The 72,089-nt window shown below is 38.4% G+C and overlaps 3 protein-coding genes across 4 annotated transcripts; 1 reads left to right on the forward strand and 2 right to left on the reverse strand.

The window, feature by feature from the left end:
• Positions 1-27,668: 27,668 nt before the first annotated feature.
• Positions 27,669-32,510, forward strand: LOC112778061 (uncharacterized). 2 transcript variants are annotated; one of them, XM_025822429.3, is made up of 8 exons: positions 27,669-27,975; positions 28,474-28,793; positions 28,910-29,107; positions 29,331-29,603; positions 29,985-30,087; positions 30,224-30,342; positions 30,907-31,083; positions 31,377-32,510. In XM_025822429.3, the coding sequence occupies exons 1-8, from the start codon at positions 27,912-27,914 to the stop codon at positions 32,169-32,171; spliced, it is 2,049 nt and encodes a 682-aa protein (XP_025678214.1). In that variant the 5' UTR covers positions 27,669-27,911; the 3' UTR covers positions 32,172-32,510. The 2 variants fall into 2 exon arrangements, with proteins under 2 accessions (XP_025678214.1, XP_029151329.1); XM_029295496.2 differs by having other exon boundaries at positions 27,764-27,975; positions 28,481-28,793.
• A 3,263-nt stretch (positions 32,511-35,773) lies between these two features.
• On the reverse strand, positions 35,774-38,939 carry LOC112779594 (subtilisin-like protease SBT1.4). The gene is made up of 2 exons (XM_025823910.3): positions 37,992-38,939; positions 35,774-37,879 (listed from the first exon to the last, which is right to left on the reverse strand). Exons 1-2 carry the CDS (start codon positions 38,642-38,644, stop codon positions 36,181-36,183), a joined length of 2,352 nt encoding a protein of 783 aa, XP_025679695.1. The 5' UTR covers positions 38,645-38,939; the 3' UTR covers positions 35,774-36,180.
• Positions 38,940-67,114: 28,175 nt separating this feature from the next.
• Positions 67,115-70,492, reverse strand: LOC112778062 (protein MAIN-LIKE 1-like). Its single transcript, XM_025822430.1, has 6 exons — positions 70,413-70,492; positions 68,428-68,431; positions 68,207-68,344; positions 67,602-68,014; positions 67,398-67,485; positions 67,115-67,300 (listed from the first exon to the last, which is right to left on the reverse strand). Exons 1-6 carry the CDS (start codon positions 70,490-70,492, stop codon positions 67,115-67,117), a joined length of 909 nt encoding a protein of 302 aa, XP_025678215.1.
• Between the last annotated feature and the right edge of the window lie 1,597 nt (positions 70,493-72,089).

A 72,089-nucleotide genomic window follows, 5' to 3' on the forward strand; every position in this document is an offset into this window, starting at 1 on the left:
CAACTCAGCCCTCTCAAGAGAGTGATTCACAGCTTAAAATCCTAGCAGAAGCGGTGGTAGATTCTGGAGTGATAGTAGCATTGAAATTTGCTGAAGGAACATCTTTAGATCCAACCTTACCAGCGGCGCAAGTTTACAAAACGCCGCAGAAAAAGACAAAAATCACGAATGAGCTTATTGAAAAGTGTTATCATTGGATGGCACATGTTAAACATACAAAAGAAGGTAGCAATGAATATGAACCAGTATTTGTCTTGAAACATGAGGGACTCTACGAGGGATTAAGAGAATATTTCATGTCTCTAATGCCCAAAGAACATGTGCATGCTGTGGTAAATTCTTTTCCAGTTGCATTAACATTAATGATTTTTTTAAACACTCTTATATAGTATATCTCATAAATTTTCATCCTGTAGGTGGTTAGTATACACAACATAATTCTCAACGAAATAAAAACTAAGCAGTATCAGGAACAAATATACATTGTGCCGCTAGATATTGTGGTAAGCTAAATTTCCTATTCACTTCTGATTAGTTTTCGGTTCGGTCAGAATGTTAATATTAGTTCACCTGATTCTTATGTCTTCTGTTGAGTTCTTTTGTATTAAGAAAACTTTTCTCTTGATGATTGAATGTTTTTCATGTTATATTCAGCATATGATTTGTGTTCAGTTCGGTGGAAATGTGATTTAATTGATGTTCATTTTGCATAATTTTATGTTGGGAACACATGACATGAAGTACACTGATAAGACGATAAACAAAGCCTACAGGTTTGATATTGAGCAGTATGCCCACCACCGCCAGTTTCTTGACAAAAGGAAACTTGCATTGTATCCATTTGTAAGTTGTAATATCTAAAAATTCTTTGATAATTCTCTTGTTTGCTATTATTTCGACTGAAATATTCTATAATTTTCCGAAACTTCAGCTATTTGTCCCAATTTGCAATGGAGGGCATTGGTGGTTGTGGATTGCTGATGTAAACAAAAAGAAATTCTATATCCTTGGCCCTATCAACAAGAAGCCAGAAGATATACCTGATTCGAGAAAGGAACTGAACAAATTTGTTGTAAGTTATTTTCTTGTAAATTATTCAAATTATTCTGTACATGAGAGGAGTTTGGTTGACTGTTGTTGGTTCTGTTTATTTACTTTTTTGTCTCTTTCAGAGTTTAATAATTTTCCAGATGAGGGTGTACGCTGGGGCGGAACCCTTAATGGAGGATGGACTGGGAGAGGAAGCAGAGTATATCCAATTGAATGGTCAACGTACAGAGTAAGAATCTTTCTCTTCTATAGTGCTATTTTTAATGTGTTTTATTTTTTATACTATTGATCGTATTATACTCAATTATTGCTTAGCTATCATTGTGGAATATTCGTGATGAAATGGCTCGAAACAATAGATTCACAAAAAATAAAAAGCGGGAAGAGATATAAATATAAAGCTTGGACACAAGTAAGTACTTTCTAAATTAATAAACTTCTTTCTTTTCTTATTTCTTTCAGTTAAGTTAATACTGTAACTAGAGCTTTGAAGTTGGTTGTTACTCTGTTCAATAGTTCTTTTCCATGTAGAAATACTATTCTTGTTGATTGAAATTTGATCACCATTTATTCACCACATAAACAATTTTCATTCGGTGGGTATTATAATTTTGATTCACCAAGTGAATGTTTTTCGGTTCGGTGGCATCCTTTTAATTTGTTCAGGGTTTATGGTTACTATGATTGCATTTTTACAGTATAACTAGGGCTTTGAATGAAATTTGTTGTTATTTAATATGATTTTGATTTACTTGATATTTAATGTGTTTAGCGTTTAGGGTTATTGTGATTGCATTTTTACAGTATAATTAGGACTTTGAATGATATTGTTCTTATTTAATTTGGGTTCATTTCTTATGTAACTAATTCATTTCAATTAAAATGCAGAAAGACATTGATGACTTCAGATACCAATATGGTCCAAATCTTCTATTGCATGAAATGAATAAAATCAGAGACCAAGTGATTTCGGCATTTGAAGCAACAAGACTCACCAAGCCATCTGCTTTCCTCTCCAGCGCTTATTGTAAATACACGTCTGGGGATTTAGATAGCAAATAGCATATACTAGTTGTAATTAACAATATTTTGTTTAACTTGTTTAAAAAGTAAAAAATGCATACTTCAAATGTATATATGTCAATGTATCAAACAATGCATATAGTAGTTGTATATATTTTGTTTAAGTTGTTAACAAAGCAAACAATGCTTCTTTCAAATGTATATATGTCAATGTTAATGTATATATCTATTATTAATATCAATGTATGTATCAAATGTTAATATTTATATATCTGTTGGAACTGTCTGGCTGCTGTTTTATTCCAGGTTCTCAGTGATTGCAATCACTGTATTTACCAATACATTATGAACTCCAAAAGAACACAGTGAACCGAAATTAATACACTGGGCGAACCGAAAGGTAGAAACACACTGAACCCCTAAACCCTGAACCCTAAACCCTAAATCCTAAACACTAAAACCAGAACCCTGAACACTGAACCCTGAACCCATAAATCCTAAAACCCTAAACCCTAAACCCTAAACCCAAAACCCTAACCTCTAAACCCTGAACCTTAAACCCGAACCCTGAACTCTGAACCTGAACCCTGAACATTGAACTCTGAACCTTGAATGCTAAACCCTAAACCCTGAACCCTGAATCCTAGCGTAAACCCTAAACCCCTAAAACCCTGAACCCTGAATCCTAAACCCATGAACCCTAAATCCTAAACCCTAAACCCTCAACCATGAACACGGTGAACCGAAATTAATAAACGGGGTGAACCAAAAATTTGAAACACAATGAACCCTGAACCCATAAACCCTAAATCCCAAGTTGACCCAAGCCCAAATAAATTTACCCGCCTCAGACATCACTAAAATAAACGTGACTTCCACGCACTTCATTATAAAAAAACATTCCTTCTTCTTCAAAACGCACGAAACCGATCCTTCTCTTCGAATCTTTCTCAAAATCACTCAAATTTCAGTCACGTTCTCTGCGAAAATCACTACTGCAGAAGAATAGCGAGAAGATTTGGCAACGAACAACCACAAAAGAACAAAAACAGCAACAGAGACTACCAAAGGTATGAGAAAACTAATGTTCACTTGAAATCTTGCAATGTCGCATTTCTCCTAGTTGTATTTTAGGTTTGCTGGATTAATTTGCTTCGTTTAGAAGATCGAACTATTGTCAATGCATTTTTACAATATAACTAGGGCTTGGAATTAAATTTTGTTGTTATTTTCAATCAGTTCAGTGGATAGTGTAACTAGGGCTTTGAAATTGGTTGTTACACTGTTTAGTACTTATTTTGCATGGAAAAATACTATTCTTTAGCAACAGTGTTCAAGAATATGAGTCAGGAAAAGAAAGATATAGTTGAAGAAATGGGATTCAGTGTCCTAGCACATGTCCCAGAAATGATACGTCTCTCACGCCCTCTTAAGAGAATTGATTGATTGCTATGATGAGTATCACGGATGCCTGAAAACTCTCCATGGAAAAATATACATAACACCTGCCAAGATAGCAGCTGCGCTGGGGATAAGCCACGGGGGTAATACACTTTCCACTTCTTGCTTATTTTCGGTTCATTGCTCCCTATAATTTCGGTTCATTGCTCCCTTTAATTTCAGTTTACTGTTACCTTTAATTTTGGTTCATTGGTATATAAAAAATCAAACTGAACCTTTTTGGCTCATTTGTTGCTATTAAAATATTGTAGGGAATCGTTTTCCTAAAAAGGTTGACTATCGTAAACTGAATAAGGAAGACAAGGCAATATTTGATAGCCTCAAATGTGTTATGTTGGCAACTTTGACAAAGTCTGTCCTAAATATGAGTGTTGAAGGGGAGGAGAACCGGCAAAAATTCTACAGGACTTTTGTTGTCTTCGTACAGAAGTGCTTCTTGCTGCGGACGATGATAAGCATGGCCTCCGCAATCCATAAGCCGCCTATCTTTTGTGTGGACAACATCCGACATTGGGATTGGGCAAGTCATGTGCTCAGCTTCTTGAGGAATGAATCGAAAATAAGAGAAAGGGGAAAGAGAAAAGAAAAAGGGAGAAAAAAGAAAAGAAAATTGTTGTTGTGGATTCTTCTTTGGAAGAAGAATCTTTTTCGGAATCCAAATCAGAATCCGAACTAGACAATATAATGCTGGCAAAAAGAACAAGACAAAAGAGGCTCATGAAAAAAGAAAAAATTGTTTAACTGGTTCAGAAACATCAAGTGAATCTCAAAACCAGTGCAGTTTGACTGGTTCTAATTAACAATATTTTGTTTAAACTTGTTTAAAAAAGCAGACACTACTTCTTTAGAATGTATATATGTCAACATTAATGTAAATGTTTATATTAATGTATAGATCTAATGTTAATGTATATACTGATTCAAGATGGATTACTCCTTATCTTGTTATATACATGTTGGAACTGCCTGGCTGCTGTTTTATTGCAGGTTCACAGTGAAAGAAGTCAGGGTGTTTACCAAAAAATTATGAACCCCAAAAACACAATGAACCGAAATTAATACATCAGCCGAACCAAAAGGTAGAAACACACTGAACCCCTAAACACTGAACCATAAACCCTAAATCCTAAACACTAAACTAGAACCCTGAACACTGAACCATGAACCCATAAACCTTAAATCCCTAAAACCCTAGAACCTAAACCCTAAACCCTGAACCTAAATCCTGAACTTTGAACCTGAACCCTAAACACTGAATTCTAAACCCTGAATGCTAAACCATAAACCCTGAACCCTATCGTAAACCCTAAACCCCTAAAACACTGAACCCTGAACCCTAAACCCTATACCCGTAAACCCTAAATCTTCAACCATGAACACGGTGAATCGAAATTAATACATGGGGCAAACCAAAAGTTTGTAACACACTGAACCCCTGTACACTGAACCCTGAACCCAGAAACCCTAAACCCTAAAACCCTAAACCCTAAATCTTAAACCCTAAACCCTAATCCCTAAACCCTGAACTCTGAACTCTGAACCATGAACCAAAAAACAAATTCTAATTATTCAACTTAGAAATTAATACACTAGACGAATCGAAAAACTGCATATATCAAGACAGAATTTCAAAAAAAAAAGTGACTATTCATTAAAGACTATCAACATTCAAAAATTAAACCTGCCATAACCATGGTGAACCGAAATTTGCTCATGGGTGAACAAAAATTTACATTAATAAAAACTAAAACTTGTAAAATCCTCTCTTGGATAATTCATATCTGGTGTATTGTAAAGAGTGGAGGTTGACTGAATTGATGATCTGGAGTCTAAAAGGTTCAACTACAAAAGACATAATTGTGTATTAGCAAAATGAACATTTGAATTTTTAACTAATCAAAAGCAAGTCAATTTTACCTCGCTTGGAGCTGTCCTTTTCTTTTTCTTCATGGCATTTGAGATCTTTTTTTTAAGGTTTGATCCAAGTCTGTTCTTAGGCCGACCTCTTGTTTTAACACGTGGTGGGCTTTGAAGGTCATTCACATTGCTTAATGTCGCTTCTTCGTGGGTTAACAAACTTTTTCCTTTGCTTCTCCCTTGATATTCTTCCATTTTCGCAATGACCTTGTCAAATGCTCGGTGCAAAATTCCGGTCAACTCTTCAGACTCAGATGCAAATTCACATATATTGTGTAACCAAAATACCAATTCATCAAATCTCTTACTTCTTGGCTCCATTAAAGGTTCATCTTGGCTGCTCTTGATGTGTGTATGCCTCCTCTTTATGTTCTTACTCTAACGTTCCAATATGTATTTCGGTGCCACGTTATCCACTCGCTCAAAGCTTAGGACACTTAGGGAATGGCGGCACAATATGCCCCTAGACTCAACCAGCAAGCAATGGCACTTTACATCTCGTGATACTGCGTCGTAGGTGACGACAAACTTATTGAATGTGGAGTTGGAAACCTGCTCTATTACTTCATATGTTGTAAATCCTAGGGTGGAATACATTGATCTTGTGATACAGTTCACTTTACCTCTGAATTGAGCTTGAACTTCTTTGAACTTCTCATGGGTATATACATGCTGAAACTGTGCCTCTATTGCTGATTTTGTTGCACACGGTATCATGGTGTGAAAAATCTGCAGCATCGAATTCTCTCTCTGCTTGCTCTCTGCTTGCTAGGCAATTGTCATATTGCTTCACGAATTGTCTCAAGGAGATATTCCATGTGATGAACTTGTTGAAAAATGAATGCATACTCTTGATCCTTTGCGTGCTTCTCATTTCGGCCTAAAAGTAGTGATCCAAGTAAACCAGAATCCATATATGGCGATCCTCGTACAGCTCTGCATACCAAACCGAAACTATAAGGTCTGGTGAACCAAAAATAGTGCATGCTTTGGGAAAAAAATATGAGCATAAAAATAATTCCAATTGAAACCTCAATTACCTAAAAGCCACTTGTTGCCTCCGAGGCCATACTTTGTAAGAAAATTATTTCAATTTCTGTCAAATGCGTCTTTTGTGTAAGAGTTCCAAACAACATGGCTCATCTCTTGTTCAATATCGATGTGCCCCTTGTAGCCATTTAATTTGCTTGCAATCTTCTTCATAATGTGCCAGATGCACCAGCGGTGAATTGTTGTTGGCATGCACAACTCAATTGCCCTTTGAATCGATGCGCATTGATCGGTAAGCATACCTTTTGGTGTCTTCCCTCCCATGCAACGTAACCAATACTCAAATATCCATTTGAATGATTAGATGTCCTCATTTTTCATCAGCGCGCATCCAAGAAGTGTCGACTGGCCGTGGTGATTCACGCCAACAAAAGAACCTAAAACCAAATTATACCTGCATAAATAACAACCACAAGATGGTGAACCGAAATATATAATATCACTGAACATAAAAAATATGTTTGAATGAACCGAATACCTGTTTGTGTTATAGGTGGTGTCAAATGAAACCACGTCTTCGAAATAATCAAATGCAGCCCTACTTCTTGCATCAGCCCAGAATGCATGTTTAATGCAGTGATCATCTTCAAGGTTGAGCTCAAAGAAGAAATTTCGGTTCTTCTCTTTCATTCTAACTAGGTACTTCCCAAATTCTTTGGCATTGTCTTCTTCGAAAATATTCTGTACTTCCCTTGTGATGTAATTTCTTATGTCTTTTTCAATAAAACCTAGTTCACGGTGGCTGCCAGCTGTTGCCACAAATGATTGGTAAAGTTTTGCTCGGTCTGATTCCGACTTCCTCGTGGGTTTTGATGGTAAGACGCACGAACATGCTAAGCTCCATGTGTTGTTTGAGCATCTCAGCCTGGTCTGCACAACAAGGATGTGAGTGATTCAAAACGACTTTGAAAATTGTCCAAAGACCAACATCCTTCATTATGTGTACGTAAATTCTGGCTGGACAATTTAACCCAACTGAAGGGTTTGTCTTCAAAGTTGGAGATATCTTTGATTTCCATCTCCCCTCTCTAGAGCATACAATTAGTTGATTTTTAATCTTGTCTCCGTCCTGAGTCGTGTTCCTTATTTTGGTAGAAAAATCGGCAAATTTAGAATAATGTTTGTAGAACTTTCCAGCTTCTTCTAGTGTCTTGAAAATCATTCCCACCTTTGGGATAAATTTTTCATCCACGACACGGCTGGTCTGCATGGTGAACCGAAATCTTAATTACGGTGAAACAATTATATAGTGCTTAGGGAACAAAACAGAATATATTCGTCTAATTTTTTTTTAAACTCCTTTATGCTTACTGAACCAAAAACATGAACATGGTGAATCAACTCTTTAGTACTTACCGAACCGAAAAGTTACTCACAATTACTCATAGTTAGTCACAGTTACTCACACTCACAGTTACATATTATCAATTCAATTCAATTCAATTCAATTCAGATAAAGATCACCTCAGTCCATTCAATTCACTTCAAATAAAATTAGCAATTTCATTCCATTGAATTAGATTTAAAATTCAATAATCCAAACCTCATCAAATTGATACGTTTCAGAAGAATTGTCCAAATCGCACTCATTCAACTAATTTGAAGTTAATTCATTCATTATTTCAATTCAGAAATGTATATTGAAGAAAAAACGAAGAAGAAGATGAACGACGAAGCTAATTACGTTAAAGTCAATCTAAATCCATAATGTAGAGAAGAAAAACGTGAATAAAGGAGAGCAACGAATTTAATGAGGTTGAAGAAGAAGAAGAAGAAGAAGAAGAAGAAGAAGAAGAAGAAGAAGGAGGAGGAGGAGGAGGAGGAGGAGGAGGAGGAGGAGGAGGAGGAGGAGGAGGAGGAGAGGAGGAGGAGGAGGAGGAGGAGAAGAAGGAGAAGAAGAAGGATAAGAGGAAGAAGGAGAAGAAGAAGGATAAGAAGAAGAAGGAGAAGAAGGAGAAGAAGGAGAAGAAGAAGGATAAGAAGAAGAAGAAGAAGAAGAAGAAGAAGAAGAAGAAGAAGGAGAAGAAGAAGAAGAAGAAGAAGAAGAAGAAGAAGGAGAAGGAGAAGAAGGAGAAGAAGGAGAAGAAGAAGAAGAAGAAGAAGAAGGAGGAGGAGGAGGAGGAGGAGGAGGAGGAGGAGGAGGAGAAGAAGAAGGAGAAGGAGGAGGAGGAGGAGGAGGAGGAGGAGAAGAAGAAGGAGAAGAAGGAGAAGGAGGAGGAGACGAAGAAGAAGGAGGAGGAGGAGGAGAAGGAGAAGGAGAAGAAGAAGAAGGAGAAGGAGAAGGAGAAGAAGGAGAAGAAAGAGAAGAAGGAGGAGGAGGAGAAGAAGAAGAAGAAGGAGGAGGAGGAGGAGAAGAAGAAGAAGAAGGAGGAGGAGGAGGAGATAGAGAACGCGAAAAAGGTTGATAACGCAAAATAAGGATTAGGTTATATACGTTAGGATTAGGCACTTGTATACAAACAATTGAGTGGAGCGTAGAATTGAAAGGACTTGTATAACATCCATGTAATTTTTACATGGATGTAAAGCTTTTTCGATAAATATATTATTGTAGTTGAGGTTTTAATAAGTGAAACATAATCAATTAAATAAGAGTTGGATTTATTTAGTTATTAGTAATTATTAATAGTTAGTTTGTAATTATGATTATTTGTGATGATATAGGAATTATTATTATTATCCGTTAAACTATGAATGTATAAGTAAATAATTATGTACAAAACAAGAATGAAAATTTAGGAAACCGTTGAATCATTATTATTTTGGAATTAAATTATTAGTATTATTAATAATTCTTATTAATCTGGATGTAAACAGTTGAAGTATAGTCTAATAAATTAGTTACTATAATTAGGGAAGTATTAACTTTTAGTAGTGCATTAATATGTTTTGTGTAGTTAAAGTTGTAATAATTTTTTTAATAATGATAGTTAAATTATTGGTAGGTTAGTTGTATTTATATGCATGTATGTTAGTTACTAAATTAGCATTAGTCTAATAAAACAGTTACTATTATTAGGAAATTATTAACTTTTAGTAGTGAATTAGTAATTATTATTAATTTACTAATAGTTTGTTATGTTTTTGTAGAGTTTACGGAATTTGATATGTAACCACCTACTGTTTCCAGATCGGTACAATCATGCTGTGGAGAAACATTTACGGTTCACTAGTTTTTATCATGTTTCTCAAATTGGAATAGTTCAATTCTAGAAATCACTGGTAAATGCTCTAGTCGAGAGGTGGTACCCAGACACACACACATTTCACCTTCCGGTTGGTGAGTGTGCTATGACACTAGAAGATGTGGCTTTGATTCTTGGTCTTCCGACAAACGGTCTTCCAGTGACAGGAGTGACTATGAGTAGTCATGAAGCCTTAGAGGCTGAGTGTTTGCACCATTTTAGGGTTGCACCGAGAAAGTCAGACTGTAGAGGAAGCTGCATAAAATTGACGTGGCTTCGGAATTTAAAAGAACGTTTACAATGTGTTGACGAAGACAGTATTCAAAGGTACGTGAAGTGCCATATTATGTTGTTATTTGGTATGATCTTGTTTGCAGACAAGTCTGGGGCAGCTGTGCATTGGAAGTTTCTGCCTTTACTTCGTGATTTTAGCAGTATCGGACAGTATAGTTGGGGATCGGCATGCCTAGCACACCTGTACAGGTCGTTATGCAGGACTTCTCGTTTTGACTGCAAGGAAATCGACGGTCCACTAACACTTCTGCTAGCTTGGGCTTGGCTCCGTCTACCACATCTTGTGCCGGTTCCTAAGGAACTCCACAGTTTTCTGCTTGCAAACAGGTAACATTATCGATTTACATTGTACATTCATATTTAGCATCCTATTGTGTTAATGAAATAAATTACCTTAGGTAGCGTAACTGGAATCGTGGAGGTGGACGCTATAGATATCTTAGTGGTGCACGAATTGTGAATCACACTTTTCACAACGCGTACCACTAACCAGCAAGTGCACTGGGTCGTCCAAGTAATACCTCACGTGAGTAAGGGTCGAATCCCACGGAGATTGTTGGTTTGAAGCAATCTATGGTTATCTTGTAAATCTTAGTCAGGAAGTCAATTATGTTTATCAGTTGAATTGTGAATAACTAAGAGAGCAAAAATTAAAGGTTACTTGTTGTGCAGTAATGGAGAATATGTTGGAGTTTTGGAGATGCTTTGTCTTCTGAATCTCTGCTTTCCTCTGTCTTCTGATTCACGCACGCATGTCCTCCTATGGCAAGCTGTGTGTTGGTGGATCACCGTTGTCAATGGCTACCTTCCATCCTTCCAGTGAAAACTACGCTCACGCGCTCTGTCACAGCACGGCTAATCACCGGTTGGTTCTCGATCCGGTTGGAATAGGATTTACTATCCTTTTGCATCTGTCACTAACGCCCAGCCTTCAGGAGTTTGAAACTCGTCACAGTCATTCAATCCTTGAATCCTACTCGGAATACCACAGACAAGGTTTAGACTTTCCGGATTCTCATGAATGCCGCCATCAGTTCTAGCTTATACCACGGAGATTCTGATTAAGGAATCTAAGAGATACTCATTCAATCGGATTTAGAACGGAGGTGGTTGTCAGGCACACGTTCGTGGTTTGAGGAAGGTGATGAATGTCACAGATCATCACCTTCATCACAGTTAAGCGCGAATGAACATCTTAGATAGGAACAAGCATGTTTGAATGGAAAACAGAAATACTTGCATTAATTCATCGAGACACAGCAGAGCTCCTCACCCCCAACAATGGGGTTTAGAGACTCATGCCGTCAGAGAATACAAAGTTTAGATCTGAAATGTCATGAGATACAAAATAAGTCTCTAAAAGTTGTTTAAATACTAAACTAGTAGCCTAGGGTTACAAAATATGAGTGGACTATGATGAATGATGCAGAGGTCCACTTCTGGGGCCCACTTGGTGTGTGCTGGGGCTGAGATTTGAGTGAGTCACGTGCAGAGGCCATTTGTGGAGTTGAACGCCAGTTTTTATGCCAGTTTGGGCGTTCAACTCCAGTTTTTTATCCTTTTCTGGCGCTGGACGCCAGAATTGGGCAGAGAACTGGCGTTGAACGCCAGTTTACGTCGTCTATCCTTGTGCAAAGTATGGACTATTATATATTGCTGGAAAGCCCTGGATGTCTAATTTCCAATGCAATTGGAAGCATGCCATTTCGAGTTCTGTAGCTCCAGAAAATCCAATTTGAGTGCAGGGAGGTCAGAATCCAACAGCATTAGCAGTCCTTTTTCAGCCTGAATCAGATTTTTGCTCAGCTCCTTCAATTTCAGCCAGAAAAATACCTGAAATTACAGAAAAACACACAACTCATAGTAAAGTCTAGAATTATGAATTTTTCCTAAAAACTACTAGAAATAGACTAAAAACTAACTAAAACATACTCTAAACTATATGAAATTATCCCCAAAAAGCGTATAAAATATCCGCTCATCACAACACCAAACTTAAACTGTTGCTTGTCCTCAAGCAACTAGACAAATAAAATAGAAGACTAATAGGTTGAGAAGCAATAATATCTCAGAGTTTTTGATTGAAGCTCAGATTTTAATTAGATGAGCGGGACTAGTAGCTTTTTGCTTCTGAACAGTTTTGGCATCTCACTTTATCCATTGAAGCTCAGAGTGATTGGCGTCTATAGGAACTCAGAATTCAGATAGTGTTATTGATTCTCTTAGTTCAGTGTGATGATTCTTGAACACAGCTTCTTTATGAGTCTTGGCCGTGGCCCTAAGCACTTTGTTTTCCAGTATTACCACCGGTTACATAAATGCCACAGACACATAATTGGGTGAACCTTTTAGATTGTGACTTAGCTTTGCTAAAGTCCCCAATTAGAGGTGTCCAGAGTTCTTAAGCACACTCTTCTTTTTGCTTTGGACCTTGACTTTAACCGCTCAGTCTCAAGTTTTCACTTGACACCTTCACGCCACAAGCACATGGTTAGGGACAGCTTGGTTTAGCCGCTTAGACCAGGATTTTAGTCCTTTAGGCCCTCCTATCCACTGATGCTCAAAGCCTTGGGACCCTTTTTATTTGCCCTTGCCTTTTGGTTTTAAGGGTTATTGGCTTTTTCTGCTTGCTTTTTCTCTCTTTTCTCTCTCTCTCTCTTTTTTTTTTTCTTTTTTTTTTTTTTTGCAAGCTTTGTTCTTTGCTGCTTTTTCTTGCTTCAAGAATCATTTTTATGATTTTTCAGATTATCAATAACATGTCTCATGTTCATCATTCTTTCAAGAGCCAACATATTTAACAGTCTTAAACAACAAATTCAAAAGACATATGCACTGTTCAAGCATTCATTCAGAAGACAGAAAGCGTTGCCACCACATGTTACTAATTAGAATTTTTCTTATTAAAAACTCAAAATTTTATTGCCTCTTATTCAAAAGATCTACTATTTTATTCATGTTTAATGATGATGAGAAAAATAGATTATAACTTAATTGGAGATAAAATCAAAATAGATACTAATTACTATTATATGACTCTTAAGGTAAAACTAAAATAAGAACAATTGTCACAGAGTTAAGGCTAAGATTAGAACTCAACAACCTTGAGGTTTGGAAGTGGATGTTCCTCTAGTCTGTGAGGTGCTTGGTCTTTGCTTCTTGGAGTGGGTTGTTTTCCTTTAGGGGCCATGATCTTAGTGATCACGGATAAGCACACCAAACTTAGAGCTTTGCTTGTCCTCAAGCAAAAGAAAAGAAAGGAGATGGGTAGAAGGAGAGCTCCTCCTCACCATCCTGGCGTTTGAACGCCCAAACACTGTCTGTTTTGGGCGTTCAACGCCCAAATGCTGCTCTCCTGGGCGTTCAACGCCCAGTTGTTGCCCTTTTCTGGCGTTGAACGCCAGATAGCTATCCTTACTGGCGTTCAGCGCCCACTGGATGCCCATTTTGGGCGCTGAACGCCCAAAAATGGCCTTCACTGGCGTTTTCTTGCCAGTGAGCTCCCTATCTCTGTTTTGTGTGCAGATTCCTTCTGTAGCCCTGTAAACTTATACAAATGATTCTTTACCTTAGTGTCAGTGAACTTTATATAAACAAATAAAAATAAAAATAGAAATAGGGCAAAATGCTTTAGAGGATTGATGCCCCATGGCTGGGTTGCCTCCCAACAAGCGCTTCTTTATTGTCTTTAGCTGGACCTTGCTGAGCTTTTAATCTAGCTTCAGCCTTGAGCATTCTTGCTCAATGTTGCCTTCAAGATAGTGCTTGATTCTCTGTCCATTGACAATGAACTTCTTATCAGAATCAATATCTTGAAGCTCCACATAACCATATGGTGATACACTTGTAATCACGTATGGTCCCTTCCACCGGGATTTCAATTTCCCGGGGAATAGCCTGAGTCTAGAGTTGAACAGCAGAACCTTCTGTCCTGGTTCAAAAATTCTAGATGACAGCTTTCTGTCGTGCCATTTTTTTATTTCTCTTTATAAAGCTTGGCATTTTCGAAAGCTGTGAATCTGAATTCCTCTAGCTCATTTAGCTGGAGCAATCTTTTTTCTCCTGCTAATTTGGCATCAAAGTTTAGGAATCTGGTTGCCCAGTAGGCTTTATGTTCCAGTTCCACGGGCAGGTGACATGCCTTACCATACACAAGTTGGTATGGAGAGGTCCCTATAGGGGTCTTGAATGCTGTTCTGTAAGCCCACAGAGCATCATCCAAGCTCCGTGCCCAATCCTTTCTACGGGTACTTACTGTCCGTTCTAGGATTCTCTTTAATTCTCTGTTAGAGACTTCAGCTTGCCCATTGGTTTGTGGATGATATGGAGTGGCTACCTTGTGGCGAATTCCATACCGAACCATGGCAGAGTAAAGTTGTTTATTACAGAAGTGAGTGCCTCCATCACTGATTAACACTCTAGGGACACCAAACCTGCTAAAGATATGTTTCTGGAGGAACTTCAGCACTGTTTTAGTATCATTGGTGGGTGTGGCAATAGCCTCAACCCATTTTGATACATAGTCAACTGCCACCAGAATATAAGTGTTTGAGTATGATGGTGGGAAAGGTCCCATGAAGTCAATTCCCCATACGTCAAACAACTCTATTTCCAAGATTCCTTGTTGAGGCATGGCGTAACCATGAGGCAGATTACCAGCTCTTTGGCAACTGTCACAATTACGTACAAACTCTCGGGAATCTTTATAGAGTGTGGGCCAATAGAAGCCACATTGGAGGACCTTGGTGGCTGTTCGCTCACCTCCGAAATGGCCTCCATATTGAGATCCATGGCAATGCCATAGGATTCTCTGTGCTTCCTCTCTGGGGACACACCTACGGATAATTCCGTCTGCACATCTCTTAAAGAGATAGGGTTCATCCCACAAGTAGTACTTTGCATCAGTAATTAATTTCTTCTTTTGTATTCTATTGTACTCCTTGGGTATGAACCTTGCAGCTTTATAGTTTGCAATATCGGCAAACCATGGTGCTTCCTGAATGGCAAATAGATGCTCATCAGGGAACGTCTCAGAGATCTCAAGAAAGGGGAGGGACGTCCCTTTCACTGGCTCTATCCGGGACAGATGATCAGCCACTTGGTTCTCTGTCCCTTTTCTGTCTCTTATTTCTATATCAAACTCTTGCAGAAGCAATACCCATCTGATGAGCCTGGGTTTTGAATCCTGCTTTGTGAGTAGATATTTAAGAGCAGCATGGTCAGTATACACAATCACTTTTGATCCTACTAAGTATGATCTGAACTTGTCAATGGCGTAAACCACTGCAAGTAGTTCTTTTTCTATGGTTGTGTAATTTTTCTGGGCATCATTTAGAACGCGACTGGCATAATAAATGACATGCAGAAGCTTGTCATGCCTCTATCCCAATACTGCACCAATGGCATGATCACTGGCATCACACATTAACTCAAATGGCAATGTCCAGTCTGGTGCAGAAATGACTGGTGCTGTGACCAGCTTAGCTTTCAGCGTTTCAAACGCCTGCAGGCATGCTGTGTCAAACACAAATGGCGTGTCAGCAGCTAGCAGATTGCTTAGAGGTTTTGCGATTTTTGAAAAATCCTTTATAAACCTCCTATAGAATCCTGCATGCCCTAGAAAGCTTCTGATTGCCTTAACATTGGCAGGTGGTGGTAATTTTTCAATTACCTCTATTTTTGCTTGATCCACCTCTATTCCCTTGTTTGAGATTTTATGCCCAAGAACAATTCCTTCAGTCACCATGAAGTGACACTTTTCCCAGTTTAAAACTAGGTTGGTTTCTTGGCATCTTTTCAGAACAAGTTTCAGGTGATCAAGACAGGAGCTGAATGAGTCTCCATATACTGAGAAATCATCCATGAAGACTTCCAGAAATTTTTCCACCATATCAGAGAAAATAGAGAGCATGCATCTCTGGAAGGTTGCAGGTGCATTGCATAGCCCAAAGGGCATCCTTCTATAAGCAAACACTCCGGATGGACATGTGAATGCTGTTTTCTCTTGATCCTGGGGATCTACTGCAATCTGGTTATAGCCTGAGTAGCCATCCAAAAAGCAGCAATAATCATGACCTGCTAGTCTCTCTAGCATCTGGTCTATGAATGGTAAAGGAAAATGATCCTTTCTGGTGGCTGTATTGAGCCTTCTGTAGTCAATACACATGCGCCACCCTGTAACTGTTCTTGTAGGAACCAGTTCATTTTTTTCATTGTGAATCACTGTCATGCCTCCCTTTTTTGGGACGACTTGAACAGGGCTCACCCAGGGGCTATCAGAAATGGGATAAATAATCCCAGCCTCTAGTAATTTGGTGACCTCTTTCTGCACCACTTCCTTCATGGCTGGATTTAGCCGCCTCTGTGGTTGCACCACTGGTTTGGCATTATCCTCCAGTAGGATTTTGTGCATGCATCTAGCTGGGCTTATGCCCTTAAGGTCACCTATGGACCACCCAAGAGCTGTCTTGTGTGTCCTTAGCACTTGAATAAGTGCTTCCTCTTCTTGTGAATTTAAAGCAGAGCTTATGATCACTGGAAAGGTGTCACCTTCTCCTAGAAATGCATATTTCAAGGATGGTGGCAGTGGCTTGAGCTCTTGTTTAGGAGGTTTTTCCTCTTTCAGAAGAAAGTTCAGAGGCTCTTTCATGTCCCCTGAATCCTCCAAATCAGGCAGAACATCTTTAAAGATGTCTTCCAACTCTGATTCGAGACTCTCAGCCATGTTGATCTCTTCTACCAAAGAGTCAATAAGGTCAACTTTCATACAGTCTGTTGATGTGTCTGGATGCTGCATGGCTTTGACAGCGTTCAACTTGAACTCGTCATCGTTGACTCTCAGGGTTATTTCCCCCTGTTGGACGTCAATGAGGGACCGTCCAGTTGCTAGGAAGGGTCTTCCTAGAATGAGAGTGGCACTCTTGTGCTCCTCCATTTCCAGCACAACAAAGTCAGTGGGAAAGGCGAATGGCCCAACTTTGACAATCATGTCCTCAATCACGCCTGATAGGTATTTAGTGGAACCATCAGCAAGTTGGAGACATATCCGGGTTGGTTTAACCTCTTCAGTTAAGCCAAGCTTCCTGATAGTGGATGCAGGTATTAGGTTGATGCTTGCCCCAAGATCGCATAAGGCTGTCTTGGTGCAATCACCTTCCAATGTGCATGGTATCAGAAAACTCCCAGGGTCTTTAAGCTTTTCAGGAAAGCTTTTCAGAATGACTGCACTGCATTCTTCAGTGAGGAGAACTCTTTCTGTTTCTCTCCACTCCTTTTTATGACTCAAGATCTCTTTCATGAACTTGGCATAAGAAGGTATTTGCTCAAGTGCCTCTGCAAAAGGAATCTTTATTTCAAGAGTCCTTAGATAATCTGCAAAGCGAGCAAACTGCTTATCCTGCTCCTCTTTCCGGAGTTTTTGAGGATAAGGTATCTTGGCTTTATATTCCTCAACCTTAGTGGTTAAAGAAGCCTTTTTAGAGGGGTTGTTATCAGCACTAGTGTGTGTCTGATCCCTCACTGGCAATTGAGTACCAGAGTCAGAAGCTGGAGTGACGTTAGACGCCAACTCACTGTCTGTTCCTGGCGCCTGAGCGCCAGAAATGTGCCCCTGTTGGGCGTTCAGTGCTGGATTATGCCCCCTTTGGGCGTTCATCGCCAGATTCTTGCCCATTTCTGGCGTTGAACGCCAATCCTGCCTTGTTTCTGGCGCTGAACGCCAGTTTTGGGCATGGTCTGGGCGTTCAGCGCCAGCCTTCCACCCATTTTCTGGCGTTTTAGTGCCAGAATTATTTTTCCCTGGGCTCTTACTGTCCTCAGGGGAATCTTTGGTGGGTCGCTCATTTCTTGAATTTTTGATGCCTTGAGGTGGGGTATTTAATGTTTTCCCACTTCTTAATTGAACTGCTTGGCATTCTTCTGCTATTTGCTTTGATAGCTGCTGCTTTGTTTGCTTAAACTGTTCGTCCATATGTATATTAGCTATCCTTGTCTCCTGTAACCTGTCTTTGAATTCAGCTAGCTGCTTTGTTAGAAAATCTAATTGCTGATTGAATTCAGCAGCTTGTTTTACAGTACTGAATTCAGCAGTTACTGTTTTAACCTCTTCATTCATGGAAGAGTTGTTGCTTAGATACAGATGCTGATTCCTGGCAACTGTATCAATGAGCTCTTGAGCTTCTTCTATTGTCTTTCTCATATGGATAGATCCACCAGCTGAGTAATCTAAAGACATCTGAGCTCCTTCTGCAAGCCCATAGTAGAAGATGTCTAACTGAACCCACTCTGAAAACATTTCAGATGGGCATTTTCGTAGCATCTCTCTGTATCTCTCCCAGGCATCATAAAGAGATTCAGTATCTCCTTGTTTAAAGCCTTGGATGTCCAGCCTTAGCTGTGTCATCCTTTTTGGAGGGAAATATTGATTCAGGAATTTTTCTGTCAGCTGTTTCCATGTTCTTATGCTGGCCTTAGGTTGGTTATTTAACCACCTCTTGGCTTGATCTTTTACAGCAAATGGAAACAGTAATAGTCTGTAGACATCCTGATCTATTTCCTTATCATGTACTGTGTCAGCAATTTGTAAAAATTGTGCCAGAAACTCTGTAGGTTCTTCCTGTGGAAGACCGGAATACTGGCAACTTTGCTGCACCATGATAATGAGCTGAGGATTCAACTCAAAGCTACTGACTCCAATGGAGGGTATGCAGATGCTACTCCCATATGAAGCAGTAGAGGGGTTAGAATATGACCCCAGAGTCCTCCTGGACTGTTCATTTCCACTTATGTCCATGATGGATCTATGGATATAACTTGGACTGATTTACCTTTTTATTTATTTTATTTTATAAAAAGTAAATACTTAAATAAAATAAAATAACTAAAAAGAATTTGAATTTTGAAGTTAAAATTTTTTTTTTTCGTTTATAAAAAAAAGAAATTAATTAGTTAATAAAAAAAAGAAATTTTTGAAAAAGAGGGAAGATATTTTCGAAAATTAGAGAGATGGAGAGTTAGTTAGGTAGTTTTGAAAAAGTTAAGAAACAAACAAAAAGTTAGTTAGTTAGTTGAAACAAATTTTGAAAAGATAAGAAGTTAGGAAGTTAGAAGAGATATTTTGAAAAGATATTTTTTTTGAATTTAGTGAGGAGAGAGAAAAACAATAAGATAGTACAAGATTTAAAATTTTTAGATCTAATGCTCCTTGTTTTCGAAAAATTTGGAGGGAAAACACCAAGGAACACCAAACTTAAAAATTTAAAGATCAAGACACAAGGAAAACTCAAGAACACTTTGAAGATTCACAAGAACACAAGAACATGAAGAAAGAACACCAAACTTAAAATTTTTTAGAAAACCACCAAAATTTTCGAAAACCAAGGGGGATTCAACAAGAAAACACCAAACTTAAAGTTTGGCACACAATTTAATAGAGAAAATATTATTTATGAAAAAGAAGGTTTTGAAAAGAATATAAAAGACTCTAACCCAATTACCAAGAACGCAGATTAACGCTCTAGCCAAATGAGTTATGGGACCTTCAAAAATTTTAAGAAAGATTATTTTTGAAAACACCAAACTTAAAGTTTGGCACAGGATTTAATAGAAAAATTATTTTTGAAAAAGGTTTTAAAAATATGATAGCCAATTATCATGAACATAAACACCACGTTCTAAATAACTGAGCTATAAGTTTAAAGTATTTTAACAAGGGATAATTAATAAAAGACTCTAAACCAAAAAAAAAAAAAGAAGGATTTTTCCTAATCTAAGCAACAAAATAATCCGTCAGTTGTTCAAACACGAACAATCCCCGGCAACGGCGCCAAAAACTTGGTGCACGAATTGTGAATCACACTTTTCACAACGCGTACCACTAACCAGCAAGTGCACTGGGTCATCCAAGTAATACCTCACGTGAGTAAGGGTCGAATCCCACGGAGATTGTTGGTTTGAAGCAATCTATGGTTATCTTGTAAATCTTAGTCAGGAAGTCAATTATGTTTATCAGTTGAATTGTGAATAACTAAGAGAGCATAAATTAAAGGTTACTTGTTGTGCAGTAATGGAGAATATGTTGGAGTTTTGGAGATGCTTTGTCTTCTGAATCTCTGCTTTCCTCTGTCTTCTGATTCACGCACGCATGTCCTCCTATGGCAAGCTGTGTGTTGGTGGATCACCGTTGTCAATGGCTACCTTCCATCCTTCCAGTGAAAACTACGCTCACGCGCTCTGTCACAGCACGGCTAATCATCGGTTGGTTCTCGATCCGGTTGGAATAGGATTTACTATCCTTTTGCATCTGTCACTAACACCCAGCCTTCAGAAGTTTGAAGCTCGTCACAGTCATTCAATCCTTGAATCCTACTCGGAATACCACAGACAAGGTTTAGACTTTCCGGATTCTCATGAATGCCGCCATCAGTTCTAGCTTATACCACGGAGATTCTGATTAAGGAATCTAAGAGATACTCATTCAATCGGATTTAGAACGGAGGTGGTTGTCAGGCACACGTTCGTGGTTTGAGGAAGGTGATGAATGTCACAGATCATCACCTTCATCACAGTTAAGCGCGAATGAACATCTTAGATAGGAACAAGCGTGTTTGAATGGAAAACAGAAATACTTGCATTAATTCATCGAGACACAGCAGAGCTCCTCACCCCCAACAATAGGGTTTAGAGACTCATGCCGTCAGAGAATACAAAGTTTAGATCTGAAATGTCATGAGATACAAAATAAGTCTCTAAAAGTTGTTTAAATACTAAACTAGTAGCCTAGGGTTACAAAATATGAGTGGACTATGATGAATGATGCAGAGGTCCACTTCTGGGGCCCACTTGATGTGTGCTGGGGCTGAGATTTGAGTGAGTCACGTGCAGAGGCCATTTGTGGAGTTGAACGCCAGTTTTTATGCCAGTTTGGGCGTTCAACTCCAGTTTTTGATCCTTTTCTGGCGCTGGACGCCAGAATTGGGCAAAGAACTGGCGTTGAACGCCAGTTTACGTCGTCTATCCTTGTGCAAAGTATGGACTATTATATATTGCTGGAAATCCCTGGATGTCTACTTTCCAATGCAATTGGAAGCATGCCATTTCGAGTTCTGTAGCTCCAGAAAATCCAATTTGAGTGCAGGGAGGTCAGAATCCAACAGCATTAGCAGTCCTTTTTCAGCCTGAATCAGATTTTTGCTCAGCTCCTTGAATTTCAGCCAGAAAAATACCTGAAATTACAGAAAAACACACAACTCATAGTAAAGTCCAGAATTATGAATTTTTCCTAAAAACTACTAGAAATAGACTAAAAACTAACTAAAACATACTCTAAACTATATGAAATTATCCCCAAAAAGCGTATAAAATATCCGCTCATCACTTAGTCTTGCTCACTTTAGGAAGTCATTTGATGATCTTCAGGAAGGCCAAGTTTGTTTTCATTAAAGGAGTATTTGTTTTTATTTTAGTGTAATTATTATTTGGCTTGTAATCGTTTGTTTCTTTTATTGTGTGCAGTTTGTGTGGCAGGCCTATGCTATTGATTGCATTGAGCCAGACATAATTCCTGCAAAAATCTACATTGACTCAATTGTGTGGAGCGCTACGGTGCCATTAGTATCATTTGAATGCATTGAGTGGCATGCTTCCGATCGGATTAGGCGATAGTTCAGTTTCATTCAGGGAGTTCCTCATCAGGAACGGAGTTCGGATATGGCACACGAGGAAGTTCTGACTAGTCCAAAGAATCTTGACTGGGCCATAGCCACGACTCATTCATTTTGGGTGATGTAGTGGACAAATAGGTATAATCACATTCTTACTGAGATTTCTGTGCCTCCACAGCATCCCTTAGAGATTTACATGCATTGGTATTGTACAAAATATGGCAACCACTTGAACTTGTCGGATCTTATGGTGCAAGAGAATGATGAGGGTAATCCAGTTAGGGATGATGACAACCAAGAGCAGGAGAATGATGACTATCAGTCACCGCTACCTTAACCTCAACCACCAGAAGAACAACCACGGTCTTCAATTCCATATGTACTTCAAACATAGTTTACCGCATCATACCCATTACATCAACAGTACTGGAGTACTCCACAGTTTGACATAGGAGAATGAGCTTCATTTAGCCAGTTACTTGGGTTCATGGGTGCAAATCCAAGCCGATCACCATCTAGCCATCAGCCTGATATGATGATGGGCAGGTATTCCTTGGACGCGAGGTTTCCATGCTGCACTTCCTTGGGAAATTCTGGAGGGGTAGTATCTAGAGACTCTAATAGGAGTGATGGTGGTCAAGGAATTCTTAACAGCCATAACCCACGACGTGTTTCAATGGGTCTAATTGAGGAGAATACTAAGGCAATTGAGCAAGAGGCTGATGACTATATAGTAGATAAACCAGACAAAGAGAAGGACGAAGTAGAAGATATGGATGATGATTAAGAATCCAAAGACGACGAGTTTGATCATGGTGATGATGCAAGTCCGGGTAAATGTTTACTTTTTTGTTGTTTGATTCATCGAGTACTTGGATAAAATGTAAAATACATAACTCTGCTGAGCATTGTTGCCGGCACTTGCACCTCTGGATTGACGGCATCTACTACGGTTGTGGCCCTCGGCCCCACATTGCCTACACCGTTTAGGACCACGTAACATTCGCGTGTCCATCTCGTTCAAAAAATGCGTCATCCTTGGGCAACCTTTGGAAACCCGTCTCAGGAATGGATTTGGCACGAATCGAGGCCCGTTATAAGCAGGCCATGTAGTAGGATTCCCTAGTGGCCTAAACCTGCCTCGATATACACGTCGAACTTGATCCATCTTATAAACATCATGTACATACACTTGCCAATCTAGCCGTTGATTTGCACAACATGCAAACACATGTCGATATGAAATTCGGTCCACCTGGAACTCAACACGGTCACATCGGTGTCGACGGAGGTTGACGGCATTCTCCATACCACTTGGCATATCACGCACTTCAAAGACCTCATTCTGCCTGTCAAAGCAATTAACCTGGATGTTTCCTGATGCAAGTTGATTTGCATGCAATTTGGAGGTCACAAGTTCAGAAAAAACATGTCCAGCATTAATCTGAGCCTCCGCCTCGGCTCTTTTTCATGTGAACAACTCATTAAGCCTGTAGAATATTATTTTCACAAGTGCAGTGATAAGGAGATTGCGTGCACCCTTCAAGACTGAGTTGATGCATTCCGCTAAGTTCGTGGTCAATGCATACTGTTCGCGGGGGATTCGGCTTAACCAGTTAGTGTAAGCCTCACCTCGTTCTCGTAAGCGCTAGTAACGCAACTCGTACTCGCAGACTGTCCTCGAATATCCTGCGCAATAAGAAAAAACAAAGAAAAAAATAGATGAGAAACACTGTATAAAGATAACTCTGTTAATTATGAACTTCGAATTAGTCGATGTTACCTATATTGACGACAAGTTTTTGCAGGCACGGTGCCTTGAAATTTCTCAAAAAATTTGACTCTATATGCCTGATGTAAAACATGTGAAAAGCTTTAGGAGGTGACCAAGCTCCGTTACTGCGGGCCACAACTGCATTGATGGATTCGTGTCGGTTAGAGATCAGTCCCACACCATCCCGAGTCACTACATTCGTAGGTTACTAAGAAAAAAGTGCCACGCATCAGAACTCTCTCCTTCCACAATAGAAAATGCAATTGGGACGATATTGTTGTTACCATCCTGTGAAACTACAACCAACATACAACCCATATATTTTCCGTACAAGTGGGTCACATCCACCTAGACAACTGGTTTACAATGTCTGAATGCTCTAATATATGGGTAATAACTCTAGAAGACTCGATGCAACACTTGGATATCAGTAACCAAGTCATCGCTTTGATATGCAGGCATAATCTCAAAATGGATGACTACTGATGGCTCCTTATGACACATGGCCTCAAACCATATGGGCAAAACTTGATACGATGCTTCCCAACCTCCAAATATTTTTTCACTGACTTTTGCTTAGCCAACTATGCTTTTCGATAGCTGATGGTGTAATTGAACTTTGACTGCACTTCCGCAATAACTGATTTCACCTTTATCGAGGGGTCAGCCTCAACCAACGACTTTATCGCTTCTGCAATTGTGTTTGAATCTAGCTTCGAATGATCCTGAGAAATGGTTACTCTGGTACAAGTGTGACTACCATTATACCTCCTTATAACCCAACAGTACTTTCTGCTGATCTTGCTAACCCTGATAAGCCAATCACAACCTGACCCATACTGCGTACACTTGGCATAAAATGTCAGCGGCTCTTACTCATACACCCGGTAGTCTACACCTCTTCGGATAGTATAATCTTTCATCGCCATAATAATAGTTTTCCTAGAACTGAATTCCATTCCCACAACAAATTCACCATCTGTGACAATAGAAATTTCTTCCACGACGACAGCAGTACCATAAATATTTAATAAACAAATATTTAATAACTGAAATTAAAAGTAAAATCTATCTATAACTTATAAATCAATCATACCAAAAATTTGATACTAACATAAATAAATATTAAAAGTAATATTTCGGTCGGCCTCAGATTGTTCAAACTCAATATACATTTCAATGAACGGCATCTAAGTGCGACTTTCAATATACATTGAAAACATCTCTTGCATGCTCCCTTCATCAGTTATATATTTGGTTTGAAATTGAACGAATCCGTCAAATACCGGTATAGGATACCTATATAAAATGCATGATATTTTCCTTAACATTTCAGAATCTATCTTCTCACAAATCACACCTTTTAGTTCCTCGAATGAGATTGTAAATGGAATAACAATATCTAACGAATTTTCACAAACAAATTTCACTCCTTCAAATGTTTGTAACAAAATCTGACCAAAATAATATATTTTTAATAGGACTATATCATCCATATTTCTCACTCACATACATATAAACTCCACTATCAATTTTTTTGCACTCAAACAAAACAATGGAGATAGAGCAGAGGGAAGAAGAAGAACAGCACGAAGGAGAAGAAGAGATTTGCAAACTCGTAACACACACACATATATATACACATATAAATATAACAAATCGTACCACTCGATTTCTATTTGTCCATTGAAATAATATATATTATACTGAAATTGGATGGTCCGATTTGTATTTCTCGAAATAAAAAAAAATTAAACCCTACTGAAATCGGACGATCCGATTACAATGGCCAAAATTCAAAATTTTTCCTCCACACAAATCGAACCATCCAATTTGTGACCCCAAATTTCCTTAACAAAGAAATCGGATGGTCCGATTTCATCATACTAAGGTTCAGATAAAGCTGCTTCACACTTCTATATAGCACCCCACAGCTCCATAATCAGACACAATACACACGGTTTTAATATAAAAAAAATAAGCCTACGTGAAAGTGGATATTTAAAATTAATTAAATAATAATAAATCCTTAAAAAATTGACTAAAGACTGAAAGTTAAATGACAACTAACATTCTTTTTAGGGCTGTCAAACGAACTAGCCCAGCCCATTTAGGCCCGACCCGTTAAACCCGTGAGTTAAATGGGTTGGACCGTTTAAGCCCGCTTTATTCGCGGGCCATAATTTTTCAACCCGGACCGTTTATGGTCAGTCCGTGGGTTAAACGGGCCAGCCCGTTTATTCTTTTATTTTATTTTTTAAAAAATATTTTGACAAAAAATATTACTTTTAGGTCAAAAACCTTTAAAAAATAATTATTTTTTTTTAGTTGATGGGTCAGATTTTTGGGTCGGATCGAGGAAAATATAGACTAAAAGTGCTACTTTTTTTTTAAAATGTAAAAAAAATTAAACGGACCACCCGTTTAGCCTACGAACTAGCCCGTTTAACCCGTCATTTTTTTCGAGTTAATCGAACTCAGCCCGTTTAGCCCGAAATTTAAACGAGCTTAATTTTGGAGGAAAAGCCCGCCCATTTAAATGGGTAAACGGGCTGGCCCGATGGATTTGGCCCATTTTGAGGGCCCTAATTCTTTTAATTTAAATGAGTAAAGGACATTTTCGTCCCTGACCTTTTTTTTCGCGGACATTTTCGTCCTTGACCATTGAAAAATACTTTTAAGTCCCTGATGTCCTTAAAAACTGGACGGATCAGTCCCTCCGTCCAAATGCCTCCGTTAGACCCAACGGAAAATGCTTGTCACGCGTACGTGTCGTATGACAAACTTTCCACTCACGCGTACACGTGACCCACGCATACGCGTCGCCATGAATTCTGCACTTCACCATGAATTCTGCACTTCACCATGAATTCTCCACTTTGCATACTTTTAATTTAATATTTTTTTACATCGTACTCTTATTCTAGTACTCTCAATAATCTTATTCTTAATATTATTTTGGAATTCAACGTTTATGATTATATTATTACCTATGATTAATTTTTTATTTAATTTGTCTTTTTTAATGAGATCATAATTTATATTATAAAAAAATTATACTAAAATATAGTACACAAAAATTACAATTATAAAAGAGAGTACTAAAAATAATAAAAGTTAAATATTTATCTTGACAATGATAAAAATAAATCTAAAAATTTTTTATGATATTTTTCTATAGATATTTTTAGTACTCTTAGTGCTCTTTTTTAGTACGCTATAATTTTACTATTATTATTCTATACAAAAAAAATAATAGGTAAAAAATATATATAAACAAAAAAAATAAGAATCCCATAAAGAATAATAATATCCATGAGAGAGTACCAGAGAACAAATATTATATAAAAAAAACAAAATTAATCATATGAACAATGAAGGACAAAATTAGAAAATAGAAAATAAATTTCAATCTAACGTGAAAATGTAAACGTAAAGCCTATCATTTTTAGTTTTGATTAAACTTGGGTTGAAGAACAGAATCACGTTTACGTTTAGAAGAAGAATAAAATAGCCAAACTAGAAAGTGAAACTTTCAAAACAATTAAACCTACGTTTGATGCTTCAAATTAAGCCAAACACACTCTAAATTACTAAATTTAATTTACTTTTCTTCCATTCGATACATTGATATGTTTGCTTGAGTGATTTAAAGTTTTGAAGGTAAGAATGGTTTGAAAGAAATGGAAAAAAAAACATGCAAAGTAGAGAATTTATGGTGAAGTGGAGAATTCATGGCGACGCGTGAACATGTACACATGAGTGGGAAGTTTGTCATACAACACGTACGCGTGACAAATATTACGGGAGGCACGTCAGCTTTTTTCGTTGAGTCTAACGGAGACATTTAGATAGAGGGACTGATCCGTCCAGTTTTTAAGGACGTCAGGGGCTTAAAAGTATTTTTGAATGGTCAAGGACGAAAATATCATTTCCTCAATTTAAATTGTTCCCGTCCGTTGCTCACGTGCTTCCCACGGAGAATGGAAGGTAGTTTGTCTTCCATTCTTCGGGTATACAGTTAGCTTTTTTTTTTTTTTTTTGTTTCCCACGGTATCCCCCAACCCGGCAGGTCAAGGACTAATCCGTCGCGGTACTGAGCTCCATTTAAGGGTTTGCCGCTGGCCAATGGGTTGCTGCATGCACAAGGCGAGATTCGAACCCCCGACACTTGCTTAAGCGGACTAGTGAGCTAACCACTAGACCAACCCAACTTGGTTGGGTATACAGTTAGCTGAAGAAAGTTTCTTCTTCGCTGGTGTCGGTTTGAAAACACCTTGTACGTAGGATCATGTACACACGCCACGTGTCCCTTAAACCCATAGAATAATGAAAACAGACTGTTCTTCCTTATTGTTTCTGCGCTGTGTTTTTACGTTCTTTTTCTTCAAACAGAATATAAGACTTTAAAAAACAAACGTCAGCAGGGTACTTTCATTTGGTTGGATTACTGTTACATGCTTCATTACAATTTATAAACTATCAAACTTTCAATTCAATATGTTTCCTTCAATCTCTTCGTTTTCTTTTTCCCTTTTGTTTCTTCTGAAGTCACGTTCGTCAGGTTTGTTAACTTTCGTTTGTATACTATATACTTTCTTTTATAAACTTTGTTATTTAGAATTATTAGGGTTTTCTGTTGCAGCTTTTTTTTTTTCATTTCTTCAGGCTGCTGCAATTTTTTCTCCAATCAAATTAATTGACTTGATCGCTTATTTCCGACCTCTGTTTATTGATTAACCGAATGAATCGAAACTCGAAGTTCAAATTTTATTGCCAAATAAAAATGTTAGATTTACCTGTTGAATAGTAATATTGAAAAACCTCAGTCTTTTTCATATTATGTGTTCTACTTTATCCTCTTTTCTCTAATTTTCTTTATTACAATTTTGATTCTTATAGTTTTAGTTCCCAATTTGATAAAAAAATTGAAAATCACTATTTTGGTTTAATTTATACTGTAGAAATTGACAAAATGTCTTCCAGTTTTTTTTTCCCCCTTATTTAATCTTTTATCATATCTTTTAGAGTTGTTTTGTTATTAACCGAGTTATTGGTATAGGAAATAGGGATAGTGGAATCATGTCAACTACAACTATGGCTACTGCAGTGGGTGCAGCTGCTCTTTTGTACTACACATTGAATAGGAGATTGCAGTCTCATGAAATAGACAAAGATGAAGATCACAATGGCAATGATTCGCAGGATGTTGTGCCTTTGGGTATCGAACGTGTTTCCCATAGATTAATCCAAGCCCCTGCAACATGGTTAGAGACGATCTCGACGTTGTCGGAGACTCTCAGGTTTACATATTCGGAGACGCTTGCTAAATGGCCTATTGGAGATTTGGCATTTGGTATCAACTTTCTAATGAAGAAGCAGGTTATAGGGACTTTGCTTCTTTAACCAACAGATAATAGTTAAGGAAACTGTGGAGTTGTGTTACAACTAGTGACTATTAATTTTTAACTGTTTAGCGTTGTTTTTATGCTGTGCAGGGAAAGTACCATGTTGAAAGTGTCTTTGCTGATAAGGACAGTTTACAACTGAAAGGATCTGATATTACTGCTGAACTTAAGCATCTCTTAACCTTGTTGACTCTGTGTTGGCATTTTTCAAAAAAGCCCTTCCCTTTGTTCTTGAAAGAAACTGGCTACAATGATGAAAATGTTCTTTTTCAGGAACCAAAAGCAGGAGTAAGTCTTCTCTGAATTTATGAGAAAAGCACCATAAAAACTTAATATCTGTATCATTTGTGGTTGGAGGGAAGGCTGATATAACATAACAGAAGATGTTACTTTAGACTAACAAATCAGGCGCATATTTGATTAATAGAATAGTTTTTGCCATATCGGTAGTCGTAGTTCATTTCGTGAAAAGCAATACATGTGTAAAGTTGTCTTTTCATTTGTCATGCAGATTTTGAAACCAGCTTTTACAATAATAGTTGATCATGAGATGAGATGTTTCCTATTATTAATTCGGGGGACACACAGTATCAAGGATACTCTAACAGCTGTTACAGGATCTGTGGTACCCTTTCATCATAGTGTAGTTCATCAGGGAGGTGTTAGTGATCTGGTATTAGGTTATGCGCATGGTGGAATGCTTGCAGCTGCTCGATGGATTGCAAAGCTATCAACTCCATGTCTGCTTGAGGCACTTAGTCGTTACCCTTCCTATAATGTTAAGGTGAAGATTCCTTTTTCAATATGTATTAATAAAAGAATTTTATTGAGAAGTAGACAATGAATTTCAAAGGTTTGGGAGGAGAAGAAGTTCAAAATCCTTTCTTGCATGCATTCCTTGTTAGAAAGCAAAATCATCTTTTTCACATTAACTTGTGTTTTTATGTTCAAATAGCTACTAATCATGATAATAGTTGTGGATATGGAAGTTATATTTGTTCCTCTGTAGTCATATAAGATAATCTTATAGGTCTTCATACCAACCAGTTTATAAAATTATTTTTTGTTTTCTATCCATCTATGTTGGATTTTTAGCTTTCAATACTAGTGTATGATGCTTCGGTGGTTTTTTGTCTCACTTATTGAAGTGGCTTTTTTTATGCAGATTGTAGGGCACTCCTTGGGTGGTGGCACAGCAGCACTTCTAACTTATATTCTAAGAGAGCAGAAGGCACTGTCTACTACTACATGTGTTGCATTTGCTCCAGGTCAGTCTTATATAATATTAAAAGCTATATTCTTTTCGTTAATTAGATTTTGCATCTTTCCAAACTTAATGGATATATTCAAATATCTTGGAAAGTGAATGTTCAGTTGGAACTGACACATTTTTATTCTGTGCAGCTGCTTGTATGACGTGGGAGTTGGCAGAGTCCGGCAATGATTTTATCACTTCTGTTATAAATGAGGCAGACTTAGTGCCTACATTCTCAGCTGCTTCCGCAGATGACTTGCGTTCTGAGGTTTTGTTCTTGAGAATTTCTAAACAAAATGAATCATGCATCTTGTATTTGAGAATATTTTATAATCTGATTGATTAGCCCAATATATATGATGATATTTTTGAGATCTGCCAATGCTGGATTCTATCAACTAAATAACACATGGGTGAGCGGTTTTGTTAGGTTTCTATCAACTGAATTATTTGATAAGTTGGAAACAAACAACAATTTCAGCATGAAATATACTCTGGGAGATTAATCATGTAATTATCCTACAGCTGAGGGTTTATATAGGACATGGACTACATTGTTGAAGTTACATTTTGGAGATTTTCTGAGTCTCATTTATCAACATTAAGGTCTTACAATGTATACTATAGAATATGCAAAGTATTTCTTATAGTAGTCTTTATGCTCTCATTTTAAGTCAAGGCTTTAACATAGAGTTTGCTGAACATAATTTAGTTTGGTTGCCTTAATGGAGCTTCAATTAACAACATTTTTAGGACAAATGGGGTTTGATGTTTTTGTGTTTCATTTTAGCTTTACTGCATCACATTATAATTAATTATGTTAAGTTTATAGGTTATGGCGTCAGCATGGATAAATGACTTGAGGACTCAAATTCAGCAAACAAGAATAATCAGCACTGTCTGTCGATCTGCTTCAGCACTGGGTTCTCGTCTGCCATCCATTGCTGCTGCTAGATCAAAGGTTGCAGGGGCTGGCGCAATGTTGCAACCTGTTTCTAATGGCACCCAGGTACTTTTCTTCTCTTATATAATTTTGTGCAAAGGTATCATATATAATACAACAATATACTATCTTGAAAAGCTGGATATGATAAACTGCGCAATATAACTAAAAGAGGCCTAAAACAAGAAAATCAAAGAAACCAGTTGTGTGTCCTGTTTTGAGCAAAAATTTTTTGTTGTTGCAATCCAGTTGCCAAAAGAGTGTCAAAACCATAAACTTAAATTTCTAAATTTTAATAATTGGTACCTGGAAATGCAAGCACTTTTTTTCTCCAGTTTCTGAATTTTGAACAACTATAGGTGGTTATGAGGAGGGCCAAAAGTATGGCTCAGGCAGCATGGATGCGTCCAAGTCTTAACCTGTCCTCTTGGTCTTGCATAGGGCCTCGTCGTCGAGCAATTTCTCATTCAACCTCCAAGGATGAAGCAAACTCCCCCACATGTTCAACCTCTAACAATGAAGAAAGTTTGGATCAACCTCTTTATACTACCAAGAAAGGGGTGAATTCCGAGAATATGAACATACCTGTATCTTCGTCTGTAGAGGAATGGTATTCCGAAATAGGATGTGCCGATGAAAGGAGTATGATTGATGAGAGACATGCTGATCATCCCAGCGACATTTTGGAAGACGGCCGGTATGTGGACCACGTGAATGAAGTGTTGTTGTGGCATGAGCTGGAGCACCAGTTGTATGAAAGCTCCAACGGTGAAGAGGGTAATGTGGTAAAGGAGATAAGGGAAGAAGAAACAGAAATAACAGAGGTTTCTGGTGCGCAAACCCAGAGCTCTACTTCAGAAATGAAGGAAGTTCACAGGTTTTTCCCTCCTGGAAAAATAATGCACATAGTTACACTTCACTGCAATGCTTCTGATAGTGAAAACAATAGTAGCCAAACCTCGACGAGTTCGGATGGTCGCGAGCCAGATGAGACTAAGATTGGGATATTTCAAACCTCAAGGTCTTTATATAGCAAAATTAGACTCTCACAAACCATGATCGCTGACCACTTCATGCCGGTTTATAGAAAGCAGATCGAAAGACTGATTCAAGAAGTGGAGGAGGAGGAGGAGGAGGAGGGGGAGGAGGAATAATCTAACTGCGGATCATAGTTCACAGTAGTATTATAGTTAAAGGACATGTTAAATTTTGATTTATTTGTTTTTACTGTCATGTATGTCATTGGGTGTTTTTTTTGTCCCATTGGCATTTCGACGACAAAAACAGTTTTTGCGTTATGCTGCAGAAACTGATGGGTGGGACTGGGACCAATTCGGATCAATGGATGCTTTGACATTGATTTTTGCCGGGGAAAAGCAAGTGTAAATAATGTTGTGGTAATTATACAAGCGAAAGAAAAAAAAGGGTCAACCTGACTCATTGATGCTAATGTAAAACTGCAATCATTTTCTGAATAAATGTTTGTAAAGAAATATTAGTCCATGGCCATGTATGTATGAAGCAGCAGATTCCATTTCCATTGAAAATTGAATGGTTTTTGTAATTATTGAGTTTGGTAGAGGTCACCCTCACACATGATGATGGGGTCTCTGCTGCAGGCTCAGTAATTGAGGTGGACCCTGCTGTCCCTGCCACTTGAATTATAGATTCAAGGGAAAAAAAAATATTATTTATATCCATGAATTTTACAAGTGCTAACAAAAATATCTATAAAAAAAAAAAGCTAATATTATGTTTATAAAAAATGTGTTTTGTGTGATAAAAATACTTAAGTCTTAAATTGTTATTGATTTTTTAATAAAATTTTTAAATTACATTTACTTTTTGTCTATAATTTTAATTTCACTATCATTTTTTCTTTCGCAGATCTCAAACTTTTATATTCTTTTATTATCATTAGGGGTGGTAAACAGGCCAAAATTCACCAAAGTGGCCCGTATAACTGGCCAAAAAATGCAGGCTGCACTGAAAATTTGAAACCAGCATAATTAAAATGAAGCGGGCGCGGGCTTTTCCGGCAGATCCGCCATTTTTTTTGCAATTGAAAATGATAATTGAAGATGTTTTAAGTTATAATTTGGATGATGTTCTATGTTTAATTGATTAGAGACTTGAAGATGTTTAATTACATGTTTTTGACAATGTTTATTTAATAGTTTTGAGAGAGAGAGAGAGAGAGAGAGAGAGAGAGAGAGAGAGAGAGAGAGAGAGAGAGAGAGAGAGAGAGAGAGAGAGAGAGAGAGAGAGAGAGAGAGAGAGAGAGACCACCTCACTAGGTAGGCAGGAATGTCCTAGCTCGCTTGCCACCCTTAAGGTACCCGCCTTTCCTGCAGAAATAATTAAATGGGGACCCATGACAAGAATAAAATGGGAACAATGAACATTTTTCTAAACCAGGATGGAGAGCGAAAGAAGGGTACCCCGCAAATACTCGTTTGTCATCCCTAATTCGAAATATTAAAAGTACTTCAAACAATTATAATCCTATCCCAAGCTATATGACCAAATTAGTTAGTGTGTCACGTGATTTAGTATTATTAATCCCATTATAATTATAATTACAACTTTGTTAGGTAACTAACTAAGGTATCAGCTAACTTTGCCAACTTTAATGTAGAGTCTAAGAACAAAGTCCAATAACATAAAAAATCATGCCATCATTTTCACCCAAGACTAACCCTAACTTACCTTTTCACCTTCATATGTAGTAAAATTCACAATTCACAAAACTATCGCACATTACTCTCCTCCCATTCCCACCCACATTGCTGCCGAAGTCCACCCAATTGCGCTACTGCCTCCCAACTAGTTCCGGCCACACCACCGCTGCATGAAGAAGCCACGTGTCAACTTAACAGCGCTGACAACCATAGCCCCCAAGAAGGCAGTCTTGCACGCTGTCAGCTTAACAGCGCATCCTGACCCCTCGCGTCGTCGATACCCCCGTGTAACCCGACCCTACAACGTTGACTCGGTGCTAAATGTCCTATTCATGAAGTAACTGCCTGCGTCCTCTGTCGCCAAAGACCACCGCAACATGCATGCGAAGGATTGTCAGTAGTCTGTGGCCACAACGCGCCCAATTCCGACCCTAAGTCCCCTCACTACTGACTGCAACAAAATCCCTTACAAGTTAATGTCACTTGTGCCCAGTACCTGAGGTTTTTTTTTTCTTTTGTTTAAACTCTCTTTATTGGAGGGAAACAAAAAATTCATTTAATTTGGTGATTTTTCAGAAGTTTATTTCTTCCTTAAACATATGTTCCTTAGCTCTTTAGATGGATGCTTCTTAATATAGGAATGCGAATGTTCATTCTTGTTTGACGGATGTTTCTTTGCTCTTAGTTGGATATTTCTTTGTATTGTACATGGATGTTTCTTAGTATAGGATTGCAGATGTTTCTTTGCTCTTAGCTGGATGTTTTATTATATTGTAGATGGATGTTTCTTTATATAGGATTATGAATGTTCCTTCTTGTTTGATTCAGAATGGTTGTAGAGTTGACTCCATCGCTCCTTCCGACAGCCTCTAGCATCAACGACGGTATAGAATGGTAACACACCAAGAGCAACTCCAACATAGACCGGTGGAAGACGGTTGCCCCAGCCAGCGCACTCTGCGGCGATGAGAATCTGACGTAGGTTGGTCCAGCGCAACACATAGATAAGGTGCGGCAGACGGGTGACGCAATGAGAGTGGTTTTAGCAATGATAGTTACGATCACAAAACTGTATGTGTATTACGCAGTAAAAATAAGAGTTACTTTATAATTCTATTTTTAACAAATTCAAAAATCTAATTTTTAAAAAGTCGTTTAAGTTAGCTGGTGGAATAGTTAGATCCTTATACTTTCTCTTGTAATTAATTGCAGAATAATAAAATGTAATCCTAAGCAGATTACTATATACCTACAAAACTAGTCACCAAAAAAAAATATACCTACAAAACTAAATCGTTGTGTAGATTACCCAAGTCGAGTAATCAAAGGAAATAATCGTCGCATACAACAAACTACTCTACATACATGTACACAAGCATTGTCTCATAACATTCAAACGATAATCAATAATCATCTAAGAACCATACTATGATCACAAATAAAAATTGCTTGATCATTAATTTTTTACTTGCATTACATGAGCATTGTCTTTTAATGCTTTCCGTCAAAGACGTTGAAATAAAACGGCACTTTCTTCTTCAACAAAATATACTCGAACTGAAAATTACCCATGAAAACTTTAATGAAAATCATAATTTTTTTTTGTTTTGATTATTCACGATATTTTTTAACCTGACAGATTAATGATCAATTTGTAGCATATCTGAATTTCTTTTAAAAATTTGCTGCTAGCTGCATGCACAAAATAATATTGGAGTTCCCGACATTTGCTAATCACTCGACCAACTCAAATTGGTCACTAAAACTGAATATTTCCACTTCCCAATTTGCTTCTTCCTCAAAAGGCCCACCATTGAACAACTCGTTATCTTTTTGTGTAATATAAATTCATTGGGCCTATCTGTCTAAAACACCCCAGCATGTTTTTCAACTACATCCTTCCATTCTGACCAAAAAAGCAAAAAACTACATCCTTCCATGGCAGCAACCTTTTCTTGTCCCACACATAAATCATATGGAATTGTGATATTTTCTATATATATAAAAGGAAAAATTGAAGACATTATTTTAGCACTAATTCTATTTATGAACTCTAGTTATTTACACTAGAATACTAAATCTTAAATTTCTCTTTTTTATTAAAAAAAATTCAAACTATACAAATAACATTTTCCTTAGAAGTAAGAAGATATGCTAGAAAAGGCAAGACAAACTAAAATGTGATTAGCATTTTGGCTGATTCATCATAATAAATATGCAGTCATGCAGAACCACGGCTATTTTTTCTATCGCTATTCTAATCAATGCCATTTCATCACTTCATGTGACTTGATCCCATCATAACTCATTACAAGTTCATCTTCTGCTACTTCAAAGCTAGCATTTAAATTGCAAGACAGAGAGTACCCAGCAATTATTACATACTTTTGTACAACAATAAGCAAGCATAAATTACCAACAAAGAAACTAAAACCATAACCTGAAACCTCTGCTGCTAGATCCGTGTAACGCTCGAGTTCACTCAAATGGATGCTGAGAGTCCTTCTCTCCATCTTACAGCAATCGGGCTCCTCACACTGTGGCTTCCATCACTCCACTCAATGGACCCAAAACTTGAAGAAACCGCATTCCCAACCCCTCTAGTAAACGTTACCTCAAATGCTTGTGTCTTGTTTTCAGCACTAAACACAAGCTTGCTTGGTGATACTACAACTTCGACACCAGGAGGAGCAACAACTTTCACATTGTAAACAGCATCAACCGAACGCCCCACGTTAGTAACAACCCGTTTGTACTTAACCTCGCCATGATCCGCACCAAACTCAACCGCGAAAGACGGGTAATTCAGATCACCGGGACTAGTTAACTTACCAGTCCTAGCTACTTTAGTTTCACAAATGTCTGAACTAGGAGCCTCCCTAACAAAAACAGCAATATCCCTATTGTCATACCCAATTGAGCATAGGAATGCAACGTAGTCATCAATGTCCAAATCATAAACCAAACCAGGATTGAGTGCCCTGTTTGGATCAACATGTCCAGCACCATGAATGAAAGGGTTGGACTCTCCACCAGTTCCAAGATCCTTAATTTTACCCCCCGAGTTATCGACATTATAAGCGGTTGTCATCAAAGCAGATTTTATAGCAGCAGGTGTAAAAGATGGATATGCCTTCCTAAGCAATGCAGCAATGCCACTAGCATGGGGGCAAGACATAGAAGTACCCGAAATAATGTTGAATTCGACTCGTCTAGGATCAATTTCTAAATCAGTAGGTCCTATCTTCCCAGTCCACCCTGCCAAAATGTTAACACCAGGGGCTATAACATCCGGCTTAAGAATCTCCGGCGTGAGATGGTTCGGTCCGCGGCTAGAAAATGAAGCAACTTGTGGAGCAGAAGGTGAAGAACCAATCACAGTGCCTCTGAACTCTATTGTTGCAGTTGGAGATTGGCTTGTTTTTATGTATTGCTTGATCTTGTCTCCGGCGGTTTGACCCACCATGGTTGCCGGAAGAAGATGTGCATCCGCGAGAAGCTCCTCACCATTCTCTTCAGTGTTGGCTAATATCATTCCCAACCCACCAGCAAGCTTCACCGCACTACCTTTCTCAACTCTAGCATTCACTCCCCTGTCACAAACAACTATTTTTCCTTGAACCTTGGAAGGTTCTAGAGACCCAATGTAGCACAGCCTGTTTCCACAATCCGAGGCATAAACCAAAGGAAGCTTAAAATCAGGCAACTCTTGGCCGTAGTACAAAGAAACCCCTCCAAAAACACTCCCATCTCCAAGAACCACGTCAGCAGGAAACTCCCTGTCAACCGTAGAAGCGCCAACGGTCAAAATCCAGGGAGCAATGTTCACGGCAGTGAACGGACCGGGACCGGAATTGCCGGCAGAACAAGAAACAAGAACGCCGTGCTGCGCTGCACCGAAAGCACCAACGGCGATGGAATCATGAGAGTACGGTGGCGCATAACCGTTTGCACCAACAGAGAGGGAAATTACATGGACTCCATCAGCAACAGCTTGATCCATGGCAGCAAGAATATCAGAATCAAAACACCCCATTGACCAGCAGATCTTGTATGCTGCAATTCTAGCCTTTGTAGCCATACCTCTGGCTTCGCCCTGTGCATAGTGGAACAAGCTCGCATTAGAAACGACGGAACCAGCGGCGGTTGAAGCAGTGTGCGTTCCATGGCCTTCAGTGTCCCTAGTAACAGAGCAAGGATATATTATATAACATAAGAATAGATTTGTCGTAATTAAAATTCAAATAGTAACTATGTTACGTTATTGTTAGCTTTTGATTTAATTTTTATCACCTAGCAGACTTGGATTCTGTGGATTCATCGATGGGCTTCTCGCGGAAAGCCTCGTAGCCTTTGTAGAAGGCTCTGGCGCCTATGATCTTCTTGTTGCATGAGGAAGCGGGAAAGTCGGAACCAGTTTCGCACACGCCTTTCCAGGAGGAAGGGACGGCGGAGAGGCCGTCGTCGGAGAAGCTTCGGAGCTCCGGCCAGATCCCCGTGTCGAGGACTCCGATGATGACGTCGTCAGCGTAGTCGGAATCTGGCCATATCCCGAAGGATTCGGCGAGGCCAAGGAAGCGAGGGGTGTGGGTGGTGTGGGGGTGGCGGATTTGGTCCGGCACGACGGAGAGGATGGCTGGGTTGCGCTGGAGGGCGGCGGCCTGCGCGGCGGTTAGGCGAACGGAGAAGCCATGGAGGGCGTAGTTGTAGGTGTATAGGAGGGTTGTGTGGTCAACGGAAGAAGGGAGGGAACGGAGGATAGAGTGGTACCAGTGGTGGGGAGAGGCGAAGTGGGATGGCTTCTGTGATTTTGACACGTGGATGATGTAGGTGTGTGGAGCGTCGGATGATGATGCGTCAGAAGTGGAGGATGAAAAAGAAGCTAGGAGACAGAAGAGGAAGAGAAGAGAAGAGAAACAAGAGGAGAAAGAACGAGTAAAAGCCATTATTGTGTTTTCTTGTACCCGGAGAAATGGGAGGAACTGAAGTGAGCAATATTAGGTGGCGTCGATTGGGCGTTGGGTTTAGTAGCTTAGCCAGTGAGGGGTAGGCAGCTGTTGGTGTGATGAAGAAAGATGAAGAATGTATCTGACCTACAAATGGGGGAAGGTGTATGGTAGTTTAGAGATATTTGCAGCATGTGATTAGGAGGATATGTTATTAAATGGTAGTGTGGGGCCCATGTGTGGAGACGGGGATGCTATGGGTTTAAACCAAGTTCTGAAATCAGACTCATGATTCAACCATTCTAATTATCGATTTACTGATTTATTAGCCTAATTAGTTTAACTGTAATTTAATTAAAATAATTATTTTATAAAATAAAATATAAATAAATTCGTTAAATTTTATAGTTTAATTTAAACCTTAAAATGTCATTTATATTTAAATTTATAATTCATAAAATATATTAATAACTTTTGTTCATATTAATTATTAATAATTTATCATTTATTATATCATATTTAGGGTTGGATGCATTCCATATATAATACATATTTTATAAAAATTAAGTATATATTGAAAAAAGTAAGAGTTAAACTTACAATTTTTTTTATGTAATGACTTGCAATGAGTGAGTAATTACTAAATTAGTTAGTTAATTTAGTAATTTAGAGTATTAATTTTTTATTTTTTATTTTATTAATATGTATAAAATTTAGAATGACTGAATTTTATATTTTCTTGGAAAAATTTAATATTTTTACAGGTAAGGTAGAATTTAGAACTATAGAGTACGGGTAGGATTAGGGTTGACAGATTCTCAACCCCTCGGATAAAGTAAGGTAGAATTTTAATGAAATTTTTAACCCATGGGTAGCATTAAGGTAGGGTCCAAACCCTATCCTACCTTACCCATTGCCAACCCCAATCACATTATTAAACTCATCAACACCGTAACAATTTATGAATAAATTTTATAAGGTTGTCAACACAAAAGTTAATGAAGATAAACTGATCATAATAAACAGTAAAAGCTCATGCTTCATTGTACAAATTTCATTAAAGCTCATGGAATATCTTCATTGTGCAAATCTCATGAAAAATTAACAAATTTTGCCAACTAACTATACACCATAGTAGTTTTTGCAAAGTTTTCCAATAGCACATTACAAAAAGCACAGTAGTGAAGAAAACAGAGTACTAACAGTGACTAGAAAAAGATGAACATAGCAGCTGTGAGCAGAGCTAATCAATAATTATTTAAAGTGGCTTCTGAACAACAAAAAAAACAAAGAACGAGCACTAGCAGTGAACAGAGAAGAACGAGCATAGCAACAATGAGCAAAGTTAATAAATAATCATTTAAAGTGGTTTTTGAAAAAAAATGAAGAACGAGCACTAGCAGTGAACACAAAAGAACGAGCATAGAGACGACAATGAACAGAGCTAATCAATAATCATTCAAACTAGTTTCTGAACAAAAAATTAAAAAGAACAAACAACGACCACAGCAACAATGAGCAAAGTTAATCAATAATCAATAATCATTCAAAGTGGTTTCTGAACAAAACAAATGAAGAACCAGGCAATCAGGAGATCTGAGCAAAGTATGAGGGAAAGCGGTTGAGCACGACGGAAGATGGCAACCAGGCGACGAGTACGATGACGGAGGCGGGCGAAGGACGACTGAGTAGGATAAAGGGTTGGAGCACGCTAAGCTCGAGGAAGAAGCTGCAATTGGTAAATGAGGAGAAGGGTTGGAGCACGATGACCGGATGACAACGAAAGATCCTGAGCACGACGGATGGTGGCAGTGAGAGTAACTGCTGTGGCGGTGGTGGAGGCTAGACGGCTAAGGTTTCTTTTGAGTTTTGAGGGAATTTTGTGCAAAGGAGAAATGGAGAAGGGTGTTGGGCGTGTTCCTCAGCCCCTGTTTTGGCTCTTCGTTTCCTAGCAAACCCAAAACTATGTTGTTTCACAAAAAATAGCCAGGTTTCGGTTCAATCTGACCGGTCGGTTCTTGACCGATTCAACGGTTTTGAAACGGTTTTTAAAATAGTTAGTTAAGAATTACATATACATATCACTAATATTTATATATTTGGGTAGCTAGTTAAGAATAAATCAATGCTAATTATTTATGCGAATAATAATCGACTCAAAGGAAGCTTATTGTTTGGCCAAATAATAAACATTGAACCTTATATTTATTTTCTATTTAGTTGTGCAACAATTAATTAGCCCAAAGGAAGGTTAGTGTTTGGCCAATTAATAAAAAATATATGTGGTAAGAAATAGACATAATTCTCAAGTTTTTATGTGAACAATGAGTTGATCCAAAGATAGGTTTATTGTTTGACAGAATTTTGTAGAGAATATTTGGTAAGTCGCACTAAATAAATTTATGTTGCTTAGTTTATGTGAGTACAGATTGTCCCAAAAGAAGTTCTGTATTGGCTAAATTACATGCTTATTTTTAGTAATAAATATGTGATACTTATTTGGTTTCATATGAATAATAAGTTTGTCCAAAAATAGGCTTATTGTTTGGCAAGATTTATTATCAATATTTAATTACTGTATTAAAATACTACTTACAAATTAATGTTTTTGTTCAAAGACTAAATATTAATATTGTGCTAGGTATTTGTGAAGGACCCACCATTATATGAATTTTATTCGTAAGATATGTAACTTTTGTGAATATATTATTTAGCTTTAAAGTTATATCCGTCAATGTTAGTCTATTTTTAAATATTTTTTTTGGAAATTAAAAAAAAAGTAAAGACTTTCTGTAATGAGTAACTTATATTTTATCAAATTATTCTTTCATATGGCCTTTTGAGATAAATGTGATTGATGGATTATATCAGTTTAGCAGGAGTACGTATATTTTCACTATTCTTGTATGTCAGCGGCATGTAGAATTGTAAATAAGGTTATATACTCAACTCTAAAGACAAGTACAGTCTCATTAGGTGCCTCAAGAAAGTTATAAAGGTCAAAAGTGCATAAAGTTTATTATGCTTCAACAGTAGTCTAATGGATAATAAATACACTTACAGTTATTGTATACTTTATTGGTATCTTTGGCAGATATTTGAATCAGTTAACAATAGATCACTAAATAGTATACAAATAAATTTTGTTATAGCAAAACATTACATGTTCACACATATGAAGTCAGAAACTAAAGTTAGAGATAATTTGATATTGAAAGACTTTTTGTTGAATGTCAAAACAATTTTGATCCATTGCAGGTATACTCATATGCTCATTAGAAGAGTTCTTTGGAACAGTATTGAGAAGACACTTATTATTCTTTCTACTAAAGTATTTGAATATAAAACACCTTATAAAGATATTCATTTTGGTGACTACAAATACTTGTCACAAATTAAAAAAATAAATTTAAAAAATTACTTGAGTTATTTTGTGACAATATATTAGTAATCTAATATTTTAAATCTTTTGTTAAACAAGAGAGTTCAGAGTGTTTAAGTGTCTTGTGAGAAAGATAGCACAAACTCAACAAATGCATGCATATTTGATTAGTAAGAAACAAACACTCAAGGTATTTCTTGTGGATACTATTCATATGGGTTTCATATCATTTTATGGTATATTGTTTTAGTGGGAATGTGCATTTAGATGCTCGTATGATTTAGACAAATTTACGAATATAGATATTTCTATAGAAATAAAGTATTCAATTTTGTTTTCACTTTGACTCATGTTCTCATAAAATTTATTAAAGTTGGATAAGTTGGAAATAGTCATGCATGAGATCTTTTCGCACATAATTTCTGAATTTTCTTATCCAAATTTGATCTATGTCATTGAGTATATTAGTATAGTAATTATCGTAGTTTCACTAATATGATAAAAATTACGATAATTTCATAACTGATATATGAGACGAACCAGATTATTAAAATAATCAAGAAAATAGCATTCAGATGCCCACGCGTATAAAGTTTGGCAAATTATCTGGTATGAACCGGAACTAACATCCATACGTATGGATCTGCTATGGCATGGAGTACGTCGCGACTCCTGGCTTCGTTCTTCTGTGGACTGCGCACTTAAAAACATGTGATTATCTTATAATCCTCACTCCATTTGAAAAGCAATTATGCCACTTTCTTTTTGTCCAAATATAATTTTCGAAACTCAACTTGCAATCTATCTTAACATGTACACTTGACACTATGTGAGATGCACACATCAGAATCCATACATATGGATGTTTATTTCCATCCATACCATATACTTTGCCATAAAGTTTATAAGATATATGTGATTATATATATATATATATATATATATATATATATATATATATATATATATATATATATATATATATATATATATATATATATATATATAGTTCAAGTAGGAGATTGCTAGGAAATTATTATTTTTTAATTTATTTATGGATAATACATATATAATTATAATCACAAATTAAGTCATTTCACATTAAATGACTTATATAATGGTGATCTCATTTATTCTCATAAATGTTGAATTAAATAAATCATTGTTACTTTTAATTTGGAATTAAATGAGAATAAAATCATAGATACTATTTTATTTAGGTTTTAGGGTTTAATGAGTGTCACACTCAAATATAAATAGTTATTTCAGGGTTTTGGTCTCCAACACACCAAAGCTGCCTCCGCAACTCTTTTTCCATCAGAGAAATTATGATTAAGCCCTCTTAGTGATACAGAAGGCTTTGATTGAGAAAGATCAAAGAACCAAACTCTTCTAATCATGTTCATGAATTCAGGTACGATTCCGTATTCAAGTATTTCTTTTAATAATTTAACATAAATGGTTTTTGGATTAAGGAAGTCATAAAAATTCCAACAGAATACCCTCGAGTTGCACCGTATACGTGACTCGGTCGAAGTAGGGTAAAGGGGTGGTGATTTTGACAAGAGGCGTGTACTTCAACAGACCCAGCCACAATAACCTGGCGTCGCCAAAGAGCAACACTCCAAAAGGAGGAGTCGCTAGAGATGCAATACGAAAATTTGCCAAGTCCCATTTGCGTAACGCAGGAAAGGGAACTGCAGTTCATGCCCATTAATCTCGTTATCTTGGAGTCCTCATTGGTATTGGATCTGAATGAAAAAGAGTTTATGCACCCAAAGACGATGCTTGGTTGAGCGAAGCCGGCCAAGTAGAAGGTGTCTGCGGCGAGGTTGCCGTTGAGGGAGGTGGCATCGGTGTAACACCCTAACTTTTAGCACCTCATTATCGTACTAAAAGTTCAAGCGTTACTTACCTTTAAACCTTTTTATTTTATACTATTTTTATTTAATATTGAGCCTTTGCAAATACAAACCGAAACTTTCATCAAGAAAACAAAGAGTCGATACTTTAAATCATTTAATCACAAAATTATATATATCCACGTAGCATTATATACATAGACTTACTCAAAGATCCTCAAATACAATTTCTATCCCTCTAAAAACTAAAATAATAAATGATGAAGGAAAAATAAAATCTAAGAACTCAACTCATAAATATAATCTTCTATGCTCCTATAGCTCCGCACTAAACCTTCGCACCTGTTCAGAAGCATCGGTTGGGGAGGGGATGGACTGACTATGTGATGAGAGAAATTTTGTGTGGTCTAGAAATTTGCAGATAAATCCTCGTTGCAAGTATAGTTTCTAAACCAACAAAAGTCCTTTCATACAAACGTTTTGGTTGTCACAAGTAACAAACCCCTTTAAAATTGATAACCGAGTATTTAAATCTCGGGTCGTCTTCTCAAGGAATTGCAGGGAGGTATGTTCTTATTATTGGTTGTGAGTTTGTAAATTGGGGGTTTTTAATGTATAAGATAAAAAGCGAGAATAGTAAATGGCAAGAAAGTAAATTGTATTAATTTAAATAAAAATAAAACTCTTGGCAAGGTATAAGCACTGGAAGTCCTATCCTTATCAATTGTGATGAGAATTGGGTTTTAATCCCACTTTGTTAACCTCTAACTATGAAGGTAAATCAAGTGGATTAATTAGCTTAATCCTCAGGTCCTAGTCAATTCCTATGGAAAGACTAGAGTTATTGGAGCAACTCCCAATTTCAACCACTGCTTTATTTGACAGCTCAAGCGTTACCAATTACTTAACCAAAGCCAAAAGGAAGAATTCTAAATTAAATTAAAAGCATTCATGTAAATAAAGCAAAGCAAAATTAAATCTGAAAATACCTTGAATTGCATTAATAAAAGAAATCAAATCTAACATGAATATTCATAAAGTAAATTGAGAAAATAAATAAAAATAACATTGAACCTGGGATTGAGAGGCACTCCTAAAACTAAGAGAAATCCTAAATCCTAATCCTAAGAGAGAGGAGAGAACCTCTCTCTCTAAAAACTACATTTAAATCCTAAAATTGTGAATATGAGAGCTTATTCATGTATGGATATATTCTCCCACTTTATAGCCTCTAATCTGTGTTTTCTAGGCCGCAAATTGGGTCGAAAACAGCCCAGAAATCGCTGTAGATGAAATCTGCCATGCTGGTTTTTCGCCACTGCGACGCGTCCGCGTGGATCACGCGACCGCATCGCCTAGCGTTAGAGCAACTATGGCATATTATATATCAAATCGAAGCTCCGGACGTTAGCTTTCCAAGGCAACTAGAACCGCGTCATTTGGACCTCTATAGCTAAAGTTATAGCCATTTGAGTGCGAAGAGGTCAGGCCGGACAGCTTAGCAATTTCTCCAACTTCTTGTATTTCTTCCACTTTTGCATGCTTCCTTTCCATCCTCTGAGCCATTCCTGCCCTGTAATCTCTGAAATCACTTAACACACATATCAAGGCATCTAATGGTAATAAGAGAGGATTAAACATAGGGAACTTAAGGTCAAAGAAGCATGTTTTCAATCAAAGCACATAATTAGGAAGGCAAATGTAAAACCATGCAAATAGTATGAATAAGTGGGTAAAGAGTTGATAAAAACCACTCAATTGAGTACAAGATAAACCATGAAATAGTGATTTATCAACCTCCCCACACTTAAACATTAGCATGTACTCATGCTAAGCTCAAGAGAAGCTATAAGAGAGTGAAGAGGAATGGTAGAAAGTATGAAATGCAACCTATCTATATGAATGCAACTACATGCAGAATGTTTCTACCTACTTGGTTAAAAGTAAATAAGCTCTTCAAGACAAACATAAATCATATTTCACTAATTCAAATCATACAATAAAAGACAAGTAAACTTGTAAGAAGATAGCTCATGAAAGCAGGGAACATAGAATTTAGCACTGAACCCTTACTGGTAGTGTATATCACTCAAACTCTCAAGTATCTAGGGTCAATCACTCTACTCTTCTCTAATCATGCTTTCTAAACTTTGTTCTTCATCTAACCAATCAACAAATATTTAGTATACCAATGCAAACATCATGAGGTCTTTTCAGGGTTGTAATGGGGCTAAGGTAAGGGTGGGGGTATATATATATATATATATATATATATATATATATATATATATATATATATATATATATATATATATATATGGCCAAGTGAGCTATAATATGAATCTTTGACTAACCTAAGCTCTCACCTAATATACATATACTCTATATACTATTAAATTCATGCCTAACTACCCATAATTCTCACTTTTGTATGATTCCCATACTCATGTACCAAAATTTTGATATTTCTTTACTTTTATCACATGTGTATTGATCTTTTATTAACTTAACATTGGGATAATTTTGTCCCCTTATTTATTTACTTATTTATTGAATATTTTTAGATTTTTCTCTTTTTTTTGTAGAGAAATAAACATAACTTATCAATGCACAAGGATTTTCCATTATTTTTCTATTTTGGTTTTTCATGAGTAGGTTCCCAAATTCTCAATATTCAAATAAATTAGAAACATGATACATTCCCTTATTAACCCATGTTCCCACAATTTTTCCACACTTAGTTGATGCAAAATCTCTATCTTAAGCTAACCAAAGATTCAATTAGGATATTTAATTGTTTTTCTGCTTAAGGCTAGTGATGTGGTAAAATACAGAACAAATGGGATTAAAAGGCTCAAAGTGGCTGACAAGGGTGATTTAAAGGGTAGGCTTATTTGGGATAAGTGAGCTAAAATCAAACAATGGCCTCAATCATATGCAAACATATAAATACACTAAATATTGGACATATAGACTGAAATAAAGTAAAGATTGCAATCATAGAGAAGAAAATACACAAGAATAAAATATTTATGGTTAAATAATATAACCATATAAATAAGCTCAAAATCTCACAGGTTGTGTGTTCTTTGGCTCAAAAATCATGTTCCAAATATAACTTCAAACAAATTTAACACAAAGAAATTTTGATTTTAAATTAGTGGGATTTTTTCAAAAATAGGATCTTAAAAAAGAAAATTATTATTTTAACCAAGCAGTGGCTAAAATGCAAAAAAATCAAACAATCATGCAGTGAAACATGCAAATGTAACAATGTACTAAATAAAATATTGGTGTTGAGAAGAAAATAGCTAACCCATGGAAATTGGTATCGACCTCTCCACACTTAAAGATTGCACCGTCCTCGGTGCATACCAAGATGTGCATGTGGATGGGAGTTGTGGTTCCTCAGCTGGGGCTCTTTTTGTTCCTTTCCTTGCCGGTGGTTTGGGAGTAGCTTTCTCTTTACCCTTCTTGGTGGCCATCCTGAAAAAGGAAAAAGAAAGTAACTTGAATTCAAAGGGATAGAGCAAGGAAGAGAATAAGAAAGGTGGTAATTAATGCACATGAAAAGATAAATGATGTTGACACATGGTCAAGACTACATGTGAAAAATCATAAATGGGAATATAGCAGTGCATATGATGACAATTAAATGCAAGATGTTTATTGGCATGCTGGCAAAGGCATGAGTAGCATAGATCAAGCATTCAATGTCCAAGTTAGATTACCAAGTCTTTCAAACTATCAACATGTTTGTAATAACAATTATATTTAATTAATAAAATATAAAAAGGGGTTTTGTGAAAAGCAGGCATCAGAATAGTAGAATGGAATAATCTAGAAAAATGCATAATGCCATATGAGCTTTTTCACAAACACATAGCATGCATGGTAAATAAGCTATTGAAAGTATTAAATTGAACATGCAAGCAACCCTTTAAAAAGTAATATATAATTGTCAAACAAATCTTGAATAATCCACAAAAATATAAAAAATAATGACCCAAATAAATTTCTAACACCAATGAAAATAATGCAATGAATGAAAGTATGCATATAAATTAAATGAAATAGAATGGAAGTGAAAAGGGATGAAGAAGAAGAAATCAAGAAAAGGACGAAGAAAGAATAAGAAAAGATAGAAAAATTAGGATTAGAAAAGAAAAGATAAGAAAATTGGCTGATCTGGGTATTCTGTGCGCCGCTTGTGACGCGGACGCGTGAGTGATGCGGTCGCGCGGATAGCGCTTCTATGAAATGACGCGGACGCGTCATCCACGCGGTCGCGTGGATCGATCTGTGCCACTAGCGCGAGGGCAGCCGCGCGGTCGCGTAACTTTCTGTTTGAAGCTCATATTGCCAATTTTTTGGGTGACGCAGTCGCGTGGGGGACGCGATCGCGTGGTTGGCCAATATTGGGATATGACGCGGACGCGTGGGGCACACGTTCGCGTGGTAAGGTCTGTGCGTCTAGCGCCAGTCCAGCATCACTCCAGCTCATCTTTCGGCCATGCACCCTTTTGACGTCGATTTTCAGGTCACGCGGCCGCGTGGGTGACGCGGCCGCGTGGGAGGCCAATGTTCCCACCTGACGCGGACGCGTCAGTGACACGGTCGCGTGGGGTCAAATTATGCTAAAGGCGCGCCTCCAGCCACGCTCTCGCGTGACTCTCTGTTCGTTTTCTTTTCTTCCCATTGCACTAGTGACGCGGACGCGTCAGCGACGCTGCCGCGTCGCGTGCGTGCTTTTTTTTTTTTAATCTAAAAAAATGCAGAATGCAGTGTTAATATGAATGTGATGCAAAACTCCAAGTTCAATATAATAAAATAAAATAAAACTCGAAAACAAATAAAACTAAATAAAATTGAAAGAGGAACAATCATACCATGGTGGGTTGTCTCCCAGCTAGCACTTTTAGTTAAAGTCCTTAAGTTGGACATTTGATGAGCTCCCTCTTATGGTGGCTTGTGCTTGAATTCATCCAGGAATCTTCACCAATATTTGTACTTCCAGTAACCTCCGGGGTCCCAAATTAGGCGTAGAAAGTCTTCAAGCAAGTTGAAGCAAGTGATAAGGCCCCATGAGTGTTGATTGCTGGAATGAATTCCGGAGTCCCAAATCTTGCTTTTGCACCCATCTTCTTGTTGATCATTATGATTCCATCCGGGTAGCAAGTAATTTGAATTCTCACTAAAGCGGCCAAACAACTTCCTAGACCCATTCAGTTGAGCTTTACACCAACCTTTGAGTTTAAACTTAAAGCTTCCAACCATAATGAACCTTGCAGGACAATTCTTACCACTTGCCATCTTCCTCTTACTCTTAATGCCACAAAGAGCTCTAAGTTGACCATCCGTCTCCAGTAGCCCATATTCAAGTGGAATTAGAAAGCTAAGGGATATGAATTTTACCCACTTGAATGTTGTGAAGGATGATGGCAACTTAGGGGGAGGGGTCTCCAATAACTTCGGCAATGTGATTTCAAGTTCCACTCCCTTCTGCTCTTTGACAACTTCCACCTCTTTGCAAGCTTCTTCAATTTCAACCTCTTCCTCTTGGTATCTTTCTTCCAATTCAATCTCTTCTTCATTACTTACCAAGGGCATAGGAGGCTGTGCTTTTTCTTCTTTACTCTCCATCTCTTGACCAACCTCTTCCAAGTCTTCAACTATGATATGCCCTGGAGGTTGTACACCCTCCTTAACATCAAATGCAACCGTCTTGGTTCAGCATCTCCCAAGTCTTCAACCACTTCTTTCTCTGCAAATATTATGGCTTTCTCTACTTGTTCCAATACAAAGCCATGTTCCTCATTGTCCACCGAAGTTTTTAGTGTCTCCTTCATGCTTTGCTCTTCTTTTGATTCTCCACATGTAGCCATGAGAGTTCTTTGAGTGCTTAGATATTGGAAAGCTATTATGTTTACTAACTCGCCTAAGGCGGCCGCGAAATTTAGCACACTCTTATTCATCCTTTCTTGCCTTTGAAGAATAACACGAAGTCTGTCATCCATTGGAGGTTAGGGTGGATATAAGGATTCATTGGTTGGGAGAGAGGGTTCATAATAGGAAGGTGGTTCATCTTGATAATGATATGGAGATGGTGAATATTGAGGTGGTGGTTCATGAGAGTAGTTGTGTTGGAAAGGTGGTGGTTCTGTGTATGGTTCATTTGGCTCATAAGGTGGTTGGTATGGTGGATGTGGGTTAGGGTCATATGGAGGTGAATGGTGGAAAGGGGCTTGTGAATATGGTGGTCCAAAGTCATGTTGAGGAGAGGGTTCATAGGCATATGGTGGTAGTTGTTGATAATCAGAAGAGCGCTCACCATAGCCATTGCCTTGATATGCATCACAGAACGGTTGTTGATAGTCCATTGGAGGTGGTTGTTGCCAAGAGGGTTGATCAAATCCTTGTGACTCCTCCCATCTCTGATTGTTCCAACCTTGATGTCTGTTCTCATTGTAATTTCCTCTTCCTGCAACATAATTGTAACCAAACTCATAGCCAAAGGGGTGAGAGTTCATAGTAACAAATAAAAATTAAAAATAAAAATAAAAATAAATTTAAATTAAAAGGTTATTTAAATTTTGAATTTGAAAATTAAATTTTGAAATTTGAAATTTGAAATTTTGAAATTTGAATTTTTGAAATTTGAATTTTAAATTTTTGAAATTTGAATTTTGAAATTTGAGATTTGAAATTTGAAAAATTTTTAAAATTGAATTTTGAAAATTTTTAAATTTGAATTTTGAAATTTGATTTTCAAATTTTGAATTTTTGAATTTAATAAGGAAAGAGAAAAACAATAAAATGACAACAAACTTAAAAATTTTTAGATCAAAACGAATAAAACAACTAAGAATAACTTGAAGGTCAAGATGAACACGAAGAACAACTTGAAGATCAAGATGAACACCAAGAAAAAAAAATTTTTTGAAAAATTTTAATAATTAAATAAAAACAAATAACCTCTTAATTTACGAAAAAGCAAAAGTAAAAATAAAAATAAAAACAAATAAACAAGTAAAAAGAAAATATTTACAATAACCAATAATAAGGCACACGTTTGCAATTCCCCGGCAACGGCGCCATTTTGATGAGAGAACTTTTGCGTGGTCTAGAAATTTGCAGATAAATCCTCGTTGCAAGTATAGTTTCTAAACCAACAAAAGTCCTTTCATACAAACGTTTTGGTTGTCACAAGTAACAAACCTCTTTAAAATTGATAACCGAGTATTTAAATCTCGGGTCGTCTTCTCAAGGAATTGCAGGGAGGTATGTTCTTATTATTGGTTGTGAGTTTGTAAATTGGGAGTTTTTAATGTATAAGATAAAAAGCGAGAATAGTAAATGGCAAGAAAGTAAATTGTATTAATTTAAATAAAAATAAAACTCTTGGCAAGGTATAAGCACTGGAAGTCCTATCCTTATCAATTGTGATGAGAATTGGGTTTTAATCCCACTTTGTTAACCTCTAACTATGAAGGTAAATCAAGTGGATTAATTAGCTTAATCCTCAGGTCCTAGTCAATTCCTATGGAAAGACTAGAGTTATTGGAGTAACTCCCAATTTCAACCACTGCTTTATTTGACAGCTCAAGCGTTACCAATTACTTAACCAAAGCCAAAAGGAAGAATTCTAAATTAAATTAAAAGCATTCATGTAAATAAAGCAAAGCAAAATTAAATCTGAAAATACCTCGAATTGCATTAATAAAAGAAATCAAATCTAACATGAATATTCATAAAGTAAATTGAGAAAATAAATAAAAATAGCATTGAACCTGGGATTGAGAGGCACTCCTAAAACTAAGAGAAATCTTAAATCCTAATCCTAAGAGAGAGGAGAGAACCTCTCTCTCTAAAAACTACATTTAAATCCTAAAATTGTGAATATGAGAGCTTATTCATGTATGGATACATTCCCCCACTTTATAGCCTCTAATTAGTATTTTCTGGGCCGCAAACTGGGTCAAAAACAGCCCAGAAATCGCTAGAGATGAAATCTGCCACGCTGGTTTTTCGCCACTGCGACGCGTCCCCGTGGATCACGCAACCGCGTCACCTAGCATCAGGTAAACTATGATATATTATACATCAAATCGAAGACCCGGACGTTAGCTTTCCAAGGCAACTGGAACCGTGTCGTTTGGACCTCTGTAGCTAAAGTTATAGCCATTTGAGTGCGGAAAGGTCAGGTTGGACAGCTTAGCAATTTCTCCAACTTCTTGTATTCCTTCCACTTTTGCATGCTTCTTTTCCATCCTCTGAGCCATTCCTGCCCTGTAATCTCTGAAATTACTTAACACACATATCAAGGCATCTAATGGTAATAAGAGAGGATTAAAGATAGGGAACTTAAGGTCAAAGAAGCATGTTTTCAATCAAAGCACATAATTAGGAAGGCAAATGTAAAACCATGCAAATAGTATGAATAAGTAGGTAAAGAGTTGATAAAAACCACTCAATTGAGCACAAGATAAACCATGAAATAGTGGTTTATCACTATGCTTCTGTGCATTCTCTGTATGTGTGTTTATCTGCTATTAGAATATCTAATTGATATACCTGGCATAAACGTTCATGAGCATGCATTTGGGACTTTGAAGCACTAGACTTCCGATATTGAGACTGATCAACTTGATGTCGATTGTTTGGTATGTATAGGAACCAGATGGCACTTCGTGGACGCGGTCGAGGTCGTGGGAGAGGTAGTACTAGCACTCAGGGACCGAGAATCAACCCAAATGACCCGGTAAATTTTATAGCGGCGTTGGAGAATATGGCTGCTGCTATGCAGGCCACTGCGGCGGCTCTTGGGCAACAGATGAACAATAATGGCAATGGCAAAGGTGGAGCTCAAGGTCCGACTGAAGCCGATACCTGGTTTCAGGCTATGGAGCGAGCACTGCAAGCGCAGTTGGTACCTGAAGAGCAGTGTGTCGAATTTGCTACCTAACTGCTCACTGGGGAAGCATCGCATTGGTTGCAGGGAGTCCGACGTCTCCTGCAGCAGGGTGATGACCCTATCACCTGGGATGCCTTCCAGGTAGAATTCTATAAGAAGTACTTTTCGAATTCTGCCAGGACGGCCAAGGAACTGGAGTTACTGCAGCTGAAGCAGGGTGCTATGTCTGTCTCTGAGTATACAGACAAGTTTGAGGAGCTATTCAGGTTTTCCCGCATGTGTCAGGGAGCTCCGGGAGACTTCGAGGAATGGAAGTACATTAAGTATGAAGGAGGGCTCCAGAGCGATATCTTTAGTTCAATGGGACCAACGGAGCTCAGAACTTTCTCAGAGTTGGTGAATAAGAGCAGGGTTGCTGAAGAGTGTGTGAAAAAGGCAGCTACAGAGAGAGGAAGGCATAAGGGACCATTCCCACAGAACCGAGGGAAGAACTTTGCTCCTAGAGGTCTGCCTTTCAAGCGAGGGGACTTTGCACCACACCAGACTCAGGGTCAGAATAGTTTCAGAAGGCCCAACAACAACAACTCCGAGGGGAGAAGGTTTGGGAAGCAACCTCAGAACGAGCAAGCTTGTGCTAGGTGTGGGAGTCACCATCCGGGAGTCCCATGCAAGGCCAGATGGGGCCTGTGCTATTCTTGTGGTAAGGCGGGGCATAAAGCCTCAAACTGTCCGGAGAAGCAGAAGCAAGGTGCTGGGAGAGCACAGTAGCCTGGTCGGGTGTTCACCACCTCAGCTGTAGGTGCCGAGGGATCCAATACACTTATCCGAGGTAAATGTGAAATGACTGGTCAAATTTTAAATGCTTTATTTGATTCGGGAGCAACACATTCATTCATTGCATTCGAAAAAGCTAGTGAGTTATGATTGAAGATTGTGGTGTTGGGCTACGATCTTAAGGTGTATAATGTCACCCATGAAGCCATGGTGACTAGGTTAGGATGTCCGCAAGTTTTATTTAGGGTTAAATAACGTGATTTTGTTCATGACTTGATTTGCTTGCCGATGACCGGTCTTGATCTTATCTTGGGGTTGGACTGGTTGTTTAAGAACCATTTCTTGTTGAACTGTTTTGAAAAATCGTTGTATTTCATGCCTGAGGGGTCGGAAGGACCAGTTGTAGTGAATGGTTGTTATTTAAACTACGTGGTAGTAAACTGTTCGGGACAGGAGTGTCAGGGCGTTATGCTGTTGGCTGCGAGTGTGTCGGGTGAGGAACAAAGTTTAGAGAAAATTCCAGTTGTTTGCAAATTTCCTGAGGTGTTTCCAGATGACATTGAGGAATTCCTTCCTAGCCGAGAGGTTGAATTTGCAATTGAGTTGGTACCGGAAACGGGGTCAATTTTGATTGCCCCTTACAGAATGTCACCTTTAGAAATGGCCGAACTCAAGTCTCAGTTGGAAGACTTAATGAGTAAACGCTTTATCCGCCCTAGTGTTTCTCCGTGGGGAGCACCGGTGCTACTGGTGAAGAAGAAAGATGGGAGTATGTGGCTTTGTGTAGACTACAGGCAACTGAATAAGGTCACAATAAAGAATAAGTACCCGCTGCCGAGGATTGACGATCTCATGGATCAGTTACAAGGAGCCGGAGTTTTCTCTAAGAATTGCGATCCGGCTATCACCAGATAAGGGTGAAAGATGAAGACATCCCTAAAACCGCTTTCAGAACTCGTTACGGTCATTACGAGTACACTGTAATGTCTTTTGGGCTGACGAATGCCCCTGCAGTGTTCATGGATTATATGAACAGAATTTTCCGCCGTTTCTGGATAAATTCGTTGTTGTCTTCATTGATGATATACTAATTTACTCCAAGACTGAAGAAGAGCATGCAGAACACTTGAGGACTGTGTTGCAGATACTAAAGGAAAGGAAACTTTATGTGAAATTGTCCAAATGTGAATTCTGGAAAGATGAGGTACAGTTTTTGGGCCATGTAGTGAGTAAACAGGGGATAGCAGTAGACGTATCTAAAGTGGAGGCGGTAATGGATTGGGGGCGACCAACCTCAGTAACTGAGATAAGGAGTTTTCTGGGCTTAGCTGGCTACTACCGGAGATTCATCAAAGGTTTTTTGCAAATAGCTTTGCCATTGACAAAGTTAATTCGCAAGGACGCGCCATTTGTTTGGACTCCTGAGTGTGAGGAGAGTTTTTAAGCGTTGAAGCAAAGGTTGACCACCGCGCCTATGTTGGTGTTACCTGAACCAAATGAATCATTTGAGGTGTACTGTGATGTCTCACTAAAGGGTCTAGGATGCGTGTTGATGCAGCATCATAATGTGGTGGTGTATGCCTCACGGCAATTGAGACCTCATGAAGTTAATTACCCTACGCACGATTTGGAGCTTGCTGCGGTTGTGTTTGCGCTAAAGGTGTGGAGGCATTATCTCTATGGGGTTAAGTTATGAGTTTTCTCTGATCACAAGAGTTTGAAATACCTCTTTGATCAGAAAGATCTTAATATGCGGTAGAGGAGGTGGATGGAGTTACTAAAGGACTACGACTTTGAGTTGAATTACCATCCGGGGAAAGCGAATGTAGTGGCGGATGCGTTGAGTCAGAAGTCATTGTATGCTGCTTGGATGATGCTTCGAGAAGAGGAGTTGCTCAAGGCATTCGAGAGTCCGAAGATCGGTGTTCAAGATGCGTCTGGGACTCTGTGTTTGAGTCGATTACAAATCTCAAGTGACTTCAAATCCAAACTCCTAAAGGCTCATCAAAACGACGACGTGTTATTGAAGGTGTTGCCAGCTATTGAGCAAGGGAAACAGTGGAGAGTGTCATGGAATCAAGATGGATTATGGAGATTCAAGGGTAGGATCATTGTGCCGGATGTTGGGACTTTGCGGCAGGATATCTTAAAGGAAGCACACAAAAGCAGATTCTCTATTCACCTGGGAAGTACTAAGATGTACCATGATTTGAAAGCAATGTTTTGGTGGCCGGTATGAAAAATGATGTGGTGGAATATGTCTCAAAGTGTTTAACCTGTCAGAAAGTAAAGATCGAACACCAGAGACCTTCTGATACGTTGCAACCTTTAGAGGTTCCACAATGGAAATGGGAAAGCATTGCGATGGACTTTGTGTCGGGATTGCCAAGGACTAGGGCCGATTTTGATGTTGTCTGGGTGATTGTGGACTGACTGACGAAGTCAGCTCACTTTCTACCCATTTGGATGAACTATACTCTTGAGGAGTTAGCACGCTTGTACATAAAGGAGATTGTGAGACTTCATGGTATGCCTACTACTATAATTTCTGACCGAGATCCCCGTTTCACTTTAAGGTTCTGGGGTGCATTTCAGAAAGCTTTCGGAACCCGATTAAGCTTGAGTACGGCTTACCATCCTCAAATAGATGGTCAATCTAAGAGGACAATCCAAACACTAGAAGATATATTGAGGACTTGTGTTTTGGACCAACCGGCGAGCTGGGATAGGTATATGCCGCTAGTAGAGTTTGCATACAATAATAGCTACCATGCGAGCATCAGAATGGCTTCGTATGAGTCTCTGTATGGGAGAAAATGTCAATCTCCGCTATGTTGATATGAAGCTGGGGAGAAAAGCTTGTTGGGGTCGGAGATGATAGCTGAGACCACTGAATAAGTCAAAAAAATCTGAGACAGGATGTAAGGTCCCACATCAGTTCGGGAGGGGAACGAAGCATGCCTTATAAGTGTGTGGATACCTCTCCCTAGCATGACGCATTTTGACAAGTGAGTGTGGGGGCTTCGGCTATCATCCCTATCGTCAAAGGCAAAACCGTGGGGCCTTGTGTGCCAAAGCAGACAATATCGTGCTAGCGGGTGGTCTGGGCTGTTACAAACAACATTCCAGCCTCGAATTCATCAAAATAATTTGGTTCTTGGCTGCATTTAAACCGACCAAACCTAAACTAATCACAAATATCAATATATCACAAAAATTCAACATAAATTCAGTCAAATTCAATCAACAATCAATCACAACATCAATTCACTTATCCAATACCAATTTAATCGATGATAAATTACTAAAACTCTACCTCCGTACGAAATCAAAATCAACAAAAACTCTGGAGAAGCTTTTTGATTGAGCTGCTGAAGAAAAAAAAATGCCAAAAATCGTCTGTGCCTCCTAGAACTCCAATTGGCCGAACTCAAGGGGAAGGGGAGCTATGACACCGTCAACTTCTATCGAACAAAAGTGACACCAACACATGGAAGAGGAAGATACGAACACTTTCATCGGATTAGATTTTTTATTGGAGTTACGAATTTCAAGAAATCGAACGCCGAAGGTCGGAAGTTCCATGGTTTCTCATTCTCTCTTTCACACGGCCATTCTTTCATTTCTTTCTCAATGAAGCATGCACGGCTGATTTGAAAATGAGAATGATGATGATTAATGTTAATAATAATGATTTAGTTAGTTTGGTGACAGACGGGTTAGTTTGGTGACAGACGGGGCTGGGAGTCATGCATGAGCCACGTGTTGGTTATAAACCTGTTGAGTCAGTGGTTCAAGTTAAAAATATCTTAAATGGATAACTATGAAAACTGGATATATTAAAACACAAGTAATAATATATATCAGTTACTAACATAAATAACATTAGTAGCATAACAATAAAAGATATACGGTGAAGCATTAGTAAAGTTAAGCTCACCGAAAAATACCGATATTTACTCATATCGGCGGATTTGGAACTTGATTAAATTCAAATAGTTATTAAATTAATTTAATTACTTATAATAAAGTAATTTCTAAAAATAAAGAACTCCAATTTATAAAATAAATTATAATTTATTTATATTTATTTTTTTAAAAATGTGGGTCGTTACATCCTACCCACCTTATAAAAATTTTCGCCCTCAAAAATTGATATAAGATGAAAAAGATTCATTCTAACCTCCCTTTTCAAACATGTCAAAGAAAAATAGAAAGATTTGACCGGTTTAATTTTCAAACATGAGGAAAATCAAAGTCATACTGACACCAAACTATGACAAAGATGGATGTTCCAAAAGGTTCAAGTAGACAATTAAGAACATGGTCAAGCAAAGATATATGCGAATGATGGAATATAATCAGAAGGGAATCAAAGCATGGTTTAGGAAAGATATCTGAAACAAAGAACTCCAATAAAGATGGAAAAACAGGAAACGATGTGCCAACTCTTGTGTCAAGAATTGTAAGTCAAAAATGAACAGATCATTGAGAAATAACTCCTAACGTTCCCAAACTCCGTGATTCGCATAACCTATTATTTCTGTTTTGTCTATGATAATCCACTAGTGTTCTTGTATACACAAATCATCAGTATTAAGTTGGCCAGACCTAATACCATGAGAAATGCAAAGGTCGACTAACAGCATTAATCAATAGATAGTCATGCATATAAAACTCAAACTCTTGTAATTAAGACAAGTCCAAACGCATAACAGACACTCAGAGTATGCAGTGAAACATAGTCAGTCCATTCCCAAGGCTCTAACAGGAACGAACTGTTCTGATACCATAATATAACACCCTAACTTTTAGCACCTCATGATCGTACTAAAAGCTCAAATGTTACTTACCTCTAAACTTTTTATTCTATACTATTTTTATTTAATATTGAGCTTTCACAAATACGAACCAAAACTTTCACCAAGAAAACGAAGAGTTGGTACTTTAAATCATTTAATCACAAAATTATATATATCCACTAGCATTATATACATAGACTTACTCAAAGATCCTCAAATACAATTTCTACCCCTGTAAAAACTAAAATAATAAATGATGAGGGGAAAATAAAATCTAAGAACTTAACTCGTAAATATAATCTTCTATGCTCTGTAGCTCCGCACTAAACCTTCGCACCTGTAGCTGAAAAGGGATGGAAATAGGGGGTAAGAACCGGGGAGTTCTTAGTAGGGTCGGGGTGTACAGTTATATTCATTTTATATATATCTGGTTCACAATAACAGTCAACAAAGTACAATCCAATTCAACAATTTTAGAACACAGAATCCAATCACAAGCACACACAATCATAGAAAACACAATCACAAACAAGTACGTGCAAACAAGTATGATGCATGTCTAGTCCTATACAGGCTATGAGCTCATGTGTTGGTTTGTTGCCCGAATCCCGACACTGGTCCTGAGATAAGCGTTTCGTACCGCCGTCCTTATCTCAGCCAACATCCCCTCCATGAGCGTTACACATCGCCGTCCTCATGGGGAAACCTTCCTTTCGGTCTCCAGTGAGCGTTACGCATCGCCGTCCTCACTGAACCGTCCTTATAGCATCAAGTGAGCGTTACGCATCGTCGTCCTTACTAGACACTTGGCACTTAGGCCTAACATCAATCAATTTCTTTTCAATCTTCGTTCTCTACTCTACTGCGGTAAAGATCCATTTAATTAATACCTTCTTTTCTATCTGCTCTACTGTGGCAAACGTTCATTAAAAATCTTTTCAGTCACTGCTCTCTACTCTTCTGTGGCAAAGATCCTTTCACTTAATACATCCTTCTCTTTTTGTTCTTTTTCTTTTAAAACAAAAATTAGCTCTTTGTGATATTCTCCAAAACCTTTTAAAACAATTTCACTTAAACCAATTTTTCTTTCAAAAGACAAAGGAAAACTATTTATTAGTTAAATCCGTCAGCAAGGCCTCTAGACTTTAGAGGAGCGATAACCAATCTCATTTTCTTGAGTTCATTATAAATCCTTAACAATTATTGTTTTCTTAAACTGAATTTAATCAAATAAAGTTTCTAAATCAAATCATACAAATTAAAAGTTCCGAACCAATTTCAAAACCAAAACCAATCCCAATTTCATCCTTAAAACTAATTCTTTAACTTTTTTTCAAGACATTGCAAAACGAAATCATTCAATCAAAATTTAATTACTTTAAAGTTCACTAAAACTCCTCCGAATGAAATTATTAAGTCAAATTCAAACATAAGCTCTTTTCATATTTAAATTAACCTTAAAACATAGTATTTTTTTTTAATAATTTAAAGTCGTAAAATAATTCTTTTCAAAATAAATCGAATTCAAAACATATACTTTTCTTAAATGAATTAAACTCGAAACATAAGTATTTTCTTAATAAATCAAATAATATAGCTTCTCAAATCCAATCTTTTTCTAAATAACATTTCAAACAAAATCTTAAATTTTATAACAAAACTTCGGCAGCATCTTCCCTAAAATTTGGACTTTGCCACCCTTTTCGGGTCCCATCCTAACTATTTCTCAAACTCTTTCGAATCATTTCCAATAAATCAAAGCCATTTCTAATATCAAAACATTTATAAAATCAAACCAATTAAAAATTAAACCGCCTCCAAAATCAAACTATTTTCATATCTTAAATCATGTTATCAATTCATCAATTCATTTCTTATTAAATCTCAATGCCATCATCAAATTTTACTAATTCTACTTGATCACCAACAACATTTCAGTCCCGAATTCATTAAAATAATTTGGTTCTTGGCTGCATTTAAATTGACCAAACCCTAAACTAATCACAAATATCAATATATCACAAAAATTCAACATAAATTCAGTCAAATTCAATCAAAACAATCAATCACAATATCAATTCACTTATCCAATACCAATTTAACCGATGATAAATTACTAAAATACTACCTTCGTGCGAAATCAAAATCAACAAAAACTCTAGAGAAGCTTTTTGATCGAGCTGCTAAAGAAGAAAACGTCAAAAATCGTCTGTGCCTCCTAGAACTCCAATTGACCGAACTTAAGGAGAAGGGGAACTATGTTACCATCAACTTTCACCGAACAAAAGTGACACCAACACATAGAAGAGGAAGATACGACCACTTTCATCGAATTAGATTTTTTATTGTAGTTATGAATTTCAAGAAATCGAACGTCGAAGGTCGAAAGTTCCATAGTTTCTCATTCTCTCTTTCACACGGCCATTCTTTTATTTCTTTCTTAACGAAGCATGCACGGTTGATTTGAAAACGAGAATGATGATTATTAATGGTAATAATAATGATTTAGTTAGTTTGGTAACACACGGAGGGCTAGGTGTTATGCATGAGCCACATGTCGAGTTATAAAGCTATTAAGTCAGTGGTTCAAGTTATAAATATTTTAAACGGATAACTATAAAAATTGGATATATTAAAACACAAGTAATAATATATATGAGTTACTAATATAAATGACATTAGTAACATAACGATAAAAGATATACGGTGAAACATTAATAAAGCTAAGCTCACCAAAAAATACCGATATTTACTCATATCGACGAATTTGGAACTTGATAATAATAATATTAACTAAACTCTCTTTTTAAATTAAAAATATCAATTACTTAAATTAAAATATACATATAATTTTTATTACTTATAAATTATTAGAATTATAATTTTAATTATATAAAATATTTTATCATAATATATATATGAATTTGATTAAATTCAAATAATTATAAAATTAATTTAATTACTTATAATAATAAAATAATTTTTAAAATAAAAAATTTTAATTTATAAAATAAATTATAACTTATTTATATTGATATTTTAAAAAATATAGGTTATTATAATTGGTGTGAGAAGAGGTTGCGTGTCCGTAAAAAACAAATTTTTTTTGGTTCAAAAGCCAGAACTTTTTGTTAAAAAACCAATTTTCCAATGTGAAAACTGGTTTTTCAATGCAAAAACTAATTTTCAATGTAAACATTTAATATTTTTTGTGTAAAAACTATTTTTTTTATAATTAGTATTTATTTTTATAATCAATTATTTTTTTTAAATTTTTTAACCAATTAATAAATAATTTTATCATATAAAATCAGTTTAATTAATTATGCTAAACTAAATTTTTGGGTAACTTAAACCAAGTTTGGTTTTTTGGTTAACCTTAACCATATACATCGCTAGATAGGAGATGTTATTAGTGGTAGAAGCTATTTTATAGAGTTAAAAGATCCAACACACCTTTCAATATCACTAATTTTGATGTAGAGTTTTATCACTTATTGAACTAAAATTTACTCATGAATATCCAACATTATCCAAATATGATCATCATTTTAAGTAAGGAAACACCATATCAAAAATTGTCAATTTTTTAAAACTATTAAAAATACATATTTGATATTCACAATTTTTTCATACCAAGTGTCCTCATATTTATCAATAAAAAATTCTTTAACTCAGTTAAAAAATTTACATAATAAATATACATTAGTGTAGGACTAACACATTCAAATGAGACTTGTATTAATTTTTTATTCCTCTCTCATGTCTATATTTGGAAAATACTAATATAGATATACTCACTAGTAATCATTTAGAAGAAAAAAAATGAAGAAAAATATGTTAATTTAGAGTAAACAGATGTACTTATACAGAATTTAAATTTTTTATCGTTAGGTATCTTGTTTTCAAATAAAATGTGTAATTTAGTATAAAAATATAAATAGACTTAATTTACATAAATTAGTAAACATTATATTTATCTATTTTAAAAAATTCTAAGACAAAAAAACACATATTTTATGAAATAAGAAGGATTTGAATTTGAGAGATTCTTGCAATTTTAAAAAGTAAAAGAAGAAAATATCAATTTCTCTTTAATTTTTTTCTACCTTTTGGACCCACCAACTTTGCTATCCAATAATTGAAGGACGTATGGGAACCGTGGATTGGTGGGAGTGGTTAATGTATGTCCCCAACTCCCCTACCACGTACGACAAAAAAAAAAGATTTAAAGGGTAAAAAACCCTAATAAGCCAAGGCAAGAAATGTGTAACGTAAATACGCCAAACTGAAAATCGTTTCAACAATAAGTCAAACGTAATTTTTATGTAATTCGAACCAGGGTGGTTCGAACTACGAACCTTAGTAATTCGAACCAGGATGGTTCGAATTAGGTGGAGAGAAACTTTGAATGTAATTCGAACCAATGTGGTTCGAACTACTACCTAAATTTTCTTCATAAATCGAACCAGGTAGGTTCGAACCTTGGGTGCACATAGTTCGAACCAGGGTGGTTCGAATTATAGAGAGAGTCCGGCCTCAGTAATTCGAACCGGGCTGGTTCGAATTACACAAACCATAATTCGAACCGGGCCGGTTCGAATTAGTGGGAGAGAGACCTCTATATTACCGTTCTAAGCGTGAGTTGGTCTCATTAGATGGAGTAAGATGGCTAGTGAGGAGAGTTTTGTTGTTCTGGTTCACCACAGAGGATCCATTAAGAGGAAAACTCGTTCCGGAGTGAAGTTCACAGATAAGGATCCTCTATGTATTGTCGTGAATCCAACGACAAGCTATGATGACCTTGTTAGATCTGTGCTGATGAAACTTGGCCTGGAAGGTGCGAAGCGGGTTAAGAAGTTTTTCTATCGCATTCCAGTCACGATCCTGCATGATACGGTGAAGTATGATTGTCTCACGATTGGTAGTGATGAGGACCTGCAAGTCATGTTTCTTTGTCGGAGGAAGTTTCCGGAGGTGAGGATACCAGAATTGCTGGCAAAGCTGATTGATGTGGTATCCAGCTCAGGGGGTTCGAACCGGAATACCACCAATGTAGCCACGGCAGCTGGTTCCAGTTCCAGGGCTGCTGTGGCTTCTTCCTCCGTCCCAGTGTACGAGCCAGCGGTCCAACTTGTCGCCTCCCCGTCTTTTGCTGTTGATCTGAATGACGGCGTAGGCGACGAGGTAGGATCCTTTGATATTCTGTCGAACGCTTTAGAGGGCGTTCCACCGGTTGGCGCTGGAGACGGAGTCTTGGGTGATGCAGATGAGGACGACATCGAGCCGGATACGATTGAGAATGACAGCGGCGACGAGGTTGGAGCGACTGGTCCTGCATTGGCGGGCGGTGGTTCTAGCTCTGGCACACAGCAGTATCCACCACATTTTTCCTCGTTGGACTTGGACGCCATGAGGCATGAGGGGGTTTTAGGGCACGCTGTTGGATTCGGAGCTAGAGATGCGGAAGGGACTGCTGGTCTGACAGAGTTCCAGGTTGGTCAGCAATTCCAAGATAAAGACGAGGCCCTGTTAAGTGTGAAGAGTTACAGCATCCGGCGAGGGGTATAGTACAAGGTGCTGGAGTCCGATCACCGCAGGTGTGTGGGCAAGTGTTCCGAGTTTGGGAATGGGTGCACATGGTTGATTCGACTGAGTCTCCGGAAGCGCAAGGGCATTTGGGAGGTCAAACGGTACAACGGACCTCACACTTGCCTGGCCACATCCATCTCGAGCGACCACAGGAGTTTGGATTATCATGTGATTTCGGCGTTCATTATGCCAATGGTTAGGGCTGACGCATCCGTGAGCATAAAGGTGCTCCTAAACGCCACGGCAGCGCACTTTGGTTTTAGGCCGACTTACAGGAGGGTATGGATGGCAAAGCAGAAGGCTATTGCCCTCATCTACGGTGACTGGGATGAGTCATACAACGACATACCTAGGTGGGTGTTGGGTGTCCAGCTGACGATGCCTGGAAGTGTTGCGGTCCTCAAGACGAGCCCAGTTCGAGTTGGAGGACAGGTGGACGAGTCTCAAGCGTATTTCCACAGACTTTTCTGGACTTTCCCTCCGTGCATCAAGGCATTCCTTCATTGCAAGCCGCTAGTCAGCATTGACGGCACACATCTGTATGGGAAGTATGGGGGAACATTTTTCATCGCGATTACACAAGACGGGAACTCCAACATTCTACCTGTCGCATTCGCCCTAGTAGAGGGTGAGAATGTAGAGTCCTGGACATTCTTTCTCTCTTACCTTCGACAGCACGTGACCCCGCAGCCCGGTCTGCTGGTTATATCGGACAGGCACAACGGCATCAAGGCTGTGCTTGAGGCCCCTGACGGAGGTTGGTTACCGCCATCTGCGTACTGTGCATTCTGCATACGACACGTAGCGGCTAATTTTGCCCTTACCTTCAAGGGCAAAGACGCTAGGAGGCTTCTAGTGAATGCGGCGTATACGAAGACCGAGGTTGAATTTGATTACTGGTTTGATATTCTGCGGTCTGAAGACCCGGCGATGTGTGAGTGGGCGAACCGGATTGATTACTCCTTGTGGACTCAGCATCGTGATGAGGGTCGGAGATTCAGTCACATGACGACGAACATCTCCGAGTGTGTGAACTCAATCCTCAAGGGGGTCAGAAATCTCCCTGTAGCATCCCTGGTGAAGGCAACATATTGTAGGCTTGCAGAACTCTTTGTTCGCAAGGGGAGAGAGGCTGAGGCCCAGATGGGAACCGGACAACAATTCAGTCAGCATTTGGTGAAGTGTATTGAAGCCAACTTGAAGACGGCCAGGTGCTTCACGGTGACGTTGTATGACCGGGATAACTCGGAGTTCACCGTAGCAGAGACCACTCCGACTGGTTCTTTCTCCTTGGGTACCTACAGAGTATCACTTGCCTCGTGGACATGTGACTGTGGGTACTTCCAGGTGCTTCATTTTCCGTGTCAGCACGCACTTGCATGCTGTGCCTACTCACGGGTCACCTGGACCTCTTATGTTTACAGCGTCTATCAGATTAGCTCGGTGTTCAGTGTGTATCGGATGGGATTCACACCTTCGATCCCGGAGGGCTTCTGGCCACCTTACGACGGGCCCACGGTGATTCCGGACCCTGACAAGAGGCGTGCGAGAGAGGGTCGTCCTAGATCCACAAGGATACGGACGAATATGGACGAGGCAGATCCGAATCGGCCAAAGAGGTGCGGCCTATGTCGCCAACCCAGACACACACGACGTTGTTGCCCACAGGTTGGAGGATCGTCTCAAACAGGGCGTCATTAGTGGGCATGTTGTTAGTGTTAGTATTATTTACATTTTAGTTTTCCTGTTAGATGCAATGTTTGAGCACGTATGTAAGTGTTTGATCTTTATACATTGTACTTTGATTGTTGCGAGTAGTAATGAATATGTTGTCTTTCATTATGAATACTGCTACAAGTTCCGTCGATGCAAATTTTAATAAGTAAAGGTAAACACTAAACTGTTTCATGATTCAATGATTATAAATATTCAATGTCCCACAACACAAATAACAAATAACATAGGTAAACAGACTATAACATAACAAGAAAAGTACATATCACTATCATACATGATTGAACCATAGGGAACAAAATACATGAAAAGCGAATCATCTAAACAGATGCGATCCAGTACCACAGCGACGGGCTACCCGTGCCCTCTGACCTCGGCGGATAAACGGCTCCTCATCCTCGATGTCATCCCCATCCTCCTGCGGGGCAGGCTGTGCAGGTGGCGCAATATGCAGGGGTGCCGCAGCCAGCCCTGCGACAGACTCTGATGCAGCGGTGAAGGTGGATGGAGGGGTACCTCCGAGACAGAACTGGTGACCACCGGATGACGATGGAGGCTCGTTCAGATCAACATCTAACGAGGCCTGTGTGCCTGAGGTCTGACCACCACTGCAGGGAGTGACGTCCCCCTGCATGATGGCAGTGATCTCCTCTAGGAAGCGTGGACTCCCGAAGTCCCCAACAAGCGTGTCTGACCCAATAAAGTCTGACCACTGTGATCCCGGGATAACCCAAGGTGTACCCCCTTGCTCAGGCTGGTCATCGGCTGGCACACCAACGAAGTAATGTCCAAGAGGGCCCGATCCAAGTCCAGCGTCACCCGTGTCAGCCCCGTCACCCATCCTTGTACCATACCACTCACCCCTATGACCGCCATCGTGTGTACTAGTACCCGCAGCTCCAACAGCCCCTGAACCACCCCCGCCAACATGCCCATGCTGATCCTCGTCGTCGTCCCCACGGTCAGCACGCCCCCTTGCCCTACCTCCCTGGACTCGTCGTCCGCCTCTAACGGGACCGGCGTCGTGATCATCGTCCATAGCATGATCAGGCCACCTAAACTCACGCTGGCTCCGCCGTGTCCCCACACCCATCCTCCTCTCAACCCTACGCCTGTCCGGCACGTCCTCAGGACGATCCATGTCAGGAACTCGCCCCGGACCCCGCTGTGACGCCTCAACTAGAACCGGAACTGCTCTCGGATCCCCCAGCTGCGTGTCCGGAGACAAGAACCTCTTCCTATGCTGACTCCACCACTGAAGGAACTCATGCGACGGTCCGGGGTCGGCAACAACGTCGAACCTCAGCACACTCTCCTGACGAGAGTCCCAGTAGAGATGCCACTTTTGCAAATAAGACGGGAACCACCGATCGCCACCTCTCCCGTCCTTGGACATCAGAAAGTCGATGTTCAGGGCGGCGGAGGGGGCTGTACCCCTCCAAACTGCAGAAGAACACGATCTATCTGATGCCAATCTATGACAGCAAAGTAGATCAGCGCGGTCACAGAGCACCACAACGCCATATGCCGAGGCTCCAAAACCTCTGGATGCAGAACCTGAAGTACGTCGGGGCTACTGTACGGCATCCATATAAACTGCACAACACATGGAACCCACCCTTGTCAGGGCAACTGTTGGAACCAACTCGAAAAGCTTGCTTATAAAAGGACACTTGTTAACTAGCATACTCACCTCCCTGTCCTGTAACCGGTCTATCCTGAGCCTCCACATCGCCACTCTAGGACCCTTCTCGCTCCCGGAAGGATTGTAACCTGACCATCTGCAACATACACATGTGTTACATCTACTGAAATATGTGTTTAGAGTATGCAATAGACTATTAATGAAATGCAGTGTTGTGTGTAAAATTGAAATAGAGAAGGCTGCTTCTAGTACCTCGAGGCCAATGGCCAGCTGAACGTCTCATATCCTGCAGGCCTAAATCGAGGAAAGCGCCAAAAGATCCAAGACTGAAGTAGCTGAAGCGGGCCCGCTAACTTGACGACATGTCTGTTCGCCACTCGGCACATGCACCGGTACAACCAAGCCAGTGCTGCAGAACCCCAGCTGTAGGTACCCAGCTCCTCCAGCCTCGCTACGTACGGAAGCCATCTGATGTGAATCCAGTTCCCAGACTTGTCCGCAAACAGCTGCGTGCCCAACAACATCATGATGTACGCACGGGCATATCGGTACACAGTCTCCTCATCTGCATCCTCAGGGCACTCACCAAAAGTCTCCTGAAACCAGCTGCAGTTCACTGCGTACTTCTGAACCTGACTAGGAGGAGGTGTAACTCCAAGCAACTCCTGGAACCAGACCCAGGCTGGACGGCCACCTTCGATGTATATATGGAACTCTGACAGGCACCCGCTCACGTAACGGCCGTCCACTGGCAAACCCAGCTGGTATGCCACGTCCTGGAGTGTGATCGTGCACTCTCCGAACGACATATGAAACGTGTGCGTCTCGGGACGCCATCGCTCAACGAATGCACTGACAAGGGCCTCGTCTAGCCGGAACCATCGGTCGTTCAACCTTGCAAGATGGTATAGACCTGCCATCTGCAAGTACGGAACATATCTGTCATCAAGTCGCATGCCCTGCTGCCGCCGCATGCTCCTAATGCATCGCTGGGGCTGCGCATGAAATGAACCGCATAGTTAGAACCAGCTTAAAAACCAACCACAACCGTAAGCAACACGATAAATCATCAACAAACCATTCTGATAAGTAAAACCGCATAACATTACATGAAAGATAAGCAACTGGAAAACAAACCCATAGACCGCAAAACTAAACCGCTAACATAAACCAGCTTAACGAGATCCACTAACAAGAAACAGCTTAACTAAACCGGTTTACATAAAACAGGTAGCGTAAAACAACTACCATCAAACAAGTCAAACAAATCACCAACATAAAACCACTAACAAAAACCACCTACCCTAAACCACTCACGTAAACCGCTTGCATAAACCACTCACAAAAATCGGTAACATAAACCACTAACAAAAACCACTAACTTAAACCACTAACATAAACCACTACCCTAAACCACCAACCTAAACCACTAACATAAACCACTAACTTAAACCACTAACTTAAACCGCTAACTTAAACCACTAACATAAACCACCAACATAATCCCCTCACATAAACCACCTACATAAACCACTAACATAAACCACCATCTAACCCACATGCAAAACCACTAAGTCACAAATACCGCTAGAATAAAAAAAAATTCCATACTAACCTCGTCATTGATAACCCCGGCTATATGAGCGACTCCGTCCAAGCGATATAATCGTGCCGGATCGTCCCCCATCAGCAGAGTATTCCGTTCAGGTCTTCCTCGGAGAGAATCTGGGTCGTTTTCTCTGAGATTTGGTGGGGTAGGGGGAAGGAATAATAGTTCGAATGAGGGTGATTCGAACTCTTTATATAGCCGAATCACCCCTAATTCGAACCAGCTTGGTTCGATTTATGAAGGAGCACGCCAAGGGTAATTCGAACCAGCTTGGTTCGAATTACATACGTTGCACACTTGCCTATTCGAACTAGGTTAGTTCGAATTACTTGGGGTGGTAGTTCGAACCACATTGGTTCGAATTACATTCAAAGTTTCTCTCCACCTAATTCGAACCACCCTAGTTCGAATTACTAAGGTTCGTAGTTCGAACCACCCTGGTTCGAATTACATAAAAATAGCCTTTGGCTTATTGCTGAAACGATTTTCAGTTTGACGTATTTACGTTACACATTTCTTGCCTTGGTTTATTAGGGTTTTTTACCATATTATTATTTCTATCAATTAGATTTGATGATTGATATCATCATTTTCTTTCTTTGATGCAAGGGATATCATTCAGGATTTTCAAAATTGGATTGGTTATTAAATTGAAAAAGTTAAAAAACTATAAATAAAAAATGTAATTAAAATTGACTAGACATTTTGAGAAACTTTTTTAATATTGGCCCATTATATATATAAAATTGTCCAAGAAATGAGTTTATTGGCATGTTTAACGTTATTGTGGGAGCGCCGTCTAATACGCAGAAAAATAGCATCGCCGTTAATCGGTGACAATTTTTTTTTTCTCTAAAATAGTAATTTTATTGCAATAAAGGGAGTTCTATTACAATTACCACATTAGGGATACAAAAGCAATAAAACATAAAATAGGGTCACTCCCAAGAAATTAATAATAACAAGCTTAAGAAATTAGGTTCTTAGACCAAAGGAAAATGGAAAGTCTTTTTGCATCTTCGTCATTTGATGACTATAGAAACTCACTTGGGTTAATGAAACTCTTGAATCCTTTTTTCTCTGTGCTTCGCCGAACCCACCGTTACCAAGGGTGCAGTTTTTGATCCCTGGGTATCAAAACTCAGAAATCAATTCGGTGCTGCTGATTTTTACTCCTTCTGAATTCTGCCGCGAGATTCGTTGCCTGGGCCAGAATTTTCCCAGGTTCTTTTTTGCTTCCTTCAAATACCAAGGAGTTCCTATCCATCCAAATACCCAAAGAAGGTAAGTTGTTCCAGTCATGTTGACTCTGGCCTCACTTCTATTTGTCACCGCTGCCACAACATCAATCCACTATTGCCAAGGTTGAAGAAGATTGTTCTTGGGAATTGCACTTGCCATTGGAGAGTTGTTCCAGATTTCTACAATTTGTGGACAAAAAAACCAGCGCATACAGGGCTGATTCTGGAGCGGCAGAGCATCGAGGACAATGCGGGTCTGCCTGAGGTATGCGCTCATGAAGCTTTTCTTTCATCGGTAAGCCGTTGTGAATTAATTTTCTGATAAAAATTCAAATTTTTTGCTGGAAGTTAGTCTTCCAGATGGCTTTCCAGATCCCCTTTTCTCTGAATCATTCATGGAGTATCGCTAAAACTGGATGGAAAAAGAGATATGCAATGTTGTAGCCAGATTTTGCAGAGTACTCACCGGAGCTAGTATGTATCCAGGTTAGTCTGTCTTTATCCTCTTCAATCTTTGTTTGGCATATTTTGGAACTGGTTTCACTGTTGAAATTTGCATTGATTTTGTCTAGGTCTCATTTTCTGGAGGCATCCATCAATTGTTTAACCCAAAGTAATTGTTGGTTACTTGGCTCATTTGGAGGAATTCGAAAGGGGGGTTCATCCCTAAACCAAGGATCTTCCCATATCTTTACCATCCCTTGCTGAGAAACTGACCATTTCGCGCCCTTTTCGATGACATTTCTTCCTTCCAAGAGACTCTGCCATGCCCAAGATGGTCTACTCCCTTTTTTTGCTTCAAGGAAGGAGGTTAGCCTGTAATATTTATTTTTAAAGATTTTGTAGAATAGAGAATGAGGCTTGGTTAATAATCTCCACCCCTGTTTTGCCAACATCGCTAGATTGAAAGCTTCTAGGTCTTTGAATCCCAATCCACTTTCCTGTTTATCTTTGCTTACTGTATCCCAACTAATCCAATGCATCTTCCTTTCATTATGTTTCTGTCCCCACCAAAATTTTATCATCAACCTATGCAGGTCATCAATTAATGTCTCAGGCAGCTTAAAACAACTTAGCGAGTATATAGGAATAGCAGTGCCAATTGCTTTGATTAGGGTTTCACTTCCGCTGACAGACAGTAGATTTTTTTTCCAGTAGTTCAGTTTTTTAGTGACCATGTCCTTCACGTAAGCAAAGGTTTCATTCTTAGATCTATTAACCATGGAGGGCAAGCCCAAATATTTATCTTGAGTACCCACATTAGGAACTCCAAGTAGAATCGCCAACTTGCTCCTTACCTCCTGTTGTGTATTCTTGCTAAAAAATACCGCTGATTTATTCAAATTGACTTCTTGGCCACTTAGACTACTGTATTGCTCTAGAATGGCTTGTAAATGAATGAAACTTTGCTGGTTTGCCTTGCAAAATAGGATTGAATCATTTGTGAATAGTAGGTGGTTGATGGATGGGCATCTCCTGTTCAACCGCAATCCCTGAAACAAGTTATTTTGTTCTTCTTTGTGGAGCAGATAGGAAAGTCCCTCTGCGCAAATTAAAAATAAATATGGGGAGAGGGGATCTCCTTGTCGGAGCCCTCTAGTTGGCTTGAAAAAATAAATGGTGAGCCATCCACAATAACAGAATAAGAAATAGTTGACATACACTCTTTCATCCACTCTATCCATCTATTACAGAAACTTTCCATAACAAACCATACAAAACTCCACTCAACACGATCATAGGCCTTACTCATATCGAGTTTTAGAGCTAAGTCACTATCACCATAGGTTTTATTTTTCAGGAAATGAATGCATTCATGCGCCACCAGAATATTATCACTAATAAGTCTACCCCGAATGAAAGCACTTTGATTATCACTAATAATTCTGC

The sequence above is a fragment of the Arachis hypogaea genome, chromosome 19 (genome assembly GCF_003086295.3).
Source record: "Arachis hypogaea cultivar Tifrunner chromosome 19, arahy.Tifrunner.gnm2.J5K5, whole genome shotgun sequence".
Taxonomy (NCBI): domain Eukaryota; kingdom Viridiplantae; phylum Streptophyta; class Magnoliopsida; order Fabales; family Fabaceae; genus Arachis; species Arachis hypogaea.

What these genes read in the sequence shown, in the direction of transcription:
- LOC112778061 (XM_025822429.3), top strand. Translation starts at nt 27,912, where the DNA reads ATGTTTCCTTCAATCTCTTCGTTTTCTTTTTCCCTTTTGTTTCTTCTG. An exon ending in TTCAGGAACCAAAAGCAGGA is followed by an intron (nt 29,108 to 29,330) that starts GTAAGTCTTCTC and finishes TTTGTCATGCAG; the next exon opens with ATTTTGAAACCAGCTTTTAC. An exon ending in ATGTGTTGCATTTGCTCCAG is followed by an intron (nt 30,088 to 30,223) that starts GTCAGTCTTATA and finishes TATTCTGTGCAG; the next exon opens with CTGCTTGTATGACGTGGGAG.
- LOC112779594 (XM_025823910.3), bottom strand. Translation starts at nt 38,644, where the DNA reads ATGGCTTTTACTCGTTCTTTCTCCTCTTGTTTCTCTTCTCTTCTCTTC. An exon ending in ACAGAATCCAAGTCTGCTAG is followed by an intron (nt 37,880 to 37,991) that starts GTGATAAAAATT and finishes CTCTGTTACTAG; the next exon opens with GGACACTGAAGGCCATGGAA.
- LOC112778062 (XM_025822430.1), bottom strand. Translation starts at nt 70,492, where the DNA reads ATGAAAGAAAAGCTTCATGAGCGCATACCTCAGGCAGACCCGCATTGT. An exon ending in TCCGGCTAGACGAGGCCCTT is followed by an intron (nt 68,015 to 68,206) that starts GTCAGTGCATTC and finishes GTCTGGTTCCAG; the next exon opens with GAGTTGCTTGGAGTTACACC. An exon ending in ACCGGTTACAGGACAGGGAG is followed by an intron (nt 67,301 to 67,397) that starts GTGAGTATGCTA and finishes TGTGTTGTGCAG; the next exon opens with TTTATATGGATGCCGTACAG.